Here is a 72,089-nt window from a genome sequence, read left to right on the forward strand (position 1 = left end):
CTTTCATATTCTGCCACTGATCTACTTTCCTATTTCAGACCTAAGAACTACTGAAGCTTCTGGTCTACATAGGCATCTAGGACATATTTTTGTCTGAACTCTTGAAAAAAATCATCCCAGGTTAGCACTGGAGGTTCCACCAAACTATGGGGAATGGTTTTCCACCAGTCATACGCATTCCCCTGTAGTAGTGACACTGAATATTCAAATCTTAGCTCGTCTATGCAGTGCAGTTTCTTGAACACTCTATCCATTCTCTCTAACCATTGTTTTGCCTCTAGTGGATCTATTGTCCCCTTGAACTTAGTAGCCCTGAATTTAATTAGCTTGTCATACTACCTAGCTGAAGGCTATGGTTGTACCACTGGTGTCTGCAGTGGGGCTTGAGTAGGCATGTTACCGGCCATCTGTTGAAATATCACAGCCATCTGCTGTGCAAATTGAGCAGGGAACTGCGATATTGAGGGGGCTGGTGAGGCTAATCCACTCACATTTTAAAGGGCTAGGGCTTCCCCTGTACCTCAGCCTCTACTGATTGATCGATTGAACGATTTCCTTCTTTCATAGTCAATTAGAGGATATTATACCTCCTGAACAAATAACACAAAGAGATTTCCTCCCATTAGTGCATATTTATAATGTAATGTACTATATATATCAAACCATGACATTGAGCAGTTGTACTATGAAGAAAGAATATTCAAATTACAGGTCAAAATAGAATTTAAAAAACTAGCTTTGATACTACTAAAACATGTCACACCTTATCCCTCCGTAAGGCATAACATGTTCCCATAGTATATATAATGAATTATCAAACTTCGCTTACTAATAATCCATTAAATATACTACAAGGGATTTTAAACAATTTCTTATGTCTTTTTACAGTAGTGAGCACTTTTGATAGGTTTTAAAATCTTTTACTCAAAGTTAAATTATATAACAAATTTGCAATATCAATAGATTCTATAAAAATTTCGGTAGAGTGCCGTCTGTATGCTGAACAAAACAGTTCTTCAAAAACCTGTAAAAAAAACACTTCCAATATATTTGTTTCAATCCCCAACTCCAATAATAGTTCAACTCAAATCAATTTTCACAACCCAATTCAACTCAATTTCAGCAATTTCAACAAAAGTAAAATACAACATTGATAGGCCAAAATATAATTTACAAATTATTTGTACAACTTAAGTTTACAACTGCTCAAGACCAAGTGCAATATATACATACAGTTCACATACATTAAAATAAAATTACAAGAAAGTGGTATACTCAATATACCGGTAAAATCCCAAAAGTGTAGTACAAGTAGCCTACTCTACTGCTTTATCTGTCTGTCTACCTGCGACAGCAATGAAAAAGCTATCGCTGAGCCAATGTCTCAGTGGTGCACAACATTAATAAAATACAATTTAAAAACATAAACCATAAATCACATAAACTGTGGATACTTAAAATCATAGTTAATTTCAAAAGAAAGAGAATGTCATAAAGAATTAAATTCCATTTCACAATGTCTCAATAAATACTAATAAATCACACACACAGCTTAATCATGATTCCAAAGTCCAATGGCTAATGAGGAATAACATAGCTAACTAGCAATTATATGAGTACTCATCCTATTCGTCCTCAACTGGCACACACCTCAACACTTTAGCCAAAGAGGGAATTCAAAGCCAATTCATCCCACTAGACAAGCTAGCGAGGAATTGAATCAATATACATGATAGCTATGGTTCCAAACCATTTGCAATATTTCTCAAGCAATAAGTATCCATCAAATTTCATTCAGACAAATTTTTCACAATTTAAGCAATAACATATAAATTGTCATAATTTATTTCAAGTGAAAATTCAAAAGAAATAACTGTTGTGCACAAACCTCTGATGAGTAGCCTCTTGGCCTTGACTCAGTGGTTCTTTCCCCTTTCTTGAGTCTTTACTAACTGAAACACACAATTTAAAGTGTTTCAGTACTCATTTAAATTGTTTCTAATAATAAGGTTCAATAATTAAATTTTATTAATACTATTACTTTCATTAGTCAACCTATAATTTTAACTTTGATGTACTCTATGTGATTCAATTTTAATGTTCCCAATTTATCATATTTTATAGTCTCTAAGTGTTGGTATATGTTACCAATTTCATTTTAAAGCTTATTGCATTTTATTGCCATTTTTCAGATTTTATATGCTAGATTGCTCTAGCTAAATGTCTTATTTCTCTTGATTTTTAGGTTCTGGTTAAAAGAGCAAAATTGTAGATTTATGTCTTAGTGACATTTTGGCACTAATTTCATGTCATTTGGAGTTTTCTGGACCAAGTTATGGTCATTTTACTATTGCTGGTCAAATTGCCTTTTTATTGTAAATTTAGGTCATTTTTAGGTCATTTCTAATTCTGACAGGTTTTATACCCGAACTTGTGCAAGCATTTTGACTTGCTTATGGTCATTTCTAGGTTTGGTGGTCTTAACCAAAATTGTAGCCCTATGTTTAAGCTTCCAACGATATAAATTTTAGGTCATTTGGACCTGTTTTGAGTGAGTTATGGCTAAAAGACTGACTACTGTTCATATGGTAAATTTCTGGGTTTACAATGTTGCAATTCTGGATTAGGTCAGTTTTAGTGTTACTTTTCAGACAAAATTTTAGTAGGCTTTCAACATAAAAGTTGGCATATTTTGTACTTAGTTTCACCTCCAATTGGCCTCATACCAATTGGGATCACACATTTAGGGTTATAGGCTCATTTGCATACTGCCTTTTTATACTTTTCCCAAACACCAATCACATACACATTTACTTGCTAAATTTGAACCTCTCAAACCAAATTCTGTTTTGGTACCAAACCATAACCACTCAACACAACACATTTTGGTCAACTTGGGCAGAATGTAACAATTCACAATGCACCTATTACAACTCAGAATTTCAAAGTCCAATTTCAATAATACATACACATGAATATCTCTCATTAACACATCTAATTTCCCAACAATAATTACATACACATTCTGCCACCTTTAGTACCATAATTTAACAAACCATTCCATGAAATTAAACACTTCCAAATTCACCATAAGGCTACCCAAATTACACATATACATCAACCTTCCATTTTCAATTCACAAACTCACAATTCAAACTATATACATGGTAATCAAACTCTTATACATTTAAGTACTTAAATCAACACCTCAAATCACCATTTTCATGAAGAAATAATTCATTCTCCCATGGACATGAGGGCTGCTGATTTGGAGCTTTGTCCATATTCATCAAACCCCTTCATTTCCTTCCATAAATCAACTCAACACAACACCAACACAAACTTTAACAAGGAAAGGAAGAAAATAGGACATGTACCTCAAATTGAACTTGTCAAACTTCTTCAAATCTCTCCCTTTTTACTCCCAAAATGCTGCGCAAGGTGTGTATCCAACTTTAATGAAGAAGACTTGATGTTTGGATGGCTTGATCTTGAGTGGATGAAGCTCCACACATGGGACTGCAATGGAGGTTCTTTGGAATGAAATGGATTCGGCCAAGAGAGGTTTTGAGGAAGAAGATGGTGTTGCAGAATGTTAGTGGAAGATGTTTGATTTTTAATGCTTTACATAATGCTTAGTGGTCCATTAATGTAGGAATAATATTAGTTTAATTCAACTTTTAATTATTAAAATTCTTAGCCACTTATTTTCCTTATTTATACATTTCATTTGCAATTTCATTTTTCATGGAGTTTTCAAACTTTAATGTCACTTATTTTTAATGGACATTTAGGTCAGAAGCCAATTTAGGTGTCAATTGACCAAAATGCCTCTCTTCGGGTTATATTCCCAACTTTTTGGTTTCTCGATTTTTCCTTTTTTTTTTGTACTAATTTATTAATTTTTCTTTGACATTTCTAATGTCATTTATACCTTAATAGATGTTTATTTAAGTATTAAAAATATTTTCCCAGTTCCGCGGTCGGTATTAGTCAACGCTTCGCCAGAATCTCAAAAGTGCGGTCACCCATCACTATGGTTTTTGGCTCGTTTAACTTAATCACATTTCATTGCTCTTATTTTTCCTTTGTTTTTCTTGTATTTTTCTCTATTGTATTTCATTATTTTATGTCTCCTCACTAACATTTAAGTGTAGTTCCAGACATTCTAACTGTCTGAACAGACACTGGTCACTGGAATAGTAGAACGCACTACCGAATATAGGGGTGTTACAATAATAATAATAATCAAATTAATGACAACTAAATCAAGTCTTAGAACCAAGGTTAACAATAATAAAATAATATATTTTGTTAATTGATTTAGTATTAATATTTAAAACTAATCATTTAAATTAAATTTGGACTATTAAATAATTCATAAAATATGTTTAGAAATAACATTAAAAATATAGAAATGAAGGTATCACAAAATTATAAATTAGTTAGACAATATTAAAGTAATATTTAAATACTATAAAAAAAAATTTAAATTTATATTTTAAAATTCAGGTTATTACAAATTTAATTTTGCTCATTGTTTGCCATTTTTAATCTTAGAAAACAATTTTTTTTAAATTAAATATTGAATTAAACAATTTAATTTAATGAGTTCTTCATTCAATTGCCCTTTAATTAATTCTAGAAACTCATTTCTAAAATTAATATTGAATTAAACAATTTTAATTCATGTCCCAAATGAACCAAAATAAAATTACAATTTTATTTGTTCTAAAAAAAAATTAATTTTGACCAAAAAAAATATGCAATTTACATTTTAGTCAAAATGGGAGGAAAAAAGGCAATTGAAGACAAGGAATTTATAATGGCAAAGCTATGATTACAAACAAAATTAAGGGCGGCCAATTCTTCAAATAACCGATGGCATGTTTGTAAATATTGTTGAAATCCAATAGCCAATTACAGCCACATAACCGGTGGCAATTTTGTAAATGGGCAGCAGTGGCATTTTTCTAAAAACTCTAAAAATCAAGTGCAACACTTCAAATGTCTTAACTTGTAATTTTCTTGAAAAATGGGGGGCATGGCCTAAAAGGTCTTTTTTCCCCTCTAGAATCCAAACACACAAAATAGCAAAACTTCTAGATTTTTGTTTTTTTTTTTTTTTTTTTGTAAATATCTTTTTTTTTTAAGTCTTGTAAAACAAAATTTTACAAATTCAAAACTTCAAAATTAAGTTTGTATATTCATAATCTTTTAAAGAACATAAATATGAAAAAATCAAAATTAATCCAAAATAATTCTAGACAAAGGAAGAAACTATTTAAAAAAAATATACAGAAGACATGAAATTGATTCACAAAAAACATCAATCATTAATAATAAAACATACTACAAACAAATTATACATGTTAATTGGACTAAGAAACAAGTAGTTAGGGCTCTGATACTAATGAAAAAAAAAATAAAGACCTAAGACATGGATTCAAATATATGGATTCTAACCCATGTTCATACAACTCTAAGATATCCACCATATTTATTTCACGAGTCTACCATATAATCACATTAAGAATATGAACTATATAGATTAATTCACAGTCTAGATATGTATCTTATTTACAGAAACAAATTACTCAATAACTTATTTAAAATGAGAGCCACCAAAGATTAATAACTAGGCTAAACTTATATACACACAAATACACACTCATTTGTCTCTTGATTACACCTTACAAAAGGCTTGTAAAGCACTTATATATACTACTCAAAGTGTGCTAACCTTTTAGCCACAAGATACATCTCTTCATACATGTAACTATTAAGAACAGTTGCATCTTTTCATGTAGTTACATCTTTTAACAAATGTACATGACTTTGGGATTTTACCACTTTTTAGCAATATACATTGACTTTTGAATATTGTCACATTTTGGCAATGTACATAACTTTTGGATTTTGCCACCTTTTGGTTATGTACATGACTTTTGAATTTTAAGTTTAATGGATTTGGGTTGACCCACATGGGTGATCCATACCATATTTCCAATAAAAAATACGGAAAATATCTATAATTACTATATATTAATAAAAGAGGGCAACAAAATAGTTGCTTCTTATTTTTTTATCATGAATTCCTAGAAGGGAAACATGTATCGGTAAATTGTTTGTGAGAGATAGAAAATGCACTAATAGATTTTTCATGAGCGTAACTTTTATGAAACACATGTTTATTTAATTGAAAAGTCCATGCCCAAGCAAAAGTGTGGATTAATTATTAAAATAATGTGATTTTAAAAATTATTTACAAATATAATATGAATCTGAAACTATTTACAAAAATAATATTTTTCTTCAGAAAACGTCATTTGAAAACACATTTTTAAGTGATGCTACATCACATTAAAATCCTCAAGAAAAAACCATTTAAAATGGTGTTTTCTGAAGTAGTGTCACATCACGTCAAATAATACAGAAATTGCTAAAACAAAACACCATTTTAAATGGCGTTTTCTGAAGCTCTATCACATCACATCACATATTGAAAAAATTGCTCAAGAAACCATCACTTGAAAGGCGTTTTTTTGAAATATTTATCAAAATTTACTCAGAACCTTTGTAATGCCTAAAGCTTAGCGAATTTATTCTCTACCTATTATATTGTCTAGTCCACAATACTTTTTTTTTTGTACAAACTATGGCAATGATCTCTATAGCCATTGATCAAAATGTTATTAATATAATGAAAATAATAATAATCTTTATTTTATTATCAATATAATTGTTTTTTTTTATTTTTTTGGGAAAAAGGTTTCTAATTAGAACTTATTGTGTTATATTTATTAATTTTATAATTATTTATCATAATAAAAAAACATGAAGATGTCTTTTATGTTGTTATTCCTTAGAATGAAAATTAAAAAAAGAAAGGACTAATTCCAAATAAATTTATGTAAATTTTAGTTACGTTAAAATTATATTTTAGTAATAAAAATACTACAGTTGTGTTAAAATAATATTAGGAAATATTTTTGTAAGAAATCCATCACATAAAAGTTATGTAAAAAAAAAAAAATACTAGGTATATATAAAATACATATTTTAAATGTCCAAATTTTAACAAAAACTAAAATTTATATAAAACAAATTTATTTAGAATTATTTCTTTCATTTTTTAACTTATCATTCTAAGAAATAAAAACATAAAAAATATTTTCATGTTTATTTAATATGATAAATAATTATAAAATTAATACGATAAATAATTATAAATTTTTTAGTATAAAATTTCAATTAAAAATAAATATAAATTAAATTTTATATAATAAATATAGTTTATATAATAAATAAATAAATAATATTTACATAGAAAGTTCAAACTAGTAGACTATTTGTAATTTACCATTAGCTTTTCCAAATTCAATTTAGCCATTTAGCTACAATTGTAACAAATTATAAAAGTTAAGCTATAATATAAATAATTTAAAGAATTGTTTATAATAATGAATTCACTTTTGTAATTTTGCATCCACTAGGCTTACAGACAACACAGAAAATTTTTTGTATATATATATATATATATATATATTTTTTTTCTTTTCTTTTCTCTTCTTTTTTTTTTTGGTCTAATTTCCTTTCATTTTCTTTGTACATTTAGGGATTGTTTAGTTTAAATGAATTCCACAAAATTTTGTAGAATTCAATTGACTTTCATACATCATGAGTTTAGTTTGTAAAAATTTTAGAATTGAATTCCAAGAATTAAAATTCTATGGTCCCATCAAATTTGATGGAATTTGAAATGGATTCAACAAACTTAAAATAATATTTTTTTTCACTAAAATGCCCATGTATTTCTCACAATCACGCCCACTCTCTTTTGTACCTTTCTCCCCCTCCCCTCCCCCTCCTCTCTTTCTCTTATCTTTCTCTTCTACCTTTCTCTCCCTCTCTCTTTCCCTCCCGCTCACTCTCTCTCTCTCTTTGTGTCACACCTTATCCCTTAGTAAGGCATAACATGACCCCGTAGTATACCTAATAAATTACCGAACTTCACCTACCGATAATCTATTAAATATACAACGAGGGGTTTTACGTATCAATTTCCTATTTAAGTTTGGTGTGCTGAGAAAAGTAATATTAAAATTGTAATTGGTTCAAATTGATGTCATAAAATTTATTTAGAAATAATTTAGCATTTTAAAATTCTATGGAAATTTTGCGTGGTTACGGCTAAAAATACAAAAAAACAGTTATTCTAAACCTGTGAAATTCAATTTATAAAATATCTTATACTCAATTGAATTCAATCCAACTCAAACATTTCATTTCATTTCACAATTTCTCATAAAATGTGCTCAATTCATATACAAATCAAAATAAAGGTTGATATTCAATTTACAACTCTAAAGGGATACAATATCATTACACTTTCATTTGTATAACTGCTCATTTGTCTATATATACATACAGATCAATTCACATCAAAAAAGAAATTTACAAAGGGTATAACTGATATACCCGAGAATAGTCCAAATGTAGCTCTAATCACCACTACAAGCAACTCACTCTGCTGCTTTATCTATCTCCTTACCTGCGACAACATGAATAAGCCATTGTTGAGTATTACACTCAGTGGTACACAACTTAAAATTTTAAAGCCCAATATAAATCATAGTTTCAAACACATGTAAAATATTACAATTTCTCTAAAATGAGAGAATCATTTAATAAAATCACATTTTATTCTAAACAATCATAAAACACAAGTTTGCTGAAAACCACACAGTTTAGAACATGACACAATTTTTCAATTCATCCCAATAACCAAAGGCTAATGGGGAATACAAGGGCTAGCTAGCATATATATGAGTACTCATCCAATCCGTCCTCGACTGGCAACACACCTCAACACTTCAACCAGAGAAGGAAAACAAATCCAATTCATCTCACTAGGCAAGTTAGTGAGGAATACAAATCACATAGTCATGTCAACTGTGATTTCAAACCATATTCACAATCACATTTTATTCAAAACAAGTACCCAAAAGGGTTAGCAACATACAAATTCTCAAAACACTTCAAATTTCATTCAAAACCGGCTCACCCCCATACTACAATTAATATAAAAGGGGCTAACATCCGCTTTTCTAAGATCAAAATTTCATTTCAAAAAATCAAAATTTTCAAAATGCAAGGGAAAAATTCAAACTCATTCATAATAGCTCATTTGAATCAAATTCAAAGTGTAAAACAAAGCAAAGGATTAGTTGTGCACAAACCTCAAATGGATCTCTTTATTTGTCCTAAGCCTTCCCTTCTTTAGAAGCCTCTTTGTCCATTAAAATCACACAATTACCAAACTTTAATACTCATTCTAAGTTCCATTTATAGTTAACTAAACAAAATTCTAATGACTTCCCAAGTTCTAGTTGATTTTGGGTTTTAGACAGTTTTGAACCTTGATTTTAGAACTCAATTTCAACCTAGTTCTAGTCATACTTTGGTGAGATGTTCTTCATGAAAATTGTTACTCTATGTCTTATTTTTATTTTCCAAATTGAATCACTCCATTTGGAGTTTTTTAGCTCTAGTTATGGTCAATTTACCAAGTACTGGTCTAATGACCAATACTGTTCCAGATCAGGGCAGATTCTAGAAATCAAATTTATCAAGCTAATTGGACTAGTTATATTCATAATTTGGCTTAGTGTTCTTCATATGAGTTGTTCCCCTATGTCTCATGGTTACACAGGTTCAAGAATTTCTAAATTTGAAGCTATATAGGGTGAGTTATGGCAATTTAACCAACCTGGACTCATCAACCCTATACATTCAAGATTTCAAGTTTAGGTCAGCTTTTGCATTTAACATTTAAGGATTTTGCATCCAGAATTTGATTAAGGTTCCTGAATAAAAGTTGTAACCCTGATTCTTAGGTTTTCATATCATTTTGGCTTATCCCATTTGGAATTTTATATTGAAAGTTATAGTCTAATTACTGTTCTGGGGTCAAATGGCTAAAATGATTCCAGTGCAGGAATTCCAGATTGGGAAGTCCTAAATTCTCCTAACATTTTCCCTAAGTTACTTTAGGATCTGGGTTCTGGTCAAAATACAAAAATTGTAGTTCTATGTGTTATGAACATGGTGGCTTTGGAATCACTACATTTTCAGTTTTGTAGCCCAAGTTATGACATTTTTGCCAAAACTGGTTGGATGGCCATTTGTCCAGGATTTCTAGGTTAGTCCAGAATCAAGCAGATTTGATGGACTAACTTTACTTAGCAATTTGACCAAGTGAGAGTCATAATTTGGGTTTATAATCTTCATGAGAAGTGTTCTACTATGTTTCAAGTTTCCATTGGTTCAAGAATCACCTAATTTGGAGGTGTTTAGAGTGAGTTATGCCTAATTGAAGATGTACTATTCATTTGGTCATTTTTGGTTAGGTCCAGAACACTAATTCTGGATTCAAGCAAGTTTTAGGGCAACTTATAATCAATTTTTGGACAGAGTTTCTTCATAAAATTTGTGGCATTAGGTCTTAAGTTTCATCTCCAATTGGCCTCACACCAATTGGAGCTATATAATTCAACTTATAACCATCTAAGTGGACTGAACTCAAGCTGTCCAGAATTCCATCAGAAGGCACACCACCAATTCATCAATTCCATTCCTCAATTCAACATCAATACACATTCATAGCACATCATATGACCTTAATTTACCATTACAAACATAAATTGAATAATATATCACAAAACCCTAATTCTCACCAAACCCTAATTCTTCCACCTTACCAATTCATGCAAACTCATGCCATCTCAATACCTTAATCATACATACATCGTTACTCACACTAGATTTCATGCCTAATTTATTCAAAACACCTCAAACCCTACTCCCCCCATGGCTGGCCGAAAATTCTCTCTTAAGGTTCATGCATGATTCTTCCATTTTTTATGTCATTGCAACATAATTAGACTTCAATCCTACAATTACATAACTAATTTAGCTAAAAGAATGACTTACCTTAAATGGAGCTTTTCCAACTTGAATTTCCTTTACTCTTTCTTGTTTTTCTTTCTTCAAATCTTCAAATCAAAGTCTAATTTGGGATTTTCTACTAATTTAGTGGGAGGTTTATGGAGAGAAAATAGAGATTCAAGCTTGAGATTAGATGAAAATGGAGGAAAATTTGAGAGAACTAGAGAGAGAGGGAGCCAATTGGATTTGGGAGGAAGAAGACAATTTTTTTTAATTTGATTTTTTTGGTCTTTTGTCTTATATTTTATGTAGATAATCTCTTAATTAAATAATTTAAATTATAATTATAAATTGTGTCATGATTATGTCAACCATGATGTCATAATGGAATTAAATTTTAATTTTTCAATTCTTTCATTCTTTTCCATACACATTTCTTCATATTAAATATCTTTTTCAATATTTTAATTTTAAACATTTTAATGGATATTTAGGTCAAAAGTTACCTCTTGAAGTGAATTAGCAAAAATGCCCCTCATCGGTTATAATCCATCTTTTTAATAGTGCTTGATAACTCTTTGAGTTCAGATTCACTTATTTGAGCTTGTTCTCTTTTCTTTTCTATGATTTTCTAGTTTACAATTATAACGCCCTCACTTTAGGTAGTCCATACATTCTACTGTTCTGATGACTAATGTCTGTTCGGACAATCAGGATGTCTGGAACTACACTCAAATTAGAGTGAGGAGATATAAATTGATTAAAGAAAGATAAAAAAAAGAATTAAGAAAAAATAAAAGAAATGAAATGAAATGCTAATAGGTTAAAGGAGCCGAGGTTCTGGCGATGGGTAACCCTATCGGGAAGCGACTGTGAATACAGTTACCAACCCCAGACTCATGGAGAAACCTGTAAGATAAATATTTGGGACTTAATTAAAGGATTTATGAGGTTTAAATGACAATAAAAATGTTAAGGAAATACAAAAAATTTTATGCTAATCGGCAAAGACAATTATAATATGAAGAATGCAATGAAAGACATTTTGGTCATTTCACATGAAGAGTGGATTTTTGACCAAAATGTCAATTAAACTAAGTGCAAATTTACGTAATGAAATATGATAGAATTTTGATGAAAATACAATGAGAGAAGTGTAATTGGAAAAGAAAAGAAAATTTAATTATATTTATGACTTAAGAATGATGTATGGATGACCTAATTAAAATTTCTAACTAATTAAAATTTGACACACTATATATAAGACAATTACATTTAATTTCTTCTTATCCCATTTGGCTTCATCTTCTTCTTCCTTGGAGAGTTGGTCAAACCACTATAGCTCTCTTCCTCCACCATTTTTCAAGCTTTCAAGCTTGATTTTCCCATGCTTCTCACCCTAAAACCTATACTTCCCTTCATTAAAAATTGATTCTACACCTTGAGGAAGCTATTGGCAGCCAAGAAAGAGGGGTTAATTGAAGTTCTAGCAAGGTCAAACTTGATCAATTCAAGGTTAGTGCAATTAATAATCTTCTTTCCTTCTTTAAGTATTGTTAGCATATTAAACTAAGTTGAAATCTCATGAAATTGAAAGAATATGATGAGTAATTGAAAGACCAAAATTTCGGCAGCCATGAGAGAAATTGGGGATTTATGATTTTTTATTGAATTAACTTGCCTAGTAGTGTTCTTGATGAGTTTGCATGTAGTAGAAGTTGAATTACATGGTGTTGCATGAGATGTAGTTTTGATAGTTAGGGTTTTGACCTAAATTTGGGGATTTTGTGTTGTGGCTTGAAATTGACATTGTTGAGCTTGATTATGACTATTTGAAGTGCAATCAATGTGATTGAAGTTTGGTAGTTGGGAGGAATTAAAGATTGGAAGTGCCATTTTCTGTGCAGGGAATTCTAGACCTTGAGTCCAGTGTTGGTATGTAACCATAAGTAGAGACATATTGCTTCAATTGGTGTGAGGCCAATGGAACATTGAACTTAAGACATAATGTCACATTTTTCATGAAGAGACCCTGCTCAGAAACTAAACCTAACATGACCTAAAATTGGCTTGAATCTGGGTAACTACCTGCTGGACTTGGAAAAATGATCATATGAATAGTAAATGTTTAAATGGGTATAACTCACTCTAAAAAGGTCAGAATGAATTGATTCTTGACCAATGGAAAGGTTAGATATAGGAGCACATTTTTTATGAAGAACATAGAGCCCAATTCTGACTCTAAGTCAACCAATTTGCTAGACAAAATTAGGTTAACAATTCTGACCAAAACCAGAATCTGGCCTGAAATTCTGGACTTTGACCTACCCAACCAGTTTTGGCAAAAATACCATAACTCAGTCCACAAAACTGCAAATGCAGTGATTCCAAAGCAAATATCTCCATAAGACCTAGAACTACAATTTTGATGCTTTGACTAAAATTCATAACCTAATGGAATTTGGACAATTTGCTAGGACAAGCCAGTATTCCAAATTCTGAAATTGAACTACATAGCCACTTGACCATAGTATAGTATTTATATCATATCTCCCACTAGGAACTCCAATTGGGATGAGCGAAACTGTTCTGGAAACTTAAGAAATAGGACTCCAACTTTGGTTTAGGAACTTGACTTAAATTTTGAGTGTAAACTTTACTTAAATTTTGAGTGTAAGGACCCTAAAATGGGAATTGTAAACACTAACCTGAACCTGAAATCCTGAATGTACAGGGTTCATAAGTCCAGGTCAGTTAATTGACTATAACTTGTGTTATAAAACTCCAAATTGAGTGATTCAAAAAGATAATCAAAGTTTAAACATAGAGGAACAACTTTCATGAAGGAAGTGTGGTCAAATAGACCCTACATCTTAGCCAAATTGCTAGGCAAAGATAAGGGACAAAATCTGAACCTAAAGAAAGGTTCAAGGAATTATTTGGTACATGATATATAAATTACCTAAATGGTTTGCCAAACACATAAGTTACATGAAAGTGAGGTTGGAACCTATTTTCCCATTATAAATAACATGAAATTGCTTAACATGAAATTGTTATAAAGCACTAATAGTGCATAACACAAAATAATAAGTCCATAAGTATTTAATAACACTAGTTTGCCCAAAGTATACCTAGACTTATGTATATAGCTTAGATGAATTGGTATACCAATTAGAGACTATAAATAGTAGTACTGCCCACATGAGCAATCATTGGCAAACAACACATGTCTAATATTGTTGTTCTACAGGCTTTATGCCTGCCCATTGGCCATTATGCCTGATATGATTTCTGGCTTTATGCTTGTCCGCTAGCCTTGTGCCTAATATGATAGATGTATACATGATAGACATAATAGACATATGGATGTCTAACTAGTATACTCTGGTGTATCCAGTCTTTATAGTCTGTTATAGGTTACTTGGGCACTGATATGAATTTAATAAGACTGAATATGGAATAAATGAGCCAAAAAAAAATCATGATAAACTTATTTGCTCCCAAAGTTCAATAAACATGTAAATGACTCAAAATTCATAAAATCTGCATCTTTATGAAATTATACATGAAATAATTATCCTTAATTATTTAGTTATTTTTACTTTAAATTATGCACCACTAAGCAATTCGCTTAGCGCGTTGATTTTTTCATGCATAGGTACTGGTGAGTAGGACCAGTCCAGACAGTAAGTTAGAGCAGATTTGCAGTAGTGTGTGACGTGTCACCTCAGCAGTCTATTTTTGGTAGGGCCCATGTGTATTTAACTTTTGTATTTTGATCATTATACATAAGGGAGTGATATAATTAAATTTTGAGATTGTATAATAGTTGGTAAATATTGTACATGATTTTATATGAATAAAATGAAATGTATTTACTTGAAATGCATATGGGAGATTATATAAGTATATGATGATATGATCTGATACATGGAAAAATGACATGGATATGAAACTGTTTTTAACAGGTGAATAGTGGAACCTGCCAAACGCTAATAAAATAAAGGAGACTTTGTCCGGGTCTCCATAAAAATAAAATGTGGTAAAAAAAAATTCAACACATAGGATAATATGAATGAATGGAATTTAAATTAATAATGTACATGACAAGACAAGATAGGGTGCTCCAGTACCGAATGTGGCACGCTTTGCTCGGCTATACTGTAGATCGGGTAAGGGGCATCACACAATAGTTTCACAATTATCCCTTTACTTAGGATGTCATGGGGTCCCACACGAATTTAGAGTAGAAACTGAGCTCGCAGTCACTTCCCAGGTCGGTCACCCATCGCCGAGACCTCAGCTCATTTAACCGATTTAGGCTTTATTTCACTTATTTTCTTCCTACTACATTTGATCTTTATCAATTTTATTTTTGGTTTCTCTATGTGATCTAAGTATAGTTCGAGACATTCTAGCTGTCCGGACAGACCTTGGTCATTGGAACAATAAAATGTATAGACTACTTAATATGAGGGTGTTACACTCTCTCTCTCCCCTACCTTTCTCTAACATTATGAACTTAGATGATGATTCTAGTTATGATATATTGTTCTTTTTGCTGATTGTTGTTCGTGTTGACATCCATTCGCCATCACCGTCATTCCCCTTTTGTTGCAAAAGGTGGGTTTCATCTGTAAGGGTGTAAACGAACCAAGCTACTTAAGGCTCAACTTGATAAAATTTTGGTTCAGTTTAAACGAGTCAAACTCAAGCTCGAATTTTAGGCTCATTTGATTAACGAGCTTGAGCTCAACTCTTTTATAAGCTTGCAAGCTAGCTCGTTAAATGGAATTGTGAGCTGACTCGTTAAAAAGGCTCGTGAGAAGGATCGTTTTTAAACTTGTTTATAGGCTTATGATAAATGCTCATTTATAAGCATAAGAACATTTATTAAATTAGTTATTATATTTCATAATGTTGTAAATATATTTATTTTATTTATTATTATATTTAATTTTATTTATGATTTTTTCTTAAAATAATATATTATTTAAAAATATGATATAATCAATATATAAATATATTTACAAAATATAGTTATTTATATTTTAAATTTTATTTTTTTATAAAAATAAGTTAATTTTTATATGAGAAATAAAATTAATTTATCAAATAATAAATATATTATCTCAATAAAACATTATGATAATCAATATAAAAATTACATTTCTAAAATATAATTATTTGCAATTGAAGGTCATTATCGTACAGATCAGCCATGGAGTTCTTAAGCACTATCAGTATTGCACAATATTTTGAACAAATAAATGAATGTCAGATTTGTGAATTGGGTAATTTATTTATACAAATTATTAATTAAATATATATTATATTTTTTTAATAATATTAATAAATTTTTATATAATATAATTTAAATAAATAAAATTAAAATATTTTATAAAATTATAAATTTAAAATATAAATTCTTAATAAAAAAATATAATTTATATAGATTATTAATTAAAATATATAAATCTAAATAAATTCAAGTATTATTTGGGTAATAATAATTAGAGTTAGGACATGTTTGGGTAATTTAATATGAATTTTAATAAAATTTGAGATAAGCTCGGATATTACAAATATTAATCGGATTCATATTCAGATATGATGATTTTCACTTTAAGTTAATTACAGTGACTTTCACGGATACCTTGTTGCCGTCCCTCGTATGTCCTAAGTTCCTATTCTAAAAATTGCATTTGTGTAGTTGTTCTCCTGTTATTTTGAATGGAATGGAATTGAGGAGGAACTAGATTATACAGATCCAATGGGCTTTCAGAAAATATAATTAAAAAAAATGTTTCTTATAGTAGTTATAAATTTTTTTAGTAAAGAAAGAATTATAATTTAACTCTTTTGTTTGCACCTAAATATAGGGAAGGAGTTACAATGTCACAGTATTAAACTCTTGAAGTCCAACCGTATTATTGCTTTGACAAGGTGCGAAAAAAAAGGGAAGAATCCCAACATAGTGTAACCATGATTATGCTTTATAAATTTAACCCAACTTTGAGAACGGGGGTAGAAGGATTGGTTCATTGATGACTGCATTCACAGCACTAACCATCTTGTGTGGACTTGAATAGCCATCATCACCCAAGTAAAAGAGGTGCAAGATCTTGCACGTCTTCCAAAACATATCTTTGCAAGCTTTAGGAACCACGCTTCTTTTTGTTTGCTGCACCATTCTCAGTAATTCTCTCCTATGGCTCTCTACGAGTCTTGCAACCTCCTCCTGAGCCTCCTTTTCAGTCATGGATCCACGATCATGTACTATGGTTAATGAGACACTATTCAGCTTCCCTTGTGCACCTTCTCTCTGCAAGTTAATTTGCATCAGTGCACCAATGGAGTGTAAAGAAGAAGTTGGTGAATAGAAATTAATGCATGGTTATTATATTTATATACATTGAAGAAATTAACCAAGCGATGTGTATATACCGTAACGGATGCACGATCATTTAGAAGTCGCCCAATCATGCTGAGATGCATGAAGAGATTGTTGTACTCCTTGGTTTCTACAACTTGCTCAGGGAGTTTAATGCCCAGAAAATAAAGTGAAGTGAGAATAATAGGTCCTAAGCCAAATGATACATATCCATTTGTAATGTACTCATACATTGTCGGTACTAGTTTGTCTCTTGCCCACTCAGATTCCTTTAACATGGTATCCAGAAGATCGATCCACTACACATACGATATACACACATTATTATGATAATTAAACGTAAAAATTTTGCAACTAATTAATTAAAATGAACATGTACTTCCTACAATATCAATCAAGTGCTTTCTAACGCATCGGCCTTGTTTTTTTCTGGCCTTGTCAGCAATGTCATTAGTTGTGTCATAAATTGAATAAAAGAGTATCTCCACATCTTTGGACTTGAATCCAACAGTTGAGTGATCATCCCATCTGAGTTCCATGAGATCTTTTGTTAGATAAATTAGAATATGGATAATTAATTAGAAGATGGAGTATATATACACACATATATACCTATGAACCAATTCAATGAGGTTTAGTAGTTCCTCCATCGAGCCACCAAAGTCGAAGAAATCATCGACTACAGTAGTTAAAACGCAATTTTGGGCCCATGAGATTCGAGCATCAGACAGATGAGGGTCGGGAAGGACTGCAGCAATGGAGAAATAGGTATATGCAATTGTCTGCCTTGCAAACTTCAAATTTTTAAAACTATATTCTTCGACCCATCTGCTTTATTTTAGAAATTATTCGAAAATACAATTGTAATTAATTATTCATAGAAATTCCTTCTTATTGGAGATTAGGGGAAAACAAAACAACAACAAAGCAGTGAAATTACTTCTCTAGATATTTCATTTCTTTGCGGTATATGGCCTGACAATCATTGAAGTCTTGGAATGAAAACGTCAAGAGATCTCTGTTATCAATATTGAAATACCTATAAAGAAAAAAAAAGTGAAAGATATTAATTTTTATTATCAAAAAAATATAATAAGAAATGCCGCCTTACCTATAAGATGTTTTAAGAAGTGAGATGTCATCTACACTGTAACTCTCAATATAATGACGGCTTTCAATTCTTTCCAAATTGGCATATGGATGTTTCAGAGCATAATCCACCTGTATATTTAATATTCTTTAATTATTTTTATAAAAGAAAACATAAATTGAAGCCATTATATGTTTATTATGTACCTCATTATGCAAACTCTTGTCTTGAATTGCCTCAGTACTCGCTAACTTCTTTTCAAGATAAGTTCTTGTCCAAGCATAAATTCTTTCCAGAAGAGGTTCATTTTGAAATATTGTCATCTGTGAAGCCTTGTATAATTCCCAAATAGACTTTACATCGCTCGCCGAATTTAAGATATTTTCTTGTCTGTCAAAATTTACTAATGTATCTGCATGCAGCAAGACGTGTAGATATTCAAGTGGTAAGCTAAGTACAAACTCTCAAACGCCTTAAATTCATAGATGGAAAAATTTTTACCTGAAGAGATTTCGTATCCATTCATCCGTAGGAGACGAAATGCCATGGCAAGACATGCAGGGTCTGAAAATATTTCTTCACTGCCTTGCGTCCAGGATCTGTTCACCAAACCACTTAATCATTTCGTGTCCGAATTACCAGGGGGTTTCAATGGAGAATCACCTGTGTATGTCATCTAGCGTGGTTGCTATTACTTCAGTGAAATGTCCATCAATTCCCAGCTTTGCCAAATTGTCGATCATATAGAGACGAGGATAGATATTCAATGGATAAATGGTAGGAACTGAAGAAAAAAAAAAAATTTAACTCAATATATATTAAAGCCTAAGATTAAAGAGGATTAAACTGGAATTTAATGGGTATATTATTAAATAAATATTATTATATAATCTACAATAATAATAATAATGCATTATTACGATAATTAATTTAATATATTTTATAAATAATTATTAAAATAAAATTAATTATATTTGAAATTTTAATTTTTTATAAAATAATTTAAAATTTTTAATTAAATTTTAGATTTAAATAATATATATATATATATATATATATATATTGGAGGAAAAATTGCCAAAACTGAAGCCCAGTTATGATGATGTGTCAAGCTATTTATGTTTTGGATGGTTCAGGTTTGAATCCTATTATATGCGAGTCCCTTTTTTTTTTTTTTTTTTAAGTGAGCTAATAAACTGTTTAAATTGACTGGTTTGGTCCTATTCTGACGACAAACGTAATCTACGTAAGGGAAATTCTTAGGAATATACTATATATAGAAATTCTCGGGGCAGAGCTATGTTAGGGTTAGAAGGAAGCCATGGCCCCCCAAACCCCAGCAGCTCCCATTAAAATTTATTACAAAAAAAATAAATATTTTTTATTTATAAGTAAATTTAATTAAAATTACATTAATATATTCAATATCATAAACAATTAATTGTAATTTAATATAATTGGTTACCATAATGATATCTTTCTATTTTTATTCATATTAACTTTTAAAATTTTAATTTTTTAAATTTTATCAATAAAGTAATTATTCAATAAATTATATATTCTAATTATTTTTATCTATTCTAAAGTATTTTCTAATTAATTGATAGTTTCATTATTATTTAATCACAAATAAATTTGTTTAATCCAAACTATATGCTATATAATTAATATATTTTTGCATAAATATGTTTAGTCATATATATGTACATAGGTATATTATATTTATAATATGTGTGGTCATATATATGTACATAGATATATTATATTTATAATTTTATACATGACTTCCTTGTAGTTTAATGCTTAGTTCCGCCACTGCTCAAGTATATCAATATGAAAACTGCCCCAACTTAATTGAGAATAAAACTATGTATGATCACCTGCTTTGTCGAATTTTTTCACCAGTGAGTACAGGTAATCTAAACATTTTCCATCATGAAGATGAATAAGAGCAGCTGCAGTTGCAGATGGTGAATTGAAGAGCGAACCGTTGCTTCTTTGATATTTCATTAGCTTCTGCCAATCATTTAATCGGGTCAGCCCCTCTGCAAAGTATGCAAGATGATTTGTCTCTACTTGGAAACTGCACCCGGAGGAACTCAGCATGAATATATAATGCCAAGTCATTAATTATATGTAAAAGTTGAATAAAAAAAATCACAAGTATATATATTATGCCTTTTAATTTCCAAATCTCTCTTGAGAAGCATTCCCTCAATTGAAGAGTTGTTGAAAGGAAGATTCAAGCCCATGTCTCTAGCATGCTCAATCATGCCTGGAAATATTATATCAAATCCAAGTGGAGAACGTTGATGCTTGTCAGTGGCAGCCCAAATGTTAGAGGCGATGAAGTTCAGACCTTTATGCACAAGTTGGTCAGCAACATTCCACTTGTGTAGAGCTAGTAGACAAGCCAGTGTGGAAGAGAGTGAATCTTTAATTAGGAGGGGATGAGCAGGGTCAAAAGCCCATGAACCATCAGGCTGTTGATTCTCCATAATCCAGTTCAGGCATTGTGGGAAAAGAGGCTGCTTGGAACTATTCTGGGAGGGTACCATCGCAACCCATGCAGTGTCATATGAGGAAACTGATAGCTCAACCTCATCTTTCTTCAACATATCTCTGATTTTTGTAAGTGAATTTTTTGCATTCTGCAACAGAAATATGGAATTTGTCCATCTTAATTAGTTATTAAAATAGATTAAAAGTTTATAAGAGAGAAAGAGAGAGAGAGTGCTTACGACAACATTCTGCGGCTTTCTGTTGAGCAGCTGTGGAGATGGGTCTGCTCACGCTCAACACAAGAGGAAATGAAAGACTTGCTCGTTAATATTAAAACATGTGTAAAATATATAAAGTAGGTATCTAGCTAGTTAATTAATTAATTAATGCCATTGACCTTGTTTTTCTCTATACCTGGTGAGTTTGGCTTTCCTTTTATGCTTTGCGCTAGCACAATCTTGAGAGTGGCACCACTGCCTGTAAGGTATAGATTAGCCATTTGGAATGGGTTGCTTTTAGTTTTGTAGGGAAAGAGAAAGAAAAAGGTAATGGCTTGCTTTCTGACCTGGTTATAATTTATATAGGTTAAGTTAGGAAAATGGCACTGAGATTGGCAATAATTACAGGTTCACCACTCAAAATGATTGGGGGAATTGATTTGTAAACTCTACCATCGGATCCAATATTTCTGATATTAAAAATAAGAATTAATAATATCCACATACTGTTAAATTTTTATGAAATAATAATTTAAAAAAATTTTAATTATGAAATTTTTATACGTCAAGTGGTATTTTGTTAATTTCCTTTGTAGTTATTTAGAATTTTTTTTTTATTTTCATTTCAATAAATTAGGAAATCCGATTTCGATAATTAAGGGAATCACCGTTATCTTTTTAGCATGAGAATCAAAACAGAAATATGAAAATGACTATTTTGTTAAAGACTAAATGCTCAATTTTATCATGTAATTATTGGAATGTTTTAATTTTTATATTTTTATACTATTAATTCAAATAAAAATATAAAAAAATAATATTTTTATATTTCAAATAATTAAATAAAATAGAAATTATAATTATAATTACAATTATAATAATTAAAATTATTATAGTATTTAAAATATTTTTATATTTCAAACAACTAACTAATCTTATAATTAAAATAATTATAATAATAATAAAAATATAATACTACTATTTTTATATTTTATATAAATAATTAAAAATAAAATTTATAATTACAAATATAATTAATTGTACCTAATTAGAATGAAACATAGTAAAAATATAATTTCTATATTTTCATATAATTACCAAAATAAAAATTTTTTAATATAATTAACTTTAATTATTTAAAGTAAAAAGATAAAATATATTATTTTTATTTGTACTTGTAATTAAATAAAATTGAAAAATTATAACCAATTTAAATTAAAAAAATATAAAAAATACTATGGGTTGATTTTCTATATTTTATATTCTCATATAATAATTAAAATAAAAAATATATAAAAATATAAAAAAATTAAGTATTTTGATTCTTTAACTTATATATACAAATCACATACCTTAAAATGAATTTGATTTTAATTATATAATAAATTAAAAATAAATGAAAATTTATCCTTCTGCTTTTGATTTTACTTCTTCCGAATACAATATTGATTCTGATTATAGTGTGTGAAACAAGCAAGATCAAAATCATTTGGCCTATAGTCCTACAGAGAGTGGATGGCGGATGACCGAAGACTACGCCAATGATCTTCAAACGCTGGATGACGGAAGACCGTACGTCATTGATCTGCAAGGGCCAAAAACAATGTGTGCAAAGTTGTCTTTATTATTATTATCATTATAACATAAGAGTTATTTAATTTTTGCTATTGGCCCCGTCACACTAATACTTGTCAATGGCAGCTGTTGCACGGCAGTGACGTGTCAGAGTCTATATTGTATAATATTTAAAAAATAAAAATTAAAAATAGATGAGATAATCTAGATAATCTTAAGTTAAATGAGAAAAGAAAAATGATCGTATGTGTATAAATTTAATTTTTTTAATTAATTTTTATTTTTTATAATATTTTTTAAAATAATTATTAATTAAAAATGTATGACCTAAATATTTTAAAACAATAAAAAAAATTTATCTAACTAATTGCAGTATATTAATCTTTATATATATATATATATAAATTTTTATTTATATAAATTTATTATAAATTTAAAATATGAATATATGAGATATATATATACCGTAGATGAATCATACTATATAATAGTGTCCATGACCCAGGTGTAGGAAAAAAATCCTTTATAAATTATTATTTTTAATATTTTATTATTTAAAAATTAGAGAAATTAATATTTTAATTTTTTTCCTAAAACTTGGAGTATTTAGTATTGATTAAAAAATTTTGTCTTTATTTAATAAAAAAAAATTAATTTTAAATTTATTTATCTCTCAGAGTTTAGTTGATTTTTTCTATATATATTTATAAATAAAAAATTTATATTTGAAGCCTTTAATTTTATATTATTTTTCACATGAGTTAGTTTCATATGTATTTTTCCTTTTCTTGCTTATTTTAGTTGGTTGAATGCTCTCAAATTTTGTCTACGATTTTTTATTATAATATGTAATTTTAAAGTTTATTATATTTTAATGTAATTATAGTGATATATTATAATGAAGAATTTGCAAAAATTTTATAATGAATAAAGTTTAAAATAATTAATAAATAACTATAAATTAAAACATTGCTAATTTACTAGAAAATTTTAAATTTATAATTAAACATTTGAAATATAATTAAGTTAGTGTGAATTAATTTAAAATTGCAATTTTTATATTAAATGTACATATTATAGTAAAAATATTCGTGATTTTCTTAATTTAAAGTAAACATTAAATAAAAATTTAAATACTAGTAAGTCACAATAAAAATATAAAATGCAGAGTTGGATCACACAATTATTGTATTTACACACTCAAGTCATTGGTTTCAATTACGATGGCGGGATAATATTATAACATTTCAAATTTAATATATAAATAATGTTTATTAATTATACAAACTTAGCAGCCAGAATAGTATGCAGTCTTGAGTGAAATATTGGGCTCCGTGTCTTGCGGAAATAATTTTTTGAAAAATAATTTTATATATATATAAATATATATTATTAATTTAATATAATAAAATTAAATAATAAAAAATATTTTTCACCGAAAACGACTTGTAGTTTTTTCAATAGTTGAACCTCGTGTTCTTCACCTAAAAGAAGGGTGGATTATTATGCGACTTCATAAATATAATATGTTTGTTTCATTTGTTTATTCAATAATGACAGTTTAAATTCACAACTTGGAACGAATCTTCAACCTCTAAGTTTTATAATCAATTTCCTTTTTATTAGCCTTTTTTTTTTCAAAAGACAGAATATATATAGAATTCAAAAGATTAATCATTAGACATATCTAATTCACTCGTGGACCTCAGTTCAGGTCACAATGAAACTCTCAGCTCTTTCTTGTTTTCATTTAAATACTTTTTTTTGCCAATAAATAAGACAGAAACGCATATAAATTAGTGACACAATAGACTGAGATTAAAACTATGGTAATTTTAATAAAATATTTATTTTTATAGAACTTATATACTGCACACTTCATATCTGATGTGAAATTTCGAATAACTTTTTTATTAGTTATTTAATATTAACTATTTTAATTAAAAATTCTCTCCTTTTGTTTTATATATATATTATTTTCAATTATATTTGTTAAATCTTTAATTTTAACAACTATGTAGAAAAATTTTTAATTACTTGATTAAATAACACTACAATAAATATTATATTGCAACACCAATTTTAACGTCATTAAAAATTGAGATTAAAAATAAGACCTAATAGTATCCATAAACCGTTAAATGTTTATGAAAATAATTTTAAAAAATTTTAACTATGAAATTTTTATACATCAAGTGGTATTTTGTTAATTTAATTTTTAAATTAATTTTTTATTAAAAAATATCTTTTTTTTTTATTTTTTTTATAATGTATTCACTTCTTATTTTTTAAGAGAAACATTAAAAAATAATATTAATGTGTTCTTTACAGATGAATGGAATACAAGTCTGGCAGAGGTCCATGCTGTAAGGTTTGGTGTGGAATTGACAATTCAAGCTGGCTTTCATTCTTTAATAGTGGAAAGTGATAACCAGAGCACAATTCTGGCTCTTAATGCTGGTTCCATTGTTGATCCATTGCATGACTTGTGTGCACAAGATGTGTTTCATCTGGTAGAGCAGCTTCAGTCTGTCAGTTTCTTGCATGTTAGAGAAGAAGGCAGGCTAATTGCCTTGCTTACTCGCTTCAGAGGCCTTTGTCTCTAATGATTCGCTAGTCGTGTGGATAGAGGATGTAACCCATTGAGGCTATTCCATAAAAATAATTTTTAATTAATGTAGAAGGAGGATAATTTTATAGGCTTCTTTTGAATTAAATCATTTATAAAGAAAGAATTTAAAGAATTTAATTGAATTTTCATAAATTTATGATTAATTTATATTTTTGTAAATGAAATTTTTTAATAAAAAATTGAAATTTTTATTTTAAAAATAAAATTTAAGAAAAAATTAATTAAATTAGTATAAAATTCCACGGTTCAGGTAAGAGGAATATTAGATAATCATGTATTTGCACATCAATGATCTCTTCAAGGCCTAAAAGAAATCGACGCGCAAAGTTGTTTTTTTTTAATTATTATTTTTATTATATAAGATTTATTTATTTATTTTACTTTTATTATTACTCCCCACTCTCCCACTTTTCAAGGGCAGCTGCCACGCTAGAAGAGAAAATAAAATGAATGTATAATTAAGTTATAATTTAATTTTATTTTATTCAATTTCTGTATTTTAAAATATTATTTAAGAAAAATTCTTCACTACATATGTTAGACAAAGATATCGGCATAATTAATTGCAGTATATTAATCAATTTTTTGGGTTCGAATTTATGCTACGTTGTCAGCCCCTTTAATTATAGTACAGCATAATAAATGATAAACCTCTCAGATTTTAACGCTGCAGTTGTTTACGAAGCAATTGCAGATTATTGAATGCTTTAATCTAGAAGGAAAATGACATATATGTTTAGTCGAAGGAGAAAGACAGCAAATTTAGGACAATCAGCCACGTGCCTAACAATTTGACAATTACAAATTTGCCATGAAAATTATGAAAAGAAAAAAAAATATTCTATTTTACTGATACGAACAAATTATATTAGCTTTGAAAAAATTAGTTTAATTCATAAATGAATTTGTTCCATATTTTATTGATTAAATTTAACTCGTAAAGTCAATAATCATAAAATAATTATTAAATAGAAAAATTAAATTTAAAAGGATGACACTTGTATTCATTTGAGCATTTATATAATTGATTTTGATTAAATTTTAAATAATCTTACAGATTATTTATATATATATATATATATAAAATAATATTAAAATAAATTAAAATTTATTAAAAATAAAAAAGTGAGACAGAACGAGGCTAAACTTTTTAATATTCAATGTGAGATCTATTTAGATTAAACCCACACGACAAAGTTCTTGAAAGGGTTTAATTTGCTTTAAAACAATATAAATACTTTGATTTTCACAGTTTCTTGAGAGGACGTCCATAGGCGAGCTCATCATGAAGAAAAAGCATGGTCGAAGATTAAGGATGAAAAAAAATAAATGCAATTTTTGATTTAAAGCATGAGAACGACAAAAGGCAATATAACTTCCAGAGAAAGTGAAAATGACCAATAAAGGATATAAATGGTTATTTATATCTAATGGCTTATGAATGCTAACATTTTGAAACTTGAAAAGGTGTGTCTCGGTAGCTTAATAGATGTAACATTTGACAGATTGAGGTTGATAGCTATTTAGACCTTCTAGTATTTATTACATTTGCTAACCACATTACCTTTTTCTTGTGATTAGGCTTAGTTTTTTCTTGTGATTAGGCTTAGTTTTAACAATGAACTTGAAGATTTATATTTGAAGAAGGAGAATGGGGGAGGGGGGAGGGGGAATAATGATATAGTATGCCCAAAATACCCAAGTAGATTGTTTGAGTATCTAGGTACCCAAGAATTCAACAAGAACCATTCAAGGTTCAGACTCTTAATCAAGATTCAAACAACCGTATTATTCGGTTATCGGGTCATGACTCGAACATAAATTTAAAATATTTTTTCCTATTATTTTATTTTCTTGTTACTGTTATTTTAATTGTTTTTGAATTATTTAATTTTTAAATTTACTTTTATTATTATTATCTTTATTAAATTAATTTTAAGCTGACTTTATTTTATAATAAAATGAATTTATTTTTATATATCAACATTTTGTTATTAAAATATTATATCTCATCATAAGAAAAGTATATTGACAATAAATTATTAACCTATTTTAGTAATATTTCTTTCAACTCTTTTTTTTTTTCTCTATAAATACCCTTTATAATAATATTGCAATTATTATTCTTATCTAAAATAATATATATAATTTTTTTTTATAATATTATATAATTAATTTCACTTTACTCTTAAATTTTGATATAATTTATAATACATTTAATTTTTTTAACAAATAAAAAATATTTTAAAACGATGTGCATATACATTATTTTTATATATATATATACTAAACCTATTATTATAAGAATAGTTTGTTAGTGGGTTAATTAATTTATTTTTTAAAAAGTATTATTATTATTATTATTATTATTATTATTATTATTATTATTATTATTATTATTATTATTATTGCTACACTCCACAATTAAATATTTTTAATAATAAATAATATTTTATTCATTGTTATTATAATAAGTAAATAATAAATATTATATTATTAATATTAGTTAGCTTTAATCTAAACTATATACACATGACAATGTAGTGAATTATTAAAGTTGAATTTCATTTGAATAGATTAAATGGTTTCAATAACTGTTGATTGATAATAACTTTATTTGTTACATGTAAGTATATTATTTAATATTATTGTCATGACTCGGTTAGGGGGTCGTTACCGGCGCTAGGGAGCAGGTCAGTTTAAGGTTGCCGAACCCGTATAAAACTTTAACCTTCCAAGGGCCCACATAACTGCATTGGAACTTTCCTTAGGGAGGTTCTTTCCTTCTTAAGACTTAGACTTATTAGAGAAAGCTTAAAACTTTAAATACATTATGTGGAAATTTCTTTTTCTGTTTCTGCCTTTCATTATCATTATTATTGTATTAAACTTTATTTATATAAAACTAAGTTCTTTCTATAACCTTTACATGACAGCTATAAACCACATAACTTCCTTTGAATTATTTCTCTAGGAAAAGCATGCTATACACCTTTACTTTCTTATCTCTGTTATGGCTATTCATCATTTTCATACACAAACTTTGGAAAAGTTCCCCTTAAGGAACCTATTAGTCAAAGCATTTTAACTTTAACTGTACTTTATTTGTCACACTAACTTTACTTCTTTGTGCACATTAGGTTTATGCCTTGGTGTAGGAATACCTAAGAGGGTCATTGATTACCCCAGTAGACTTTCATTGAATTTTTCAAATTTAGCGTGATTAATAAGATAGTTCTTTACTCTGTTTTCATTACATAATTCATGCATCATACTCAATTAACTATGGAGAGGGCTTGATCGGTTGGTCTTACTCTTCTAACATTTTTTACTTTCCTATTTACAACAATTTCTTTTAAGGGGCTCCACCTTCCCTTCATATACTTATTCATATACATATTATACAGTCAACATTTATATTGCCCTTCCATTTATAAAGGAAATAACTCACTATACATGGATTTAAACAACCTCGTAGCAAGCATATGGTTAAGATTTCATCATTCATTAGACATACATGTCCTCACCACAAACATGAAACATATAATCATAATACATCAAAAGCATTCTACTTACATGACACCAAGACATGACATAAATACATACTTCTATATTATTAATACATTTGTACATAACATGCTAACTGTTAAGACAATTACAACATTTGTTCTTCTAACATGTCATAACCACTCCTAGATTCTTGTGCTCCTGCTACCTACAAAAAATTTTTTAGCTGGGGGAGGGTAAGCTGGGAGGCTTAGTAAGCATAAACTTCTTAAAGCAATTACATACAAAAAGTTTTTAATCACATGAATGCATCACTCATCAAACATATACAAACATAGTAGTCATGTCACATAGTGACTCGCCAATAATCCAATATGGTCGGCTCATATAAAGGCTCTTTGAGACTTTCACTTAATATATTCAATGTGCCTAGCTCATACATAGGCTCTTTAGGACTTCCACTTAAAACATGACATTTGCCATGTACCAGGGACCTCGTAGGGATCTCACTTAGATTTTGGATCCATAACATATATAACATAATACCATGTACCATTTGGGAGTTAGTGGGTTGAAGGAGCGGAAGCATGTAAATTGTTATATTAGAGCATTGAATTACAAAAGTTTTCTTCTAGGGTTACATGCATCATACCACATACTTTATGTGCCTAATTAATTTCAATGCTCAATTGCATATTAAAACACTTTTAATATGTATTAGGATCTATGTTTGTCATTCAAGATTGTGAATTAACAAATTAATCCATTTAAACCCTAGTTTAAAAGAGAAGTTAGAGCTAACCTCTTTGATGCAATATGGATGTGATTGGCACATTTAGGAAGCACCTAGGACCCCAAGTGTTATCCCTTTAGCTTATCCACACCAAGATCACCAATGGGCAGCCCCCAATCTTGCTTCTCAAGCCTTGCCAACTAATTGTAAATTGGGTTCTTACCTTTAGAGAGGTTGTAGATGTGTATAGGACACCAGAAACAATTTCTAGCAATTTTAATTCAAAAGAATTTGGGCAATTCTCTTTGAATTATTGAGAAAAGATGAAGAGAGGAGAGGGAGGAAGAGGTGCGCTACACATAAGAGAGAATGAGAGAGTGACTGAATTTTTCTTTCTTTTTCCCTTTTATAATTAGGTCATCACTTAAAACTCTTGCCACATGTCATCACTACATTGCATTTAAATTTTAATTGACTTAATCACATTAAGCCAAGTGTCAAAGCTAGACTTAATCTTGACTTTGATCATCTTACATGATAGGAAGACAAATGGCAAGCTTATATGGTGCCATGTGTCACCATCTCATGGTGCCACATGTTACCCTGTGAAATGACCAAATTACACCTATATTTTAATTTTGAGTTCTCAACCCAAAATCATTATTTCTTCTCTTCTAATCAATTTATATCAAATATAAATTAATTAATTAATCTCCATTAATTAATTTCTTACAATTAAATTCATATTTAAACACTTTAAATATAAATTTAACTTATATTATACATATAATAACCTAGATTTAGTTTCAAGTCATGCTAGGGACTTTACAATCTTATTGCAAACCAAACCTAATTAATTAATTTATTAAACTCTTTAATTAATCAATTAAATCACATTTTACTTGGTGATTATCTTGTGTATGTGTGTGACTTACTAGGCTCATCACTAATTGGCAATGAGATATGATATTAACTCTTAATATCATCAAAACTCTTTCTTACCATAAATGATTTCTCTAAATCATTTTAGGCACCTCATAGACCATGGTTAACACCTAGAATAGCATGCCATGGCCACCCAATCAGTAATAAGAAATACCTTCAATGAACCTATAATCATATGTTACCATGCACTAGAATATCTCTATTATAAAATCCCAATTCGAGCTGGAGTCATGGTTTATGTCAAACCCCATTTGCTATGAATATTATGTTCTCTTTTAATTTCAGTTCTTGATTAATTAGATTTTTTTGTCAAAAACTCTTTTTTGACTAAATCTGTCAGTCCTGGCCAGGAACTTGAAACATTAAGAACAATTAAATGAACATAGGATTTTATTCCTATTTACTTAGGGTAACAGATTCTATCTTAATCAACACCTATTTCCATATATAACTAGTAGGAGCCAACACATGCCCATATATCCATACACAGCACAAGTATGAAAGCAGTATCAAACTCAAACCACCTATATACAAGATAACTGTGTTATCTAAGGTCTAAAGATTATATGTAATGATATGATATATGACAATGCATTGACAAGAGTAAACTCCATGTGCTTTTCATATGCGTCACTAGTTTGGCCTACTTATCATGTATAAGTGCCTATAATGTTTATTATATGGCATGAGACTCACCATTCCATCTTACTTATATCTCATATAAATACCTTAGGAATAAACATGAATACAATCTTTCTGGATAAGTCATGTCCTGTGTGAAGTATCCTCGATTGTGAACCAATTTATGATACTTTGTGCTAGAAATACTGTCACTCATATTCTTAACAACTTAAGAATAGAATTTCTAACAAAATATCAATGGACCTTTTCTATTACACATAAATATATTATGTAAACGGAAAAGTGAAATTGCCTTTTATTAATAAAATATGTGCAAGATACATACTAAATGATATACTCTAGGGCATACTACTAACATGGGTCATCCATAATCTACCTCACATCATAAACATATATGCAGTTACATCAAGTATGGTTCTAATGCATTACATTATAATATCAATGCATTTCATGATGCGTGGTTATGCTTATAACATAAATTAAGGAAATTAAAAAGCATTTGAAATTAATTTATGCAGTTTATACTTACCTCTTATAAAACTTATTCATATTCTCTTAGCCCCTAGAATTTTTGTAGGTAGACTAGACTCCGCATGTGATTCCTAGGATGATTTGGCATTACCGACTCAAGGCTTGACTTCCTTAGACTTAGAACACCATCTTTGATCTAGTGGTGAAACAAACATCAAACATCAATTCTATATTCTAGACTCCCTTAAAACATATGAAAGATCTATAACATATCCATTCTAGGTCCTTTAGATAATAAAAACAGGTTTTGGAGCCTTAAAAACCAAGAAAGAAAAGGCTTGGCAGAACCCACTTTGATTGTTGAAGTCTTAGACTTTGGCTGCTGAAATCTTGGGTTTCGGCTGACCTTTTAATTCAGTAGCCACTGTGGGTGCTGAAGTTTTGGACTTCAGTTGTCGAACCCTTAAGGTTTAAAAGTCCTTTTTAGCCTAATAGCCACTGTAGTTGCCAAAGTCTTGGACTTCGACTGTCAAACCTAGAAATTTTCTAGATTTTCTCATGAAACTGCATGCTTCAATTGCCAAAATAGTGGATTTCAATAGCCAAACTTGGGAGTTTCAAGTTAACAACCTGCAAAATCCTTCTACCAAAAGCCTCAAAACTCACCACAAAGCTCTAAAATACAAAACAAATATTCTAACACAAAACTAAGGCTTAAAACATCTTGAAATTTAGCTCAAATTTCGCATGCATCCATCATGAACATGAACTTCAAAGTTCAATCCAACTTTAAACATAGCATTAGCATGAAATCCTTAGATCCATCTAAGGAAGCTAGCCATCTTAGGTCTAAACACAATTCAAACTTAACAAAACTCATAAAAAGACTTCAAACATCCAACATGCAATATCCTAAGGAAACAAATTCTAGGGTTTTTCATGAAATTCTTACATCTCATGCAACAATTCCATACTTAAACCAAGGAAAAGTAAAAACTTGAAGGAAAAAAGGATCTACTTCTTAATTGACCATGCTTAAGCAAGGAAGTTAGTGCCAATCTCCTTTCCTTAGCTTGGATCAAAATCCCCTTCAACTCACTTCCTTGCACTCCCCACACAAAAATCACAGATGAATGTAAGATTTCAACCAAATCTCTCAATTAGCAAGTTGAGAGACATAGGAAAAGAAAAGAAAGACTTAAAACAGAGATTGGGGAAAAGAAACTTGCCTATTTCTTTCCCTTTGTCAGTTAAGGACACTAGTTATACCCATCCCAAAAAAGGGACTTTTAGCTACTGAAACTTAAACTTTTGGCTGTCAAAGTCTATACTGCCCACAAGGAAATCTTGAATTCTTTCCTTAGCAAGAACACCCAATAAACCTCCTTCGTACAACCTAGAATCTTAACACATCATACACATACACACATAAAATATATTTTACTACCATTCCCTTGTTTGTGAAACTTTGAGTTTCCCGAGAAATTTCTATCAACAATAAGAATTTCAACCTCGAAAAATCATGGGTGTTACAATTATATTAAAATAAAATTAATATTTGTTTAATAAAAGTATTATCTATTTATTAATTATATTAAATTGATAAATATAATAAAAAAATAATACCCATAGCATTGTGTGGGATTTAGAGCTTGTATTATACTATAGCAGAACCTACTTTTATTATTCCTTCTTACCTCTTACTTTTATTCATGCATAAAAGAAATTGAAGAATGATCATGTTGTGTGTGGGCACCTTGCAATCTCTGTAACATGCCTTCCTTTTTTGTTTGTTTACTCACTTTACTGACATTATTATTGTTAGCATACTGTTTTGCCAACAATAAAACTATCAGTATGAATATTAATAAATTTACTTAGCTTATATGTATAAAAAAAACTATGGGCACGAAATACTGACAATCTTAATGTTGGCACGTCTATAAATTCACCTTGCTTTGGGAAATATTTTTCTTTCTACACAATTTTGAATTTTTTTTCTTTTTTAACTCAATTTTGGCAAAAAGTTCAAATTTTAATTAGGTTTGAGACGCATTTGGGTATTACAATATTAATCTGGTTCAAGTTCATAAAATGATTTTCATTGAGTTCTGGTAGGGTGACTTTCACAGTACTCTACACTGCCATCCCTAATTTGTTTGACTATTCTAAGTCAAAAAATTCTTGCATTTGCATACTAGTTCTCTTGTTATTTTGAATAGAATAGAATTGAGGGAGGAGTACTATAATATCTAGATCCCATGGATTCTCAAAAAATAAAATTACAAAAAAAAGTTATTATAGTAGTTATAAATATTTTTTAGTAAAAAAAGAATTATAATTTTACTCGTTTATATGCACCTCAATATAGGGAAGGAGTTATAAGGTCACAATTTTTATAACAATAACCATCTTGTATGGACTTGAATAGGCATCATCATCCATGTATAAGAGGTGCAAGATCTTGCTCATCTTCGAAAATAGATCTTTGCAAGCTTTAAGAACCATGCTTGTTTTTGCTTAATGCACCATTCTTAGTAATTCTCTCCTATAACTCTTTATGAGTCTTGAAACTTGCTAAGCCTCCTTTTTAGTTATGGCTCCACAACCATGCATTATAGCTAATGACACACTGTTCAATTTTCCTTGTGCACCTTCTCTCTATAAGTTAATTTGCATCAAAGCACAAATGGAGTGTAAAGAAGAAGTTGGTGAATAGATATTAACCAAGCTAAATATACATGTTGGCGGGAGTTGTCAATAGGAACAGATTGGAGAAATTATAGGATTAATCAGTGTGTAAATCTATACTTTCCTTCTTTGTATTAAGATCCCTACTTTCAGGGGTCAACCATTTTTTTAACCTAAGATCATGTATAGCCATAAAGTAGTTTTCCATTATCTTTTCTCCTATACCAGAATATATGTACTCAACTCTGCAATTGTGAATTGATGAGAATGAGTACTTGTTAATATGGTATCAAAGCAGGAGTTCTAGGATCGATAGTGTTGCAAGGGTTTTGCGGTCGCCTGGACGAACACTCACCGAAGTGGAAAAAGTGAGGAGTCGCCACTTTAATTTTGAGGGAAATTAAAGAAAACCATTTGTGAAAGTAAATTAAAATGAAACCACTTCAAAAACAGAGATTCTAGGTTCGGGGTCCGTAAACGGGTGGGGAAGGTGTTAGGCACCCCACCTCGTCCCTCAATGAGGGTAAGCAGATTTAACTTCACGTCCTTTATAAATTAGAATTGATAGTTAGGAAGGTTTGAATGGAAATGTTAATCTTTTTGACAAAAGGAATATTTGATCTTTCACTAATCCGGATTACCCAGATACATAAGTAAATGAGATAACCTTAGTGAGTGGCTGTTGCGTATTGGTTTTATTTTAGGAATTATTGTGCGTATAAATAATTCGATTTGAGAATCGGATAAGAACTCTCCTTCGACCTCTTTCATCTATTCATTAAAGGTCATGATTGAGAATCGGATAAGAACTCTCTTTCGATCTCTTTTAAACATTTTTTAAGATTTTAGATGGAGAACCGGATAAGAACTCTCCTCCGATCTCCTTTTAAATATTTATTAAAATTTAGATTGAGAACCGGATAAGAACTTTCCTCCGATCTCCTTTTAAATATTTATTAAAATTTAGATTGAGAACTGGATAAGAACTCTCCTCTGATCTCCTTTTAAATATTTATTAAAATTTTAGATTGAGAATCGGATAAGAACTCTCCTCCGATCTCCTTTAAATATTTATTAAAATTTTAGATTGAGAACCGGATAAGAACTCTCCTCTGATCTCCTTTTAAATATTTATTAAAATTTAGATTGAGAACCGGATAAGAACTCTCCTCCGATCTCCTTTTAAATATTTATTAAAATTTTAGATTGAGAATCGGATAAGAACTCTCCTCCGATCTCTTTTATTTTAATAGGAGTCGGATAAGGACTTTTCCGATCTCACGAAATTTGATTACAGCTACCCGTCACAAAAGCCTAGAACTAAGGGTTCTGGCATTTAAAGATGCCGGGGCTCGGAATAAGGCTTCTTTTAACTCGTTGGTACCTTGTGATTAGTCAGGGGATACCAAACTGAATTTTCTGACCTTCCTATTTGGTCGCCTTACCAGTACCTTTTGATACCCGATCTATCCCATTTATTTATCTTAAGGTTCGGTTTTACTCTGCCTTGTGACGTCTTACTCAATTGCCTTTTGTGTTATTCTAGTGATTTGGCCTTACTATTTTCCCCACTTATTATTCAGACCTTTCATTATTTTAAAGAAACACTTAAGATACAGTTACCTACATTTTATCCAACCACTTATACGCTACTCGGGACTATAGGACTTACATTCAGGAATAACAAAGATTAACAAAAAAGAATGGACTGGTCAACAAGGAAGTAAACTCGAGAATAACCTTCTTCGTGTTCTTTAGCGCAATATAAACTTGGAGAAAATTATATATATATAAAGGACAAAGGAAATACGTAAAATAAGAATGAGCACTTAATAAAACGACAATATGAGCACTCACCTATAGGGAGTCAAATCTATTGAACTAACTACGGGATCACAGAACGTAATGGGGCCGTGGGCTGGTAACCTGAAGACTAAGGTTCACCTTGAAATGAAGAATACCTTGCTAAAATGCAGTCCGATCAAAATTATAACCGAGTATGAATGAATTTGAGCTTGGACAACGAGAGTGGAAATGAAGATAACAAAGACAGAAAGTGAGAGTGTCACAGGATAATGAACGAACTGAAAATGGAGAGTTTCGATTCGAAATCCTTCAAGAAAATACTTCAGAAAACTGGTTTCAAAAGTTTTTCTTATGAAAGCTCAAAAATAGCAGAGTAACGAGCTGAATTAAGTTTCAGAGTCCTTCCGCTATATTCACTATTCGTCCCCCCCTTTGAACAGTTTTCATGCAGGTATTTATAGGAACCGGGTGCTCCCTATGAAGGGTCAGGATTTGTTTTGAGGGAGATGGAGGGTTAAGATTTTGAAGGACATGATCTGAGGCCTGAGAATTAAAGAAAATCAAAACGGACGGCTGAGATCCCTTCCAGAATATTTGTCCTTTCTCTCTTCTAATCTGACGGCCCAAAATTTTCTTGTCAAGAGCGATCCGAGGGCTAGGAGTGAAAGGCGCTGATCTTGTCATCTTCTTCTTCGATCCTAGGGCTCCGAGCTCGTCTTTACAAGTAAGATCAACGGTGGAGATTAGGATGTACAGCGCTGTCATGACGTACTCTGGCGCATGTCAATAATGCGGGCGATTCTGGGGAGTGCGGTGGAGATTTCGTCTGCGACGCTTTAACTACCTCGGCCCTGATTGTGACGACGGTTAGCGGAAGTTGTCTTATTCTCTTTGCTGTCCGACTTCCTATCCTTTCTGATCTTCCTAACACGCTCCTTTTCCGGTCTTTCATACCGGCCTCCCTTCTTCCGACCTCTCCTACTCTGGTCTTTATCAGGTCCGGTCCAGTCAAAGCATTTATTCCCCCAATTTCTGAGGCATCTGCTTCGTTTTCTGCTTAGTAATAAATGCTCAGACCATCCCCTATATATATACCTTCAGCAGGAAACCCTTCCTCATTTGATTTTTTCCTCTTTCCTTCTCACTTTTCTTGTTTTAGCTGCTCCAGCAATAATTCCAGCCATGATGGCCACTTTTGATCTTTTCCCAATTATCCTCTTTGTCCCTTGTCTGAAAATTTATGATCCCGGTGATCAGAGAATCATGATAATCCTATCTGATGACAGTGAGAGAACCGGACTAATTAACCGATCTGGATCGAGGACCTCGATCGTACCGATCTCGAATCGTTCGTCCGACATAATCAGCGAACCGATTTCGGGCGAGAAGACTGCTAATATTCCCCTTAACACCGGTGACTGCTCCTTGGCGTTCATCTGGCTTCTCACCACACTGGGTGTTAAACCGAAGACTCGATTTGAGCGGTAACTTTGATGATGACCTCTCTCATTCTCATGAGAGTCATAGTCCCCCCATCTAAGCTGTACATCTATCCGATGTTAACAGCCGATCTCCTGATCAAACACATCTTTTGACTCAGCCACGAGACTAGGCTTTGACATAGGCCTTTTAGATAGGATGTTCCACCGATTTCTAAAGATCGCCCTTATGATGTAATCAGACCTTTAATGTAATCCGATCTCTAGAGATCGCCCGAATGATGTAATCAGACCTTTAATGTAATCTAATCTCTAGGGATCGCCCAAATGATGTAATTTGACTTTTCATGTAATCCGATCTCTAGAGATCGCCCAAATGATGTAATCCGACCTTTTCAGAAATAAAATTTTATTTTGACAACTGTCATTTTATTATTATTGCATTGATTATTTTCCAATCTCTGATGTGTTTATCCGATCTAGTTCCTAACTGAACAACCCTTAACTGATCCGCACTTCCAAACATTCGCCTTAATTAGCCGATCCCTAACTAGCCGATCTCTTTTATGGAATTTCTAGAATATTCGTGAGACGTGTCAGAAAAGCTGGCGATTCCTGCTAACTGATGCACCACCTGGAACACTGTGAGCATTAAATGCTCAGACGGGTATAAATAGGGGATGGGTCAGCCAGTTGCTCTCTTATGTCATTTTCAGCATCCCGCGAACAAATCCAGAATTCTCTCATTTTCTCAAGTTCTTCCGACACCGATCAAACTCCGGTAAGGGTTTTGATCCTTCTTTTAGTTTAAAATCCTTGTTTCCTTTGAAAATGAGCGGCGCCGAGGGTCAGAGAGCGGCAAGCCCCCCTTCTGTTCAGATCTCATGGTCATCTGATGAAGTGGAGGTGGTCGGACCAAGCGTGCGACCTGAACCTTCTAGGGTTTCTATTCTAGCTCAGGGGCAAGTAGCACCATCAAGGCATGTACCTTCTTCAGGGAGAGAGAATCTTCCCATGGACGAGCTGCCATCAGTCCTTCAAGAAATCGACCTGCAGTCGTTCAGCCAAGAGTATAACATTCGGCCTGATTCCTACGAGTTGATTAAGTGTCATGGCATCTTCATGTTGATCACTTCTTCGAGGAGAATGACATGATCATGGTCTATGAAGAACAATTAAAGGCCGGTCTACGGTTCCCTTTGGACGACTTCTTCAAGGAAGTTTTAAAATATCACTAAGTGTGCATCGCCCAAGTTCACCCGAACTCGTGACGGATCCTACTAGCCTTCCGGGGCCTCTGCCGAGCTAAGGGACTCCGTCCTACAGCTAAGGTATTCGCCGAACTGCATAGGCTGACTCATCGAAAGGATGACGAGTATTGGTTCTTCCAGGCGAAGCCACATTGTGGGCTCTTTACCGATCTGCCCTCCTCCCTGAAGAATTGGAAGAACAGCTTCTTTATCCTGAGGAGTAAAATCCCGAATGGCTTTGAGGGTTTCCCTCACAGCTGGTTGCACCAGGGCCCCGTACTTCCGAAGCGCATCACCTTAAATAGGGAAGAAGGCTTGATGGTGATGGAGCTGAAAGATCAAGCGGGCAGAGAGAAGTTCTCTTGTTTGGATGTAGTGACTGCCGAACTGCATCACTGGACATTGGAATTGATCACTGGCGAAGATCGTGGGCTTCAGCTCTCTGACCTCGGCATCGGTATTTTTCTATATCTCAGATCTTTGGACCTTAGCGATCTCACTGACCTCTTCTTTGTGCAGGTATGGCAAGCGGTGAAGCCTCCAAGGAGAGCTAGAAACGAAAGAGAGAGATCTCCCGGAAGGTACGGGAGATGAAGTGAGCTGAAGCCCTGCAGACACCCAGCCATGAGCCCAGGGAAATACAAGGGGGCTCATCTCAACCTTCGGGCCACCCGATCCCCGAGGTAGAAGTGATCCGATCTCCTCCTTGCCAAGAAGAGCCACCTCCACCTCCTCCAGTCGCTTCGAGTACGGAAGGGGGTCCTTCCCAACCTACCCCAAGGACCCTCTCCCGCGGTGCTCAGGTGCTGATCCATTCCCTGGAGAAGAATCGAACTGTTCGGGAGAATCCGGGTTTGGCTAAGGTTCTGGGGGCTTCTATCTGCCTTTGAGAGGATCGGGACAGGCTGTCCTCGGACAATCTTGATGACATCCTGACTCGATTGGAAATGTGGTTGTTCGGTAAAGAGAGATCAGAAATGTAATTGGCTGGTAAAGGGAGACTTAGTGCTGGGGATCAGTTTCAAAATTTATTGATTTTGGTGATCGGCCAAAATATGGTGTCGACAGATAGACTCCTTGCTACAACTTTTAAAAAAAGAAGAAGAAAAAGTAAGAACTAGAGAGAAACACATGAGAATGAGTAAAGAAGGAGATCATACTCCTTTCACAGGAAACTTATTGACTGGAGATTCCCTTACAGACTTGACATCTCCATTATCCTAGATGATGAATCAAACCCCGACTGTGGTCAGTCAAGAACCCCTCGTCGCACCAATTGGCATGAAGTTGGATGGTTACCAATTATGCTTTATGGTCCTAAATTGTTAAGATGTATATCTCAAGCAAAGACAAATTGGGACATATTAATAGAGATTTACCACAGCTTCAACCGACAGATTCAACATTCAGAAAATGGAGAACTGATGATGTAATTGTGAAAGGGTGGTTGATCAACTCCATGGATCCTGCCTTGATTAGCAATTTTATTTGTTTTCCAACTGCAAAAATGGTATGGGATTCCATTGTTACAACTTGTTTTGATGGAACTGATACATCTCAGGTGTATGACTTATGGAGATGGGTGATTCGAATGAGATAAGTTGGGGGATCTATTGAAAAATTTTTTAATGATCTTCAAGGCTTGAAGAGAGAAATCAATTTTTTCCATCCAAATCCCATGGAATGTGTTGTTGATATACAAAAGTATAATTCCATCATACAAGAAGATAAAGCCTATAACTTTTTCAATGGTTTGGATGATCAACTTAACAAAGTCCAAAGTGATGTGCTGCAGCAAAAGCCATTCCCAATTATTGAACAAGCTTATGCTCAGGTCAGATGTGAAGATATTAGGTAGGCCGTGATGATAACAAGCTTTAGCTCGAAAGATACAACTGCTGCTGTTATGGCTTCTAAAGGAGTATAACTGGGGCAATAATACTTATCTTCAAAATTGTGGTCTCTCTTTATGAGTACTTGCAAACTCAATACTACACCTAAGGCTAAAGTAAAATTAGAATGAGGAGGGTGCACTCATTGTGGTGGCAGAGACATACCCATAAAACTTATTTCAATTTACATGGATACCCAAGCAGGTGGGATGAACTCAAAGCTCAGAAACAATAAAAAGTTGCTACATCTGATGGGGGTCCGGGAAAGGCTGCCTTGACAACTGCTGAACCTCAATTATCCTTCACTTCAAAAGTGAAATCCTCAAGTAATTAACAACCATCAATGGTCAAGGTAACCATGGACAAGCTTTACTTAATTCTAATAGACAAAGTGATTGTGATTGGATAATCGACTCAGAGGCAACTGACCACATGACATTTGATGCAAATGATTTTTCAATGATCACTCAACTAAGGCAAACAACTGTTGCTAATGCCAATGGTGTCACTTATCTAGTAACAGGGCTTGGAGCTATTGCTTTATCATCCTTTTTCTCCTTATCTCATGCTTGTTCCCTCTCTCTCAAATAAATTATTTTCTATAACCCAAGTTACTGCAGAATTAAATTATGTGGTACTCATGTATCCTGCTTTCTATTTGCTTTAGGATACTCTTCCTAAGGAGATCATTGGGCTTGGTACTAAGACGGGAGGGGGGGGGGGGGGTTGTTATATTACACTGATGACTTCAGCTTGGGTTGAACAAATCATGTGCATCATACAATGAGTATTAAAAAGCGGCAAATATGGTTATGGCATCATTATTTGGGACATCAATCATATGGTTATATGAAGCATTTGTTTTAAGCTTTATTTTTAGATTTACATAACTCAGACTTCAAATGTTATACTTGCATTTTAGCAAAGAGTCATAGGGTATCTTACCCAGTAAGATTGAATAAAAGTGATGTTCTTTTTGCTTTAATCCATTCAGATGTATGGGGGTTGATACACTTGTATCATATAGATGTTTTTAAGTACATTTGTATAATATTTCATAGCATTTAGAATAGTAATCTCATGCATAACCATTAATCTCATTAACTTCTGTAAATTCCACTGGCAGGCTCTAAATTCCATATTTTCTGCATCATTTCAGGTGTTTAGGTGAAGTCCTAGGGCATAGGAGTGCGGAACGAAACTTGGAAAGGCCAAAGGACTGAGAAATGCTACTGATACACATTACACGGGTCGTGTAAGAAAAGCCACAGACCCGTGTAACCTACTATCAGAAGAAAGCCAGAGAGCCAAGGAAGAAACAAAGGTACACGGGCCATGTACCACGACCCGTGTAAGCTATGGAGACGTATATAAGTCTCTGCCAGGCCAGGCTTAAAGAATTTTCTAAGAACAGAAGAACACGGGTCATATAACTAGACCCGTGAAACTAGTGCAGACTCGTAGTGCTGACTTGTGTAAACTCCTGTGCCAATGTAAGACACAACCATTCAGCTCCAGTAAGTTACACGACCCTAGGCCGTGTAGTTACACACGGGCCGTGTGTCATGCTGTAGCCGATTTCCTGATCCAAATTCCAGCTCTTGTTTACAGACTCCAAACAGACTCCTAATGCTTTTGGAATTTTAAAGACCTAACCCTAGACCAGCTATTATAAATAGAAGTAGAAAATGAAAATGGAGGGGTTCCTTTTTAGTTCAACCTTTTTACAGAGCTTTTTGGGGAGTTTCAGAAGGGTTTTCACTTTCTTATACTTGCATTCCCCGCAGCCGTCTTGTAGAGTAGGCCATCAGCACAGAAGGGAAATCCTTAACCAAAGTTTCACAAAGATCAAGACTGCAGTCATTCCTCTTCGGTTCTTTTGTTCCATCTCTCTAAGCGGACTCTTTATGTTCTTTTATTTTATTTTCTTTACGTTTGTTAAACTCACCATGAGTGAGTAATTCCTTTATTCTGGAGTTAGGAGAGTAGCACTTACAATTGTTATTATGGATAAATTTTGAGTTTTATTTATTGGATTTGAGTTTAGTTCTTTGATTCAATTTCTTGTGATCTTAAGGCATGCTATTTGTTGGTACCCACTTAGTACTGATTGCAGATATTAATTGAAGGACTAAAAGGTGAAGATTAATATTAGAAAATCGAGATCTTAATCCTAGGAAATCTGACCTAGAGATAGGCTGATGACCTTTGTGGAGTTCCAAAATTAATCATAGATCTTAATGGGTTTTAATTAATTTAATCACCATGAAAGTAGGGTTTAGATTAATTAAAATACACCTTGAGTGCCTTGAGAGAGGACTCAGGATATCTTAGGATTAATTTCCATCAAGGCAACTATCCTCTATCCGATGAATGGACAAGATTAAAATCCATAGTAAGGTTGCAGTGTGAAATCATAATTCTGGATTTGCTTTTATAAATAGTTTAATTCAAAATTTACTTTCAATATCCAAAATAGGTTTAACTCATTTTCTATCTATATTCGATAACCTAAACAGTCAAAATTACTGTGTAGCCTGGTACTTGCTAACTAAATGCCTCGTGGGAACGATACTCTACTCATCACTTCATTAATTGTTAGCGATCCGTGCACTTGCGGTGGTTGAAAAACCAGCAAACAGGGGCCTTCCACAATTATTGATTCTTCTGGAACTCATTGGTTTGTGACATTTGTAGATGATTGCACTCGAATGACATGGCTATACCTGTTAAAACATAAAGGTGATGTATTTAATGTTTTTAAATAATTTCACAAAAATTTAGATTCTCTATTTTGACAATGGTGGTGAATATGTCAACCAACAATCATGGCCTTTTACATGAAACTTCATGTCCTCAAACCCCACAATGGAATGGTGTTGCTAAAAGGAAGAATTGACACATCCTAGAGATAGCTTGTGCACTATTAATTGGAGCAAATGTATTGAATAGGCACTGGGATGATCTAGTTGCTACAATAGTGCACTTACTAAATAGGATGCCCTCAAAAGTCCTCAATTTTAATACTCCATTATAAGTGCCTTCTAATCATGTTTCCTTGCCTACTATTTTGTTAACTCCTCCCTTCATTTTTGGCTGTGTTTCCTTTGTTCATTTTCAAAAAAACCAACTCACTAAGCTGGATCCAAGCATTGTCTATTGCATTTTTTTTAGGATATGCCTTACATAAAAAAGGCTATCATTGCTATGACCCTAGCACCAAGAGCACATATGTCACCATAGACGTTACTTTTTTTGAATTTGATAGTTTTTCCCCATCTCTAATATCCAATTCAGCTCTTCAGGAGGATAGGTGGAATGCAAAGAAAAATTGGACTAATTTTAAATGGCCAGGATTTGAAAATGATTTAGACAAGGAATTTTAGCACTACCAAAAATTTTAGTAGAAACCGATTATGGAAATAAAATGGTAATTGGTGGGGAAACAAGTGGTGATGTCAATATGTCTCCAATGTCTCCAAGAGTTGATTCTATGTTATCTGAATCTAAAAATAAATCTCCCCACTCTTTAGTACCTGAAGTCCTGTCTCTTAAGAATATTTCAGAGGTAAGCTCTCCCACCACTACATTCTCTCATACTAATAACTTAGAATTATCTACTAATTATATTTTACCCCTTAGGCGTAATTGTGGCAAGCCACCAAATAGATACTCTCCTAATTTTGAGGAAAGAAGGACAAAGTATCCCATTGCAAATTATGTTTCCACTCAAAAATTGTCAGAACCTCTCATGGATTTTGTGCACACCTTATCCTCATGTCATGTTCCAAATATCATACAAGAAGCTTTAATGGATCCAAAGTGGGTTAAAGCTACAAAAGAAGAAATAAAGGCTTTGCAAAAGACTAAAACATGGACGTTAGTTCCATTACGAAAAGGAAAAAAGACGGTAGGGTGCAAATGGGTGTTCACTATTAAGCACAAGGTAGATGAATCCATTGATAGATACAAGGTGAGACTCATAGCTAGGGGATAAACACTGATATATGGCATTGACTATTAAGAGACCTTCTCACTAATGCCAAAACTAAATACTGTTAGAGTTTTATTGTCTTTAGTAACAAATTTAGATTGGCCGTTACATTACTTTGATATGAAGAATGCCTTTCTTCATAGCAATCTTGAAGAGGAATTTTACATGGATATACCTCTAGGATATGTTGCATTGTCTAAGGCTCAATTTATGTGTAAGCTACAATGAGCATTGTATGGACTAAAACAATCACCTCGAGCATGGTTTGGTTAATTTAGCTTGGCAATGAAAAAATATGGCTACTAATAGAGTAATTCTGATGACACTTTATTGCTAAAACATTGTTTTGGGAAAGTGACAGCTCTAATAATCTATGTAGATGGCATGATTATTACAGGGGATGACTTGGAAGAGATCTCTAAAATCTATGAGATATTGGCAACCAAATTCAAAATGAAGAATCTTGGAGGCTCAAATATTTTCTGGGAATTGAAGTAGTAAGATCAAACCAAGGCATTTTTCTTTCTTAAAGGAAATATATGCTAGACTTACTTTTAGAAGTGGGACTTTTGGATTGTATACTAGCGACACACTTATTATTATAAATCACAAACTTAGGGAATGTTCAGATCATGCACCAATACATAAAGAGAGGTATTAAAGGTTAGTTAAGAAACTCATTTACTTATTGCATACATGCTTAGATATTGCTTATACGGTAAATGTAGTGAGTCAATTCATGCATTGCCTTAGCGAGTCTGAATTCTTTGTTATTTAAAATCCTCTCCTAGAATAGTGCTTATGTTCTCCAAGCATAATCATCCAAACATTGATGGTTGCATAGATGTTGATTGGGCAGGGAATATTTCTAATAGGAAGTCTACTTTGGGCTACTTCACTTTTGTAGGAGGAAACCTCGTTACATAGAGAAGTAAGCAACAAAAGTTAGTAGCATTGCCTAGCGCTGAAGCTGAATTTCAAGGAATGTCTAATGGACTTTATGAGCTACTTTGGCTCAAGAAGCTATTAACTGAAATTGATATTCCTCCTAGCTCTGAGATGAACCTTTTTTGTGACAATGATGCAGCAATTGACATTTCTCATAATTCAGTCCAACACAATTGCACTAAACACATTGAGGTAGATCTCCATTTCATCAAACAGAATCTTTAGCCAAGATAATTTGTTTTCCATTTGTTAAATCCGAGGACTACGAGGCAGACATACTCAGAAAAGCTCTCTCTAATAAGAACTTCTATAACTCATTTGACAAGTTGGGCATTCAAGACATGTATGCATCAACTTAAGGGGGAGTGTTGGCGTGAGTTGTCAATAAGAACAAATGGGAGAAATTATAGGATTAATTCATGTGTAAATCTATACTTTCCTTCTTTGTATTAAGATCCCGACTTTCAGGGGTTAATCATTTTTTTAGCCTTAGATCATGTATAGCCATAAAGTAGTTTTCCATTATGCTCTATTTGTACCATAATATATGTGCTCAAATCTATAATTGTGAATTGATGAGAAAGAGTACTTGTTAACAATACATACCATAATTGTTACAAGATCATGTTGAAGTTGCTTAATTACATCGAAGTACATTAAGAGATTATTGTACTCTTAGGTTTTTACAACTTGTACAGAAAAGTTTAGATCCCCCTAAAATATAGTGACATGAGAATAACAGGTCCTAAGGCAAATGATATATATCCATTTGTAATGTACTCATACATTGTAAGCACTAGTTTGTTTCTTGCCCACAACTTCCTTTAACATTGTATCCAGCAGAGTGATCCACTACACACATGGATATACATACATTATTAGAAGAAAACAAAAATTCTTATTTAAATTAAATTCATCATAAATTCAATATATTGGTGAAATTACAATAAATTAAAATAATAATTAAAATATAAAGAATAAATTAAATAATAATTAAAACATAAGGAATAAAATAATGAGATTGTTCAAACTGAGGCACTGATATCTTGCTGTCTTCAAGGAGATTGATCAGGCTGAGGCAAGGATTCTTTAAAGAGAGTTAAGCCCTCTACAGTAAATAATGTCCATAAATTGTTGTAGCAGACTTTTAATATTGACTTGTCCCTTTCAGGATACAACAACTTGACAATTTCATCATGTGATTCAAACTAACTCTGTATAGTGGTTTCACTAAAAAGCACCTTTCTTTGATATAAAATGAACTATACAAAAATTATAATTTAATCAAAGAAATAAAAGAAATATGAGAATTTGAAGTTTAAGGTTTGAAAATGCAAAACTCAATTCAAATAATGACTAATGTAATAATTCGCAAAATAAAGAAATCAAGAAATTAATAACAAAAATTAATGAAAAGAGATTAAACTAAGCACTTAAAAGTAAAATAACAAGTGACAATTGTAAAAAGACGAATCTGGAGTTAAGGGTTCATATTTAAGTTAATTTGGGATTTTTCCTAGTTAGCCTAATCTATGAAATTATGAATTTAAAGGCAACCAATTCTAAAATTCTTTAAAATCTCTTTCGAGTGAATCAAAGAGTGCCTTGGTTAATTAAATCATACTTTCGCAGAGTTTAAAATTAACCAAGACTTATTAGGTTCTTTAATCAATCTATTTAGCCCTCTTAATCCTTAGTCTATTTCTAAATCTAAGCTAATTAAGTCTAATTTCTTGATTATCTACAATTTTCTCCTTTCAATCCTTAAACCAATGATTAAGAACATAACTTAATGGGGCCTTCACTAAGCATGTAAATAAGCATGCAAGAAATGGATCAAACCTCATAAATTTTATTAAGTTGGGACTAATCTAGTTCAAATCCACAAAATAACTCAAATATTATATTCTTAACTCTAGAATATAAGAAAACTGGTCACAATCCATGTTCAATACAAGAGATTTCATGTAGAAGAAGAAATAAAACATAAAAAGTAAACTAAAACTGAAAAACCCAAAGTTTGGCATGAAGAAATGGTGAAGAAGATGAAGATTTCAAGCTTCAAGACCAAAAATGGCATGTTTACTCTTCTTTCTCCCTCTTCCTTCGATAATTTTCTTCTTATTTCTCCTCTTGTAAAAAGTGATGTAAGGATGATTAAATATCCCCTGAGAAAAACCCTAGAATGGACTAGAAATGGTATGAGGTAAGGTCACAGCACATGTGAGAAAATTTGCTTCTTTAGCTAATTAATGAGGAAGTGCGTAGTTAGAACAATGCCTGTGCAACATTTTGTGTAGATTTAAGTCTAGGGAGGATGAGTAAAAATGGGTTTGCATAGCCATGTAGGTCCTTGTGCATAATTTGGTAAGCTCCAGAGGTTTTCCATGATACTACACAGGCAGGTGCACAGGCTATACACCATCCTGTGCAACTTTTGACAACTCACAGCATTTCTTCTAATTTTTGTACATAACCTGCATAGCTTATGCACCATCCTGTGCAACTTTTGGTAGTCTTCAAATTCAACAAAATTTGAACTTCATTTTTGGCTTCTTTTGTAACACCTCACTGTAGCAATTCCGTATATTCTACTGTTCCAGTGACCAGTGTTAGTCGGACAGCTAGAATGTCTGGAAAAATATTTAGACTAAAGTGAGGAGTCATAAATAACTCAAATAATGATAAGAAAAATTAAGAAAAAATTTTAGAAATAAAATACAATCAAGTTAAATGAGCCGATACCCTAGCGATGGGTAACCCAATGGGAAGCTGCGGTCTTCGCAGCTAGAAGTCCTAGACCCGGAAAAAAATTTATGAAATAATTTTTGGGACTCTAGAGAAGAGTCATTGAGGTTTCTATAGCATTATAATGCCAAGGAGAGGCTTAGAAAATTTTTTCGATCGGTACAGATGATTTTGGCTCAATAAGCCAAACAGAGGGCATTTTGGTCATTTCGCCTTCAAAGATGATATTTGATCGACTTGTCCAGTTAAATAAATAATTATTATGATCTAAAATATGAATAAATATTGCTAAAATTTAAATTAAAAATGAGTAGAAAGAAAAGAAAGAAAAATAAAAGAAAACATAATAATTACATCATGCTTGAGTAAGCATGATGCAATTAAAATGTTCCTAACCAATCAAATTTCAACAAGTTATCAAACACCACTTAAAAGAGGATAAAGTGAAGAAAATAACTAAAAACTCATCTGCCATCTTCTCCCATCAAAACCAGCCGCACCACCATGGCCATGAAAGTCGTCCATTTCTTCTTTCCTTCTAGCTTGAATTTCTCTCTATTCTTACCCCAAATATAGTGTTCTAGTACACTGTGTGGCATATCTTGCTATGCTACACTGTAGATGGGTAGGGAGTATCACATTTAGTGGTATCAGAGCATGGTTTAGGCATTTCTGGGACTAGATCGAGTCCATACCATGCATTGCATTTGTATGAGTCGAGGTGACACTAATGCAGATCTGTTCGGTTTTCTTATTTTGATTAGGATATGGACCCCACGTCACAGAGAGCAGTAGATGAGGAAGTGAAGAGTCGTGCTCCACCTGCAACTGAGTCTGGGAGCCAGAGAGAACCTGCTCCACCAGCACCAAAGTGTCTGCACAGCCTCTGCCGGCTATGTTTCAGTAAATGACTGAATTCTTCAGACAGATGGTTGGGGTTATGCCACCACCACCACCTCCACAGCAGAAATCCTATTTGGAAAAACTGAGAAAATTTAAAGCAGTGGATTTTCTCGGCAAGAGAGAAGATGATTCTATTGCAGCTGAGAACTGGTTGGACTGAACAGGAAGAGTTTTAAAACAACTCCACTGCACCCCAGAGCAAAACCTAAAAGGTGCTGTACCTCTGCTACAAGACGATGCATATCAATGGTGGGATATAGTGTCCAGTGAAGTGCAGCCAGAATAAATAACCTGGGAATTCTTCCTCTCAGAGTTCAGAAAAAAGTATGTAGGTAGTGTATACTTTGAAGACAGAAGAAGAGAGTTTATTAGTTTGAGGCAGAGGCAGCTATCAGTAGCGGAGTATGAGAAGGAGTTTGTCAGACTAAGTCGCTACGGAAGAGAGATAGTCCCCACAGAAGCAGAGAGGTGCAGAAGGTTTGAAGAGGGGCTAAATGACAACATCAAAATAATGATAACTTCTTTGGGGATTACGGACTTCACAAAATTAGTTGAAGCCACACTGAAAGTGGAAAGTTAAAGTAAGTGAACAGAATAGGAAAGATAGGTAGCATAAAAGGGAATTTGGACCAGGGCAGTCAATTATACAGACTGATAGTAAGAAGAATAAGGGTTCTAGTTCACAAGATCAGACACAGGGCCAAAAAGGCCAGATTGGGATATTTATAGCTAGCTCCCCGGGCACAATAACAAGGGGATCAGCCCTAGTGCCTGAATGTATGCACTGTGGTAGGAGACACAGAGGGGAGTGTCGACTGTTAACTGGAGAGTGTTTCAAGTGTGGGTCTATGGATCATTTCATAAGAGATTGCCCTCAGAGGAGTGGTTTAATAGCTCCAATACAAATTGATAGACCTGCCCCTACAGTTCAAAGGGGAAAAAGATCAGGTAGAGCAGAGACGGCTGACATTTCACAGAAGATTATTTATGAGAAAGTCAAAAGGCCCAAAGTCGGGGTGGCACCACAGGTATATGTTATGGAAGCTCAGGAGGAGCCAAACCCAGACATTAATGAGGCGATACAAGGAAGAGAAGAAGCAAGGAGGTAGCAACTCTACGATTACTTAAGTCAGATAAATTTCGAGGACGAAATTTAAATTAGAGGGGAAGAGTTGTAACACCCTCACTGTAGCAATTCCGTACATTCTACTATTCCAGTGACTGGTGTTGGTCCAGATAGCTAGAACGTCTAGAAAAATATTTAGACTAAAGTGAGGAGTCATAAATAACTCAAATAATGATAATAAAAATTAAGGAAAAATTTTAGAAATAAAATACAACTAAGTTAAATGAGCCGGTGCCCTAGTGATGGGTAACCAAGTGGGAAGTTGCGGTCTTCGCAGCTAGAAGCCCTAGACCCTGGATAAAATTTATAAAATAACTTTTGAGACTCTAGAGAAGAGTCATTGAGGTTTCTATGGCATTAGAATGCCAAGAAAAGGCTTAGAAAAATTTTTCAATTGGTACAGACGATTTTGGCTCAATAAGCCAAACGAAGGGCATTTTGGTCATTTCGCCTTCAGAGATGATTTTTGATCGACTTATCCAGTTATGTAAATAATTATTATGATCTAAAATATGAATAAATATTGCTAAAATTTAAATTAAAAATGAGTACAAAGAAAAGAAAAGAAAAATGAAAGAAAACATAATAATTACATCATGCTTGAGTAAGCATGATGCAATTAAAATGTTCCTAACCAATCAAATTTCAACAAGTTCTTAAACACCACTTAAAAGAGGATAAAATGAAGAAAATAACTAAAAACTCATCTGCCATCTTCTCCATCAAAACCAGCTGCACCACCATGGCCATGAAAGTCCTCCATTTCTTCTTTCCTTCTAGCTTGAATTTCTCTCTATTCTTACCCCAAAAACCTTAGGTCCCTCTACTAAAAATTACACCCACATCTTGTAGAAGTGTTTGGCTGTCAAGAATTGAAGAGAAAGTGAAGTTTAAGTTTGGGAAAATTCTGCTCAAAAAGGGTTAGAGCCAATTCCTTCTAGAAATTTTATGTATATCTTATGTGGAGTAGGAATTAAGTGTGAAAATTAAGTGAAATTAAACAAATGTTGCATGATGAATTTTTACCATTTTTGGAAGCCATGGACTTATGAGAGTTTTGATGATTTCTTTAGATTAAATGAGTATATAATCTGTCCTTTGATATGAAATTAACACTTAGCACCTTAAATTGTAAGTTAATGGAAGAATAGAGAAATTGAGAATTTAGGATTTTGACCAAATTGAGGTTTTGCTCCTATAATGGTGTAGGAACATTTTAATGGTCAATTAGTGACCATTTGATAAGTTTTAAACTTACTATGAAGTGAATTGAGTCATTGGATGTTGGAAAGGGTAGGCTGCCTTGTGTGTTGTAGTTTAGACTCTTGGAGTTCAGTGTGTTTGGAGAGCCTTAACTGAACTTGTGTAGCTCCAATTGGTGCAAGGCAAATTGGAGGTAAAACTAGATACATAATGCCACAATTTTGGTGAAGGAACCCTGCCCATAACACCAACCTAAGTGGCTCTAAAAATTGACCTAATTTGGGTGATCAATATGCAGTCCCTGGAAAATGATCAAATGAATAGTATTCATTCATTTGGTCATAACTCAGTGTAGAAAGGTCCAATTGACCTGAATTTTTACCAATAGAAAGCTGAGACATAGCCCTACAACTTTTATGAAGAAAACAAACCCATAATTTGACCATAACATGTCCAAAAACTGACCTGCATTCATTGTACAAAAACAATAGAATTGATTCTGCCCAGAAATTCTGGAAAAATTACAATTTGGCCAGTTATGGTGTTTAGGCCATAACTTGAGCTACAAAACTCCAAATGGAGTGATTCAAAAAAAGAAATGTAACTAGACACAATAAGGGACAACTTTGATGATGAACATTTGGCAAAATTCTCACTGTAGAATGGCCTAATGGAACAGTAAACTCTAGCACCCAAAACTTAAATTTCTGATTTATTCTCGTTTGGTTAGAAGTATAGATTGGCAATTAATGCCAACACTTTTGGGAACCAAAATGTGATAAATCTATGTGATTTAAACTCATGTAACTACTATATATGAGAAAGTTAATATTTTGACTTAAATGACTAAATGAATAGTAACCTTACATGTTAAGTACAAATATTTAAGAAATAACTTTGTAATATACCCTAGTAGGCCTAATGTGATTGGTTTGGATAGGTTGGCATGCCAATAAGGTTCTGATAGCAGTACTGCATATGATGTATGGCTCCATGCCATTATGTGATATGATAGCCTATGGCTATACTGATTATGATGTTATACTTGGCTTCATACCTTATTACTTTTATGGCTTATTAGCCATTCTGTCTGCACACTGGGAGACACATTGTGACTGATAGTGTGACGGCCCGAGGTACCTAGTACCCAGTGCTAGTTTACCCATTTATCCAGTCCAGTCAATTTGTATAGGTTACTTGGGCATGGAAAAGTATAAATGTAATTGAATTGATTATTAAAGAAGATAAGAAAATTAAATATCAAGATAAAGAACAAGAATGATTACAGTAAAAAGAAGCTCAAAATCATCAAGAAAACGATTAATAAAATGCAAGAACGAGTTAATATTATAAAACATAATTAGCCTTCGACTAAACAATAAGTTAGTAATTATTTATTTCTTATAAACACAATAACTAGGAAATTTTTACTTTTATTTGCATATTATATTTTCTTGTATTATTGGCACCACTAAGCTTTATGCTTAGTGCGTCACTTTTGCAATGCATAGGTACTGAAGATTTGGACAGAGAGCCCAGTAGACCACAGACTGGGTAAGGCCGTTCACAATTCTGCATAGTGTCCGTGTCACCTCAAAGGCTATAGTGCATTGGCAGGACACTAGGTCCCATTTTGGTATTTTATACTGTTTGTACTGTTTGTAATCAAACTTTTATTTTCTCATGTATAAATTGGAACTTATGTAATATAATTTAGTATGAATGTCAGTATTTGTAAATTTGTGTTTATAAATGAAATGTACATGATTATGATGTTAAATGAATGAATGATAAATGGAAGAATTATTGAGAAATTATTGAAAATTGATGTGATAACTGGGAGTTGCGGAATAGAATGACTATTGGAAGTGTTTTTCACAGGTTTCGAAGAACTGTTTTATCCATTTTTAGCCGGTACTCTGCCGGATTATCTATAAAATTTTCGGAACCTCAAATGAATTTATAATTGCAGTAAATGACTTAAATGAGTAAAATTTCACAAATTTCACTTCATAACCATAAAGAAATAAATTAAGGAAGGATAAAAATAATTGAGATAAAATATAGTGTTCCGGTATACTGTGTGCCATATCTTGCTCTGCTACACTGTAGACGGGTAAGAGGTGTCACATTTAGTAGTGTCAGAGCATGGTTAGGCGTTTCTGGGACTAGATTGAGTCCATACCATCCATTGCATTTGTAAGAGTCGAGGTGACACTAATGCAGATCTGTTTGGTTTTCTTATTTTGATTAGGATATGAACCCCACGTCATAGAGAGCAGTAGATGAGGAAGTAGAGAGTCGTGTTCCACCTGCAGCTGAGTCTGGGGGCCAGGGAGAACCTGCTCCACCAGCACCAGCAATGCCTGCACAACCTCGGCCAGCTATGTTTCAGCAATTGGCTAAATTCTTCTTACAGATGGCTGGGGTTATGCCACCACCACTACCTCCACAGCATAAATCCCGTCTGGAAAAACGAGAAAATTTAGAGTTGTGGATTTTCTCGGCAAGAGAGAAGATGATTCTATTGCAGCTGAGAACTGGTTGGACTGAACAGGAAGAGTTTTAAAACAACTCCACTACACCCCAAAGCAAAACCTAGAAGCTGTTGTACCTCTACTGCAAGACAATGCATATCAATGGTGGGATACAATGTCCAGTGAAGTGCAGCCAGAACAAATAACCTGGGACTTCTTCCTCTCAGAGTTCCGAAAGAAGTATGTAGGTAGTGTATACCTGGAAGACAGAAGAAGAGAGTTTATTAGTCTGAGACAGAGGGAGCTATCAGTAGCGGAGTATAAGAAGGAGTTTGTCAGACTAAGCCGCTACGGAAGAGAGATAGTCCCCATAGAAGCAGAGAGGTGCAGAAGGTTTGAAGAGGGGCTAAATGACAACATCAAAATAATGATCACTACCTTGGGGATTACGGACTTCACAAAATTAGTTGAAGCCGCACTAAAAGTGGAAAGGGTTAGAATAAGTGAACAGAAGAGGAAAGATAGGCAGCTTAAAAGGGAATTTGGACCAGGGCAGTCAATTATATAGACTGATAATAAGAAGCATAAGGGTTCTGGTTCACAAGATCAGACATAGGGCCAGAAAGGCCAGATTGGGATATCTATAGCTAGCTCCCCAAGCACAATAACAAAGGATCAGCCCCAATGCCTGAATGTATGCACTGTGGTAGGAGACACAGAGGGGAGTGTCAACTATTAACTGGAGAGTGTTTTAAGTGTGGGGCTACGAATCATTTCATAAGAGATTGCCCTCAGAGGAGTGGTTCAATAGCTCCAATACAAATTGATAGACCTGCCCCTACAGTTCAAAGGGGAAAAAGATTAGGTAGAGCAGAGACAGCTGACATTTCACAGAAGATTATTTCTGAGACAGTCGAAAGGCCCGAAGTCGGGGTGGCACCACGGGTATATGCTATGGAAGCTCAGGAGGAGCCAAACCCAGACATTGATGAGGCGATACAAGGAAGAGAAGAAGCAAGGAGGTAGCAACTCCATGATTACTTAAGTCAAGTAAATTTTGAGGACGAAATTTAAATTAGAGGGGAAGAGTTGTAACACCCTCACTGTAGCAATTCCGTACAATTTACTGTTCCAGTGACTGGTGTCGGTCCGGATAGCTTAAACGTCTGGAAAAATATTTAGACTAAAGTGAGGAGTCATAAATAACTCAAATAATGATAAGAAAAATTAAGGAAAAATTTTAGAAATAAAATACAACTAAGTTAAATGAGCCGGTGCCAGAGCGATGGGTAACCCAGTGGAAAGTTGCGGTCTTCGCAACTAGAAGCCCTGGACCTAGGAGGAAATTTATGAAATAATTTTTGGGACTCCAGAGAAGAGTCATTGAGGTTTCTATGGCATTTGAATGACAAGAAAATGCTTAGAAAAGTTTTTCGATTGGTACAGACGATTTTGGCTCAATAAGCTAAACGGAGGGCATTTTGGTCATTTTGCCTTCAGAGATGATTTTTGATTGACTTGTCCAGTTACGTAAATAATTATTATGATCTAAAATATGAATAAATATTGCTAAAATTTAAATTAAAAATGAGTACAAAGAAAAGAAAAAAAAAATGAAAGAAAACAGAATAATTACATCATGCTTGAGTAAACATGATGCAATTAAAATGTTCCTAACCAATCAAATTTCAAAAAGTTATTAAACACCACTTAAAAGAGGATAAAATGAAGAAAATAACTAAAAACTTATCTGCCATCTTCTCCATCAAAACTAGCCACAACACCATGGCCATGAAAGTCCTCCATTTCTTCTTTCCTTCTAGCTTGAATTTCTCTCTATTCTTACCCCAAAACTCTTAGATCCCTTCACTAAAAATTACACCTACACCTTGTAAAAGTGTTTGGCTGCCAAGAATTGAAGAGAAAGTGAAGTTTAAGTTTGGGAAAATTCTGCTGAAAAAGTGTTAGTGCCAATTCCTTCTAGAAATTTTATGTATATCATATGTGGAGTAGGAATTAAGTGTGAAAATTAAGTGAAATTAAACAAAAGTTGCATGATGAATTTTTACCATTTTTAGCAGCCATGGAATTATGAGAGTTTTGATGATTTCTTTAGATTAAATGAGTATATAAGCTATCCTTTGATATGAAATTAACACTTAGCACCTTAAATTGTAAGTTAATGGAAGAATAGAGAAATTGAGAATTTACGGTTTTGATCAAATTGAGGTTTTTCTCCTATAATGGTGTAGGAACATTTTAATGGTCAATTAGTGACCATCTGGTAAGTTTTAAACTTACTATGAAGTGAATTGAGTCATTGGATGTTGGAAAGGGTAGGCTGCCTTGTGTGCTGTAGTTTAGACTCTTGGAGTTCAGTGTGTTTGGAGAGCCTTAACTGAACTTGTGTAGCTCCAATTGGTGCAAGGCAAATTGGAGGTGAAACTAGATACATAATGCCACAATTTTGGTGAAGGAACCCTGCCCAGAACACCAACCTAAGTGGCTCTAAAAATTGACCTAATTTGGGTGACCAATATGCAGTCCCTGGAAAATGATCAAATGAACAGTATTCATTCATTTGGTCATAACTCAGTGTAGAAAGGTCCAATTGACCTGAATTTTTACCAATAGAAAGCTGAGACATAGCCCTACAACTTTCATGAAGAAAACAAACCCATAATTTGACCATAACATGTCCAAAAACTGACCTGCAGTCAGTATACAAAAACTACAGAATTGATTCTGCCCAGAAATTCTGAAAAAATTACAATCCGGCCAGTTATGGTGTTTAAGCCATAACTTGAGCTACAAAACTCCAAATGGAGTGATTCAAAAAAAGAAATGTAACTAGACACAATAAGGGACAACTTTAATGAAGAACATTTGGCCAAATTCTCACTGTAGAATGGCCTAATGGAACAGTGAACTCTAGCACCCGAAACTAAAATTTCTGATTTATTCTTCTTTGGTTAGAAGTATAGATTGGCAATTAATGCCAAAACTTTTGGGAACTAAAATGTGGTAAATCTATGTGATTAAAACTCATGTAACTATTATATATGAGAAAGTCAATATTTTGACTTAAATGACCAAATGAATAGAAACCTTACATGTTAAGTATAAATATTCAAGAAATAACTTTGGAATATGCTCTAGTAGGCCTAATGTGTTTGGTTTGGATAGGTTGGCAGGTCAATAGGGTTCTGATAGTAGTACTGTGTATGATGTATGGCTCCATGCCATTCTGTGATATGATAGTCTATGGCTATACTGATTATGATGTTATACTTGGCTTTATGCCTTATTGCTTTTATGGCTTATTAGCCATTCTGTTTGCACACCAGGAGACACATTGTGACCGATGGCGTGACGATTCGAGGTACCTAGTACCCAGTGCTAGTTTACCCGTTTATCCAGTCCGGTCAATTTGTATAGGTTACTTGGGCATGGAAAAGTTTAATTGTAATTGAATTGATTATTAGAGAAGATAAGGAAATCAAATATCAAGATAAAAGAACAAGAATGATTACAATAAAAAGAAGCTTAAAATCATCAAGAAAATGATTAATAAAATGCAAAAATGAGTTAATATTATAAAACATAATTAGCCTTCGACTAAATAATAAGTTAGTAATTATTTATTTCTTATAAACACAATATCTAGGAAATTTTTACTTTTGTTTGCATATTATATTTTCTTGTATTATTGGCACCACTAAGCTTTATGCTTAGCGCGTCGCTTTTGCAATGCGTAGGTACTGAAGATTTGGACAGAGAGCCCAGTAGACCACAGACTGGGTGAGGGCGTTCATAGTTTTGCATAGTGTCCGTGTCACCTCACAGGTTACAGTGCATTGGTAGGACACTAGGTCCCATTTTGGTATTTTATACTGTTTGTACTGTTTGTAATCAAACTTTTATTTTCTCATGTATGAATTGGAACTTATGTAATATAATTTGGTATGAATGTCAGTATTTGTAAATTTGTGTTTATAAATGAAATGTACATGATTATGATGTTAAATGAATGAATGATAAATGGAAGAATTAATGAGAAATTATTGAAAATTGATGTGATAACTGGGAGCTATGGAATATAATGACTATTGGAAGTATTTTTCACAGGTTCCGAAGAACTGTTTTTTCTATTTTTAGCCGGTACTCTGCCGGATTATCTATAAAATTTTTGGAACCTCAAATGAATTTATAATTTCAATAAATGACTTAAATGAGTAAAATTTCACAAATTGCATTTCATAACCATAAAGAAATAAATTAAGGAAGGATAAAAATAATTGAGATAAAATATAGTGTTCCGGTACACTGTGTGGCATATCTTGCTCAGCTACATTGTAGACGGGTAAGGGGTGTCACATCTTTGGACTTGAAATTCATTTGTAATTGACTTCTAATCCCTTAAAAGCACCATTTTACCTATAAAACAAGAACAAATTCGCAAATTAAACTATAAATTAACCAATATGAAAAACTAATGAAATAACTAATGAAATTAACTAAAATTAATCAATAAAATGATGAAATGACCATAAAATTTAACCTAAATTGCTATATGATATGTATTTATCAAATACCCCTAAACTCGAATATTTTCTTGTCCTTAAGCAAGCTTTGAAATATAATTCAATCTTGGGGTGCCTTGTCCAAAGAGCGATGAAAATCATTCACTAGAGCTCATGCTTAAAAAGAACTCTAAAACAATCAATAGCCAAAGTGTCTCTATGTAGAATGAGAAATTTGATAAATGGATGAACAAATTCCCAATCCCGTATGCAAATTTCCTATCCCTATCTCCACTAATGTAGCATGTACAATCAAGAGATCAAAGAACTTTTAGGGATGTAATGGGACTATAGGCCTCAAAATGAGGCTAACAAGGAAAGGGATTCAGGGATTCAAAGCCTGAGAATATTTTTAATCTTGAAAACATAAGGTACACTTCTTGTTTTTTCTTTTTTTCTTTCTTTTTCTTTTTTTTTCATTTTTAACCTTTTTTTAAAAAAAAAAAAAAAAGAGGAGAGAAATACACAATGAGAATTTTCAAGTACTACTACATTTTACAAAGTGCATAAAATGAAGGGACTACTTTGATACTTTAATATTTACATCTTGTATCTTCTTTTTATGACCTTCCCTAAAAATATCATCCCCAAGCTCATTTCCTTTTAATACCTAGGTGGATCTCTTTGAATTTGAATAACAACAATGAAAGGCACATATATACTACTACTTTAACATAAGATAGGCATTTTTTCTCCTTTTTTTTGTCTTTTTTTTTAATAGTATACTAAGTTCCATGAATAATTATTCTCATGAAAAGAGTATGAGTGTTTGGTTCATTGGTTAGGTAGTAATAAGAGTTTCAATAAAATTAAGAATAATGTAGGCTCAAAGGAGTTTACAAGGGTTAACATTTTAATAAAAGGGAGGCCAAAGTTTAAAAATGAGAAGGGTTTTAATCAAGGAATACCTAATCATCTCTCTTTTGAAGCACAAGCACAAGCTATCGACACCTATTTTTTTTACTCTTGAAATGTATGATTTATAGAGGTAGTGAGGAATCCTATGATGAAATTACTACTGGATGGTGATAAATCCTAAACCACTGATGTAACACCCCTCACCTGTCTACAGTGTAACCGAGCAAGAAGTGCACATTTGGTGCCGAAGCACCCTATCTTATCCCGTCGTGTCCATTGTAAATTTTTAAACTTTGTAGAAAACATGTGGTAATATTTTTTTTATCACAATTTATTTTTGTGGAAACCCAGGCAGAGCCTCCTCTGATTTATTGGCATCTGGCTTCCTCTGATTCCAATAGTTACCTGTTAAAAACAATTTCATATATGTATCATTTTTCCATGTACCATATCATATCATTTAAAGAAAATGAAATTTAGTTCATTCATATGAAAATTTATATACAAAAATTACAAGCTTTATTTATAGTCCAAAATATAAATTCATTTAATTTACAATGTTCAAAATTAATATACATCTCATTATACATGAACCAAAATGTAAAACCTAAGTACATTGGGCCCTACCAAAATAAACACTACTGAGGTGAGCTCTAGACTGTAGCAGATCTGGACAACTGTAATTAGAGTACTACTGTGGCGGCTGCTGCTATGGCGGTTGCTGTGTCTGGTCTCCAGTACCTACGTGATGGAAAATCCAATGCACTAAGCAAATTACTTAGTGGTGCATAATCTTAAAGCAGAATAACTAAATGATTTAAAATGACAATAATATGTGAAATTTCATAATTCTAGGTCAATTGTATATTTCAATTATACTTTGGGAATAATTTAATTATCAGTATCTTATCTGTGCATTTATTTCTTTCTCTATCTTTTAAAGTCATATCAGTGGTTTCTTCATGTAATTATTTAATTTTTAAAGCTTATTACTTATGAGTCGTTTCATAACTTTAGCTGAGCATATTAATTTACTGAGATCTCTTCATATAATCAATTGGTTTTTACAGCCTATTACTCATATATGTGATCTTTTAGATACTTAATTAAATTTAAGAATCATTACTCATATTTGTGCCCAAGTAACCTATAACAGACTATAAGACTAGATACGCGGGAGTGTCTATCCTGTATACAACTATCTTGTCAGGCACAAGGCCAATGGGCAAGCATACAATATCCTATATATAACTGTCTGTCAGGCACAAGGCCAGTGGGCAGGCATATAATATCCTATATACAACTGTCTATCAGGTACAAGGCCAGTGGGTAGGCATAAAGCCAGAAATCATATCAGACATATTTTATCGATTAATGATTATTCATGTAAAAATCATATCAGTGTATTCTCAGTCTTTTAAAATCATATCAATGCCAAGTGACCTATAACAGTCTGTAAAGACTGGATATATGAGAATATTTTATCCTGTATACCTCTGTCATGTCAGGCACAAGGCTAGCGGGCAGGCTGTTAAAGCCAGAAATACAATTAGGCATAGTGGCATCTGTCATGTTAGGCACAAGGCTAGTAGGCAAGCTGTTAAAGCCAGAAATACAATTAGGCACAATGGCCAATGGGCAAGCATATAGCCTGTAGAACAATCATATCAAATATATATTGTCAGTCCATGACTTTCCATGTAGGCAGTACTACTATCTGTAATCTCTAATTTGGTATGCCAATCGATCCAACTATATATATAAATCTAGGTATACTTTGGGCAAATTAGTACTATTAAGCACTTATAGTTTTATTATTTCATGCTATGTACTATTAAGGGTTCATAACATATTGTTATTTCACTTTATGTACTATCTATGCTTTATACCATTTTCATGTCATTATAATGGGAACATAGGTCCCAAGTACATATTCATATAACTTATGTATTTATCACTCTCATTATTTTATGTCATGTACTATACATATTTATAGTATTGTTGTTTCATATATGATGGAAACATAGGTTCCAAGTGTGTTTTCATATGACTTATGTGTTTAACGAACCATTTAGGTAATTTATATTATATGTATTAACTGATTTCATGTCACTTTGTAGTGGGAAAGTAGGTACCACATACTTATTTCATGTAATTTAGCATGTAGTGACTTATTAGGGATAAGTCCTTACTAAAAACAATTTAATTCAAGAACCTTTATTTAGGTTCAATTTTACTGTTTTGACTTTACATATCAAATTGAGCAATTTGTGGCTGCTGTTTATCCCCACTTCCTTCACGGAAGTTGTTCTTCTATGTCTTGTCTTTATTTTCCTTTTTGAATCATGTCATTTGAATTTGTATAACTCAAGTTATGGTCAAATAACCATAACTGATTCAGTTGCAAATTCTGGTTCCTTTAGCTAGGCAGTTTTAGTATCATATTTTGTTAAATTATTTAGATAGGTTATAGCAACATTTAGGCCTAGTGTTCTTCATAGGATTTGTTGCCCGTTGTCTTAAGGTCACTCAAAATTTCTAGTTGCAATTTTTCAAGTCATGTATACTTAATTATAGTCACATTATTGGCCTCGACTCAAATGTCCTATACTAACATGAGTCCCATTTTGGTCAGTAACTTTGACCCAAAATTTAAGCTTCTTACATTCATAAGTTGAGGAAGATGTCTAAAACAAAGTTAAAGATCTATGTCTTAGGTTTCCAGAATGGTATGGCTCATTTTAATTGAAGATTTCTAGTGGGAGATATGCTTCTATGCTGGAGTCAATGGTTACTTATGCACATTTCCAGAATTTATGCACTAAATTGACCTAGCCAATTGACCAATTTCTCTTGATTTCTAGGAACTGGTCAAAATACCAATCTTGTAGGTCTATGTCTTATTGAAATTTTGGCACTGATTTCAGGGGATTTGAATTTCTTTGGACCAAGTTATAGCCTCTTTGCCAAAACTGGTCAAGTAGCCTATGTTTAGCAAATCTGGGTAGTTTTGGTTCTAGACAGTTTTGGTAACCCAACTTGGGCAAGAAATTTGACTTAGTTAATGGCATTTTTGGGCTTTGAACTCTTCATAAAAGTTGTAGCCCTATGTCTAAGCTTTCTAATGGTATAAATTTCAGGTCATTTGGACTTGTCTACGGTGAAATATGACCAAATGAAAGAATACTATTCATTTGGTAAGATTTTTTTGGTTCTCATTTGGTAATCCGGATTAGGGCAACTTTTATGTCACTTTTTAGGCGAAATTTTGGCATGGTTTCTACATGAGAAATGGACCATTTTAGGTCTAGTTTTACCTCCAATTGGCTTCATATCAATTGGGGCCACACAATTTCACTTATGACTCAAAACATACACTGCCCTAACAAATACTCAACCTGCACATAAATTTACACTTCTAATTTCATTCTCCAACTCCCAACTCCACATTGACATTCATGGCACTTCTAATCATCATCAATCAAACCTCAATACAATCAATTTCCAACAGTTTATACAAGTCTCTAATAATCAATTAAAACCTTAATTCAGATGGTCAAAGTCAACATTATACACATGGAAACAATTTGTTAGTACATATAACTTCAACTATCAACATATAACTCACTTCCACTTATCCATCAACACCATTAATTAACAATTACATACATGAAATTATCAATCTCCTAAGGTCCTCAAGGCTACCGAATTGAACCATTCGCACAAGTCTTTAATATTTTGTTCAAAACCTAATTCAAATGGTCAATCTCAAGCATACAATGCAATTAATTTCTAAAACATATTGTCGCAAGGTGTTTTGCAATCACCTAGACGAACACTCACCGAAGTGGGAAAGAGTGAGGAGTCGCCACTTTAATTTTGAGGGAAATTAAAGAAAACCATTTGTGAAAATAAATTAAAATGAAACCACTTCAAAAACAGAGATTCTAGGTTTGGGGTCCGTAAACGGGTAGGGAAGGTGTTAGGCACCCCACCTCGTCCCTCAATGAGGGTGAGCAGATTTAACTTTAAGCTCTTTATGAATTAAAATCGATAGTTAGGGGGTTCGAATGGAGATGTTAATCCTTTTGATAAAAGGGAATATTTGATTTTTCACTAATTCGGGTTACCCAGATACATAAATAAATGAGATGACCCTTAGTGAGTTGCTGATGCGTATCAGTTTTGTTTAGGGGGTTATTTTGCATATTTGTTAAAATTTGATTTGAGAATCGGATAAGAACTCTCCTCTGATCTCTTTTCAGATTAAAATTTCGATTGGAGATCGGATAAGAACTCTCCTCCGATCTCTTTCAAATATTCCTTAGAAATTTTGATTGAGAATTGGATAAGAACTCTCCTCCGATCTCTTTTTAGATTAAAATTTCGATTGGAGATCGGATAAGAACTCTCCTCCGATCTCTTTCAGATGTTCCTTAGAAATTTTGATTGAGAATCGGATAAGAACTCTCCTTCGATCTCTTTTAGATATTTATTAAAATTTTGGTTGAGAATCGGATAAGAACTCTCCTCCGATCTCTTTTAGATACTTATTAGAGTTTTTGATTGAGAATCGGATAAGAACTCTCCTCCGATCTCTTTTAAATATTTATTAAAATTTTGGTTGAGAATCGGATAAGGACTCTTCTCCTATCTCTTTTACTTGAAAGGGAGTCGGATCAGGACTTTTCCGACCTCTTGAAATCTGATTACAGCTACACATCATAAGAGCCTAAGACTAAGGGTTCTGGCATTCGAAGATGCCGGGGACCCGAATAAGGTTTCTTTTAACTCATTGGTACCTCGTGACTAGATAGGGGATACCAGACTGAATTTTACCGACCTCCTATGTGATCGCCTTACCAATACCTTTCGGCAGGCAACATTTGCTCTATTTCATTTGCTATTCCGAAATTCAATTTTACTCCGACCTCCCCCACCTTTACCCAGTCATCTTCTCGAGCTAGTCTAGTGGTTCGACTTCATAACTCTCTGATTTATTATCCGAACGTTTATTTAAAAAAACTCTTATGTTAAGATACTGCTACCAACATTTTATCAAACTACCTATACATTACCCGTAAACAGAACACCTACATTAGGAGATAATAAAAAGACCAAGAACAAATAAATAACATGAACTGATATCAAAGATAAACTCGAGAATAACTACCCACATGGGACCTTCTAACATAAAACAAACTTTAACGAAAATTACGAGCGTAAAAAGAAAATAAAGACGAACACTGGATAAGGCAACGGTTCAGACACTCACCTGCAGGAAGTTGAACCTATTGAACTAACTATGGAGTCACGAATGTTGCAGAGTTTCGGGCTAATAGTCTGGGGACTAATGCTTGCCTTGAAATGACGAATGCCTAGTTAGCATGTAATCGAACCGGAATGATAATGAATGAGATTGAGCTCAGAAAATAAAAGTGGATATAAAGGTGGTGAAAACAGAACTGAAACTTAAGAAAGGGTATCGCAGAGCAATGAACAAACTGAAAATCAAGAGTTCCAGTGTCCAACACTTCTTCAAAGAAAATACTTTAGAAAACTGGTTTCCAAAGTCTTTCTAGCTTAAAAGTAGTAGAATAGCAAAACTGAATCAATTTTCAGAGCCTTTCCACTATAATCACCACCCTTTTTCTTCATCCTCCTCTATCAACAGTTTTCATGCAGGTATTTATAGGGAACGTGTGCTCCTAATGAAGGGTCAAGATTCCCCTTGAAGGAGATGGAAGGTTTGGATCTTAAAGGACATGATCTGATGTTTGAGAATTAAAGAGAATTAAAATGAACGGCTGAGATCCTTTTCAGAATAATTGTCCTTTCTCTCTTCTAATCTGACGGCCCAAAATTTTCTTGTCAAGGGCGATCCGAGGGCTGGGAATAAAAGGCGCCGGTCTTATCGTCTTCTTCTTTGATCCAAGGGCTCCGGACTTGTCCTTACAAGTAAGATCAATGGTAGAGATTGAGATGTACAGGACTGTCATGACATACTCTGGCACCTGTCAGCAATGTGGGCGATTCTACAAATGAGGCGTGCGGAGGAGATTTGATCTCGTCTGCAACACTTTAAGCACCTCGGCTCTGATTATGATGACAGTCATGGGAAGTTGTCTTATTCTCTTTGCATTCCGATCTCCCCTCCCTTCCGATCTTTCCAATATGCTCTTTTTCCGAACTCTCATGCCGAGCCCCTCTCCCGATCTCTCTCATTCCAAAGTCTTCTCCTTTGTCCGGGTCAGTTTAGTCAAGGCATTTATTTTTTCAATTTCCGAGGCGTCCGCTTCGTTTTCTGCTAGCCATAAATGCTCAGACCATCTCTATATATATACCCTCGTTAGAAAATCCTCCCGCATTTCATTTTCTCCTCTTTCTCACTTTTCCTGTTCTAACTACTCCGGTAACAATCCTGGCCATGATAGCTGCTTTTGATCTTTTCCCGACTGTTCACCTTGTTCATCGACTGACAATTTTTGACCCCGGTGATCAAAAAATCATTATGGCCATATTTGATGACAGTGAGAGAATCGGACTAATTTACCGACCCAGATCGAGAATATCGATTGTGTTAACCTCGAATAGGTCAACCAATGGGATCGGCGAACCGATTTCGGGCGAGAAGACTGCTAATTTCCCTCCGATCTTTGGTGACTGCCCTTCAAAGTTCATTTGGCTTCTCACCACATTGGGTGTCCTGACAGCAGCTCGGTTCTGAGCGATAACATTGACGATGACCTCTCTCATCCTCATGAGAGTTATAGTCACCCTATCTGAGCTGTACATCTATTCGATGTCGATGGCCGGTCTCTTGATCAAACACATTTTTTGATTCAGCCACGAGACTAGGCTTTGACATAGGCCTTCACTAGATAGGGTGTACTGCCGATCTTTAGAGATCGCCCAAATGATGTAATCTCTCCTTTAATGTAACCCGATCCCTAGAGATTGCCCAAATGATGTAATCTCCCCTTTAATGTAATCCGATCTCTAGAGATAGCCCAAATGATGTAATCTCCCCTTTAATGTAATCCGATCTCTAGAGATAGCCCAAATGATGTAATCTGCCCTTTTGGAAATGAAATTTTATTTTGACAATTATTATTTTGTTATTATTGCATTGATTATTTTCCAATCTTTGATGTGTTCATCCGATCCGATTCCTAACTGAACAGCCCTTAACCGATCCGCAATTCCAAACATCTGCCTTAATTCACTGATCTTTAACTAGCCGATCTCCCCTTATTTAATTGTGGAGATTCCAGAACATTCGTGAGACGTGTCAGAAAAAGCTAGCAAATCCATCTAACTAATGCGCCGCTTGGGACATCGTGAGCATTAAATGCTTAAACGTGTATAAATAGGGGATGGGTACGCCAGTTGCTCCCTTATGTTATTTCAGCCTCTCGCGAGCGATTCCAAAATCCTCTCATTTTTTCAAGTTCTTCCGACACCGATCATACTCCGGTAAGGGTTTTAATCTTTCTTTCAGTTTAAATTTTGTCTTTTCTTTGAAAATGAGCGGCGCCGAGGGTTAGAGAGCGGCGAGCCCCCCTTCCGTTCATGTCTCGTGGTCGTCAGATGAAGTTGAGGTGGTCGGACCGAGCGGGCGATCTGAACCTCCTACATCCTCTGTTCCAGCCCGTGGTCAAGCGAGACCCTCAAGATGAACGCATTCTTCAGGGAGAGAAAACCTCCCCATGGACGAGCTGCCATCAATCCTTCAAGAAATCGACCTGCAGTCGTTCAACCAAGAGTATAACATTCAGCCCGATTCATACGAACTCATTAAGTGTCACGGCGATCTTCAAGCCGATCACTTCTTGGAAGAGAATGATATGATCATGGTATACGAAGAGCAATTAAAACCCGGGCTGCAGTTCCCTCTTGATAACTTCTTCAAGGAAGTTCTAAAATTTCACCAAGTGTGCATAGCCCAAGTTCACCCGAACTCATGGCGGATCCTAATAGCCTTCAGAGGCCTTTGCCGAGCCAAAGGACTCAATCCTACAGTTAAGGTATTCGACGAACTACATAGGCTAACTCATCGAAAGGACGATGAGTATTGGTTCTTTCAGGCGAAGCCACACTGTGGGCTTTTTACCGATCTGCCCTCCTTCCTGAAGAATTGGAAGAATCGCTTCTTCATTCTGAGGAGCAAAATTCCGAAAGACTTTGAGGGTTTCCTGTGTAGCTGGCTGCATCAGGGCCCGTTAATTCCAAAGCGCATCACCCTGAATAGGGAAGAAGGCATAATGGTGATGGAGTTGAAAGATCAGGCGGCCACTCAGAAGTTCTCCTGTTTAGATATGGTGACGGCCGAACTGCATCATTGGACAATGCAGCTGATTACCGGCAAAGAACGCGGGCTTCAGCTCTCTGACCTCGACCTCGGTAGTTTCTATATCTCTGATCTTTGGGCCTTAGCGATCTCACTGACCTCTTCTTTGTGCAGGTATGGCGAGCGACGAGGCTTCCAAGGAAAGCCGAAAGCGCAAAAGAGAGGTCTCCAGAAAAGTGCGGGAGATGAAGTACGCCGAGGCCTCTCAGACGATGAGGCATGATCCGAGTGAGATACAGGGAGATTCGTCCCGACCTTCAGGACCGCCGGTTCCTGAAATAGAAGTGGTTCGGTCTCCTCCTCGGCATGAAGAGCCTCCACCACCTCCTCCGATTGCTTCAAATGCGGAAGGGGGTCCTTCCCAACCACCTGTGAGGACCCTTTCCCGCGGCGCTCAAATCCTGATCCACTCGCTGGAGAAGAACCGGACGGTTCGAGAGAATCCGGGTTTTGCTAAGGTCTTGGGGTCCTCCATCTGCCTTCGAGAGGATCGAGATAGGCTAACCTCAAATGATCTCAATGATATCCTAACCCAGACTATGAGCCTGAGTGTGGAGAGTTTGGTGAACCAACATATTGTCCGGGAGAAAGCTCATCGTATGAGGCAAGAGATCGAGAAGGTGGGTCATGAAGCAGCTTCCCTCTGATCCCAACTTTCATCCGCCCAAAACTATATAGCTGAAATTGAGGGGTGGATGAAGTTCTACGAGGATAAGTTGACCGAGCAAGCCCATGTTCTTGAAGAGGTGCGGGCGCTCCGAGCCACCGATGTTGCTCGCCTCACTGACGAACTCAAGGCAAAAGAAGAAGAGGCAGTGACAAGGGAGGCCGGTGCTTATGTGAACGCTCATGGGGATCTCTTGGCCAAGCTCAAGAAGCGTTATCCCAAAGAGAACTTTTCCTGGATGATAGACCTGGCTCCGCAAGACGAAGAGGATAGCGAGGAGGAGGCCAAAGGTGATAGAGGGGGTGAACAAAATGTAGAACAAGTTGGGGGTGATCCTCCAATCGAATGACTTGTATAAATTTTAATTTGAAATGAAATGAAGTTTCCCCTCTTTTTTTTTTTTAATGATTGAATGAGATTGGAAAGTATCTAAGTTGCATGAGTGCCTGATTGTCTGAACATATTAGGACTACTTGAAAGCAATTATTAACCTATGTAGGAGAGATCGGTAAAACTTTATAGACATGAGATCGGCCTAAACCGAGAACAAACACTGAATGGAACTTAAGATTATTAAAACTGGAAACCTGATCTGAACACTTAAGATCGGAAGCACCGTTAAGCCGGATTAAAACTTTAACTTTATTGAACAGCTATCCACAATATTTATGAATGGGGAATCGGATGGCGTGAAGAGTTAATGTTGGTTCAATTTCGTTTGACAAGAGAGATCGAAAATGTGATTGACCGTCCAAAAAACTTGGTAATTGATTCGAGAGATCGGATAGGATTTAAATGATATGGAGACTTAGTACTAATTTGATTCCTTTTGAAGAGAGATCGGAAATGTGATTAACTGGCGAACAGAGGCTTGGTGCTGGGGATCGGTTTCAAAGTTTATTGATTCCGGGGATCGGCCAAAATATGGTATCGACACATATAATTACCTTAATCAACATCACAAATCACCCTTTTTCATACATGAATTAATCAATTTCTCATGGGAATTAAGGCTGCCAAATGAAGGGACTTCCAATTACTCATCATTTTCTTTCAATTTCTCATCATATCAACTCATCCTAAGCCCAAATCAAGATTTAAAGAAGAAAATTGGGAAGATTAAGCACTAACCTTTTCTTGAGCTTGTTAAAACCTTGAAATTTCTCCTTCCTTTTGCTGCCTATAGTCTTCCCATAATGTGAGGACAAGTTCTTGTGAAGGGATCTTGTGGTTTTAGGTTAGAAATGGAGGGATTTTAGAGCTTTGCATGTGAACTTCCATGGAGGAAGAAAGGGAATGGGAATTCAGCTATTTGAGAATGAAAGGAAGAAGATGAGAGTTAGTGGAAGAAAGCTTGTCTTCTTATGCTTTTATACCTCCACTAAATGAAATTAATTAATTATAATAATTAAACTTTTCAATATTTCAATTAATCCCCCATATTTACTTTAATTATATTACACATGTAAATTTCATTTTTCATGGGATTTTTAAATTTTAATACTACTCATTTTTTAATGGACATTTAGGTCAAAAGTCAGCTCTAGGTGTCAAATGACCAAAATGCCCCTTTTCGGGCTATAATAAGACTTTTTCGGTAATACCGATTTAATCCCTGATCCGACGGTTCCTTAAATTTTCGTTTTCGTCTATATCGATTCACTAATTTTTTTTTTGATATTTTCAATGTCATTTATACTTTCGTAGACCTTTAATTATGTCCTGAAATTATTTCTTGGGGTTCCTCGTGGGTCTGGGGTCGTCAACTTTCTACACAGTGACTTCCCAGTGTGGTCACCCATCGCTATGGTTCTAGCTCATTTAACCTAGTTACATTTCACCTCTTTTATTTTTCCTTAATTTTTCTTGTATTTTCTTATCATTTATTCCATCATTTTATATCTCTTCACCATCATTTAAGTATAGTTCTTAACATCTTGACTGTCCGGACAAACATTAGTCATTGGACCAGTAGAACGTACATACTACCTATAGTGAAGGTGTTACAATTCTTCCCTCTAAATAAAATTTCGTCCTCAAAATTTATCCAGTGTAACTAGTTGAGGAACCGCTATCTCCTTGTTATAATACTTCACTTTCTCTTTAGTCTGTCTTACTAGTCCTAGCTTTACAATCTTATCATTATGTTGATTTACTATCGGAAATACGTAGCTCTACACAATAATTCTAAGTCAGTACTGTAATCTGCAGCTTATAGCACAAATATCGAGAATATTGCGTAGTTACCACAGTATACTCCAATAGATCAAATTTTTTCTGTACTTATCCTTTTCAAATTTATAACTTTCTATGGACCGAGATCCATACCTTAGCCTAAAATAACCAGAGAAAACAGATCTGCATAAGTGTCATCTCGACTCTTATTAAAGGCCCATGCATATAATGCACTCTATATATTTCTATCTATCTAGGTCTAGGACCGGCTAAACCTTTGCTATGATACCACTAAATGTAACAGCCCTATGTCTAAGCTTTCCAATGGTATAAATTTCAAGTCATTTGGACTTGTCTACAGTGAAATATGACCAAATGAAAGAAAACTGCTCATTTGGTAAGATTTTCTGGGTTCTCATTTGGTAATCTAGATCAGGGCAACTTTTATGTCACTTTTTAGGCAAAATTTTGGCATGGTTTCTGCATGAAAAATGGACCATTTTAGGTCTAGTTTTATCTCCAATTAGCCTCATACTAATTGGGGTCGCACAATTTCACTTACGGCTCAAAACATACACTGCCCTAACAAATACTCAACTTGCACATAAATTTACACTTCTAATTTCATTCTCCAACTCCCAACTCCACATTGACATTCATGGCACTTCTAATTATCATCAATCAAACCTCAATACAATCAATTTCCAGTAGTTTATACAAGTCTCCAATAATCAATTAAAACCCTAATTCAAATGGTCAAAGTCAACATTATACACATGGAAACAATTTGCTAGTACATGTAACTTCAACTATCAACATACAACTCACTTCCACATATCCATCAACACCATTCATCAACAATTACATACATGAAATTATCAATCTCCTAAGGTCCTCAAGGCTATCGAATTGAACCATTTGCACAAGTCTTCAATATTTTGTTCAAACCCTAATTCAAATGGTCAATCTTAAGCATACAATGTAATTAATTTCTAAAACATATAATTACCTTAATCAACATCACAAATCACCAATTTTCATACATGAATTAATCAATTTCTCATGGAAATTAAGGCTGTCGAATTAAGGGACTTCCAATTACTCATCATTTTCTTCCAATTTCTCATCATATTAACTCATCCTAAGCCCAAATCAAGATTTAAAGAAGAAAATTGGGAAGATTAAGCATTAACCTTTTCTTGAGCTTGTTAAAAGCTTGAAATTTCTCCTTCCTTTTGTTGCCTATAGTCTTCCCATAGTGTGAGGATAAGTTCTTGTGAAGAGATCTTATGGTTTTAGGTTAAAAAAGGAGGGATT

At 33.4% G+C, this 72,089-nt stretch overlaps 1 protein-coding gene across 1 annotated transcript; it reads right to left on the reverse strand.

Annotated features, from left to right (window-relative positions):
- Window positions 1–16,832: 16,832 nt before the first annotated feature.
- On the reverse strand, window positions 16,833–21,466 carry LOC110671325 (terpene synthase 6, chloroplastic-like). Its single transcript, XM_058129469.1, has 13 exons — window positions 21,354–21,466; window positions 21,179–21,222; window positions 20,616–21,088; window positions 20,318–20,520; window positions 19,101–19,221; window positions 18,939–19,036; window positions 18,644–18,849; window positions 18,459–18,568; window positions 18,288–18,386; window positions 17,960–18,175; window positions 17,734–17,875; window positions 17,401–17,646; window positions 16,833–17,278 (listed from the first exon to the last, which is right to left on the reverse strand). Exons 1-13 carry the CDS (start codon window positions 21,436–21,438, stop codon window positions 16,958–16,960), a joined length of 2,364 nt encoding a protein of 787 aa, XP_057985452.1. The 5' UTR covers window positions 21,439–21,466; the 3' UTR covers window positions 16,833–16,957.
- Window positions 21,467–72,089: the final 50,623 nt, after the last annotated feature.

The sequence above is a fragment of the Hevea brasiliensis genome, chromosome 11 (assembly GCF_030052815.1).
Source record: "Hevea brasiliensis isolate MT/VB/25A 57/8 chromosome 11, ASM3005281v1, whole genome shotgun sequence".
Lineage (NCBI taxonomy): Eukaryota > Viridiplantae > Streptophyta > Magnoliopsida > Malpighiales > Euphorbiaceae > Hevea > Hevea brasiliensis.

Coding starts and splice junctions, on each gene's coding strand:
- LOC110671325 (XM_058129469.1), bottom strand. CDS start 21,438: ATGGCTAATCTATACCTTACAGGCAGTGGTGCCACTCTCAAGATTGTG. Junction 19,222..20,317: donor GAAAAAATTCGACAAAGCAG/GTGATCATACAT, acceptor TTTTTTCTTCAG/TTCCTACCATTTATCCATTG. Junction 18,176..18,287: donor GAAATGAAATATCTAGAGAA/GTAATTTCACTG, acceptor AAAATAAAGCAG/ATGGGTCGAAGAATATAGTT.